Source organism: Elaeis guineensis, unplaced genomic scaffold (genome assembly GCF_000442705.2).
Source record: "Elaeis guineensis isolate ETL-2024a unplaced genomic scaffold, EG11 Super_Scaffold_1000033, whole genome shotgun sequence".
NCBI classification, from domain to species: domain Eukaryota; kingdom Viridiplantae; phylum Streptophyta; class Magnoliopsida; order Arecales; family Arecaceae; genus Elaeis; species Elaeis guineensis.
This window is the reverse complement of record NW_027332424.1, coordinates 7,166,436-7,227,487: the sequence shown is the minus strand read 5'-3', so window position 1 is coordinate 7,227,487 and position 61,052 is coordinate 7,166,436. Positions and strand designations below refer to the sequence as shown.

Here is a 61,052-nt window from a genome sequence, read left to right as displayed (position 1 = left end):
AACGGAGAAGAACCCTGCATTTATAAGTGGGCTAATGGTCCAGCAGTAGTATTTCTTGTATTGTATGTGGATGACATTCTCTTAATCGGGAATGATGTCCCTGCATTACAGGGAATAAAGATTTGGCTATCGTCACAGTTCTCCATGAAGGATTTGGGAGAAGCTTCCTACATCCTAGGGATGAGGATCTATAGGGATAGATCCAAAAAGTTGCTTGGCTTATCCCAGTCCACGTACATTGATACTATACTGAAAAGGTTCAACATGGAAAATTCCAAGAAAGGCTATCTACCGATAGGCCATGGAATTTCTCTCTCGAAGAGGGATTGTCCGACAACACCTCAAGAGAGAGAGCGTATGGGTAGGATTCCATATGCTTCGACAGTGGGATCTATCATGTACGCCATGACATGTACACGACCAGATGTGGCATACTCACTAGGGGTAGTGAGTAGATACCAATCTGATCCAGGAGAGAATCACTGGAAGGTTGTTAAAACCATCCTGAAGTATTTAAGAAATACTAAGGACCAGTGGCTTATATATGGTGAATCGGACTTGAGACTTATAGGGTTTACAGACTCTAGTTTCCAGTCTGATCGCGATGATAGCAAGAGTGTGTCAGGATTTAATTTTACCCTTAATGGTGGGGCTGTCTGCTGGAAGAGTTTCAAGCAGCACACTGTGGCTGATTCAGTATGCGAGGCGGAGTATATTGCTGCATCAGATGCTGCCAAAGAAGCGGTGTGGCTGAGGAAATTCATCACCGAGCTCGGAGTAGCACCCTCCCTTGTTGGTCCAGTTCTGCTCTACTGCGACAGCTCTGGAGCCATTGCTCAGGCGAAGGAACCAAAGGCACACCAGCGGACGAAGCATATTCTGCGCCGCTACCATCTCATCCGAGAGATTGTGGATCGAGGTGACGTCGACCTTCAGAAGATCGACGGGAAGGAGAACCTGGCCGACCCATTCACTAAAGCCATTGCGGTGAAGGAGTTCAACGACTACAAGTCGAAGATGGGTATTAGATACTGCACCGATAGGCTTTAGGCCAAGTGGGAGATTGTTGGGAATAGTGTCCCAAAGCCAATCGTCAGCCTGTTGACGGTTGTGCTCCTTTTGTATTAGTACATGAATTATAAATAAATAAAAGTTATTTTGATATTTTTTCATCACAAATGTTTCATCTTCTAATGAACTCCTGTGTTGTGATGAAGTCCTTAGGACTATTTAGACTCAACAAAGGAGGATTTGTCGCTTAGTCCTTAAACATGTTCGCGACCAAATGATATGTTGTTACCAAGGACGACAACATTTATCGAGCATAGGTCGTTGTGTGCCATATGGGTTGGTTGTCCTCATAACCAAAGAGTGTGGAGACACTGGTATGGCATACAGGTGAGATGTAATGGTACATCTGCACTGAACGTGACCAACTCCGGAGCTATTTCTGCTGTCAAGATTTGCTCCGATGGATATGGGTATAAATGTCCCTCCGACCTGAGACCGCCACGGTGACTTGCAAGCAACTCACTGCACTTAGGCACTGGACTACCTGAATTTCTAATTCAGTGACGGAAGGTTGCTGGGTGTAGTCAAGTACTTGACTTGTCGGTGCGTGTGTCAAGATGGGATTGACCACTCCAGTTTAGGAGCTGTGTACAGTCGTGTTTCAATTTAGCAAAACCTTGGCCAGGGTAGTCCTAGTGAGGAGTCACAGGACTAATTGAGTTGAGCATGATTCGGATGATATCATCAGGGTTGACAGTTTAACCCTGAGTCATCCTAAACACAGGGGTCAAAAGGGATGAATTATACGGTAACCATATTCACGTAGGTTCTGAATGTTGCGATTGCGATTATTCGACCTATCCGGTCGTCGGGTACCATTGCTAGATGGTCACTTCGATTAGTACAGAAATTGGTTCCTGTGCTACCGGCTTAGGTTCGAACCTGCGGGGTCACACACATTAGAGGTTCCTTTCTGATCTGATGGCTGATTATGAGTCTTATCTATCTGGGACTCTATGATTGAGAATTAAGATTCTCTAATCATGAGTTCCACACATTTTGGGTACCGGGGTCAAAATTTTGAATTTCAAATTTTGAATTTGAAATTTGAACTCTTTGATCAGGGTTTCATATCGATGGTCTCTGATGCCTGATTGCCCATCAGATTTGGACTCAATATTTATGAGAAGTTTAATTAATGATTTAATCACTAATTAACTCAATTTGATTGAGTAATTATTTTTGGATCAAGTCCAATTGAATTGGATTCAGTTTGGATTGACCCGATTAGGTTAAATGTTGACCTAATCGCTAAGGTGGTTTAGTCCCTGATTTGATCAGGGGTTAGGTTTAGTTAATTTCTTATTTGATTAGAATTTTATTAAGTCTAATTAAGCCTAATTATATTGGGTTTAATTTGGTCTAATTGTGCTAAACCTATTTTAAACTAGGTTGGCTCAATTTGAATCAAACCACCTTGTTTTAAATTCCCTGCGTCACCCAACTTCCTTGCACCCATTTGAATTCACGAGAAGAAACTTCTCATGAAATTTTTCTCACATAAAACCCTTCCCCACGTCCTCATTTGTGCATCATATGGATGGATAAATTAATTAGTTAGCCATTCAAATTCAAAGCATGTTTGAATTTGAATGGATAACTTATCACTTGCCCTTTCATCCTTATCCATTTTGTGCGCCACATTACTTACACGAGAAAAGGTTTCTCGTGAAACTTTTTCCACACACAAATAGCCACGCCCCTTCTCTTCTCACGCCCAAAAGGATAGGGATAAGTTGGTTTTCGTTTGAATTCAAATTTGATTTGAATTCAAATGTGTAACCTCTTGTCTTTATCCTCTCACGCGGATAAGACACGTTCGACGTTGTTTTAAAAAGAGGAGAAAGGTGGGACGTACGTAGAAAAATTAGGAGAGAAACTTTGGGGTGTGAGGAAGGCTTCTGCGCAAGGTGAAGGTCCAAAACCTTCTGAGAGAAAAAGAAAGAAAGAGAGAAAATTGGGCGCAGGGTTTTTGGTGTGTACCCTAGGGTTTCTACCTAAGGTTCGGGAAGTGAGATTGGTGTGCCACGAGTGTCGTGAGTCCACCAAATTTCAGAGAGAGATCCATCAGCCTCTCAAGTAACTGTGCAGACGATCCAGAGTGTCCGAGAAGTCGGCACACATCGATCGAAAGAGTTCGATCAACATCTGCCATCAAAAGGGTGAAATCACGAACTAGCATTCGTGAGGAGCTGATCAGACAGGAGCTTCGTGTGGACGATCCGCAGAGGCCAGACAGTTGGGTGGCTACGATGTGATGATCAGAGCCCTCCGACGGTGATCAGATTGTGGTGATCGACTACCCGCAAAAGGTGATGTGTTCTGAACACAGTACTGTAAAACGTTTACTGATTCAAATTTGAATTTCAAATTTAAATGCATGCTGTTGTATCATATTTAGATCCTAGTGTAGGGTTAATTAGTATTAATTAATGAGATTAATTAATAATTTCGCTGTAAAATAGTAATTTTGAAAAAGTTTTAAAATTACCATTTTGCCTCTGCACTAAATTTTCGCTTCAGAGGTCCCCCCCAACCAGCAACATCTGTGGCCAAAAGGGCAGACCATGATGGCAATCGAAAACTACAATCTGATGAGCAACGATGACAAATGGTGCCAAAAATCGAAGCAAACATAGAAGAAAAATAGGAGAATTTCAGAGGGGCTGATTTATTCAAAAAATTATGGCAATTGCCGGCCGGAATCAATGATTTATGGGCTAAGAATGGTGGACAAAAGATTAGCAAGGTATCCAAGGGTTATTTACCTTGTTTCCAACGAGATTGGCTATGATTTCCAATGGCCATAGTGAATCTAACCCGCTGGTAACCAAGAAGAAAAGAGAGGGAAAAAGGACAGCAACTAGAGCAATTCTTCGATTAGAAAAATCAAGGGGATTGAGGCCTTTAAATAGACCTCTATAAAGGATTTATATATTATTTTTAATGGAATTTTTGAGTGAATTTAGGACTCTTGGTCGAAAGAGAACTCCTTCGGGAGTTCTATTTACTCACCCACAACCCAGGAAGTGCAGAGCACATGCAGGCTTTAAAATTTTTTTTATTTTATTTTGGTGCTTTAAAAATCATACTAATAGTAAGGTTACAAATTGATTATCAGAGATGTTGGTTCGAGAGGATCAGATGAAGGTAAAAGAAAAAAAGTCGATGGACAGACAACAAGTCTGTAGGAAGAAGATGGCTCTAATGCCATGTTAGAAGAAATTAGAGAGAGAGAGGTAGAGAAAAAAATTTGTACTTCTATCTTATCATATTTGATACATCTCAAGAGTTATATGTACTAGTATACAGACTTTATACAAGGATCATAATACAGGTTGATACTAGATCATGCTAACAAAGAAAATATTATGGATTGATATTAAGCCTGCAAATGGGTCGGATCGGGCCGGATCTTGAGTGATCTCGACCGACTCAGTTCTTGGTCGGGTCTTGATATTGGACCCATACCCATCCCAATAGAAAATTGGGTCCGGTCGGGTTGGGTCCATGGCCGAATTTATTGATCCATTGGATCATTCGGGTCGGATCGGATCCATATATAACCCAGTCTCAATTCATGAAATGCGCGTCCAGTTCGGATCTAATTTGGATTGGATCGGATCACAGATTTAAAAATCTACATAAAATAAAATTAGTAGTCACGTCGACAGCAAAATAGCATGGCCATGTCTATCTTTTCATATAGATATTCTCTCCTCTCCTCCCTTCCCACATCTTCTCACTTCACCCATTGATAGTGGATATTGTATACTATCCCTAAGCAATAGTAATGTACAACAGTAAACAAGTAATTGGATATTTTAATTATGAACAACTGTTGGTATATCCCAGTTTACTTTGTATTTATGGAAGGACTTTTAGAGAAGTTCCGAGGTTAGCTATAAGAATGGCATTTCTTGTACAGTACATTAATGATCTTGTAGCAGTGTGACAGTATTAAAGATTTTAGTAAGAGATTTAAGAAAGAATTTGGGTGAGTCACTCTTTTGGCCCAAGTCCAAATTCTTATTTGGGTGAGTCATTCTAAGTGAATTCGGATCTTATATTTGGATTCAAATCGGGTTGGATCGGATTGGATCATGTATCTTGAGATCCAAATTAACCTAAAAATCTCCACGGATTGGGTCGGATCGGATCCAAATTCAGAAAATTCAAACCCGATCCGAAAAGATGAACGGATCCAACTTTTGAACCCAATCCAGCTCCATGGATCTTTTAAATGGATTCGGATCGGGTCTAACCGGATCGGATCACGGATCAACCCGATTCGTTTGCAGTCTTAGTTGATATAGGTTGTTATATGATCTTTAAAATCACTCTACCAAGATTATGCTAACAACAAAAAAACAATACAAGTTGATATAAGATCACACTAACAAAGAAAAATATTATAGGTTCATATGAATTGTTATATGATCTGTAAAATCATATTAACACAAATAATGGAATAGTCTTACTAAAATTCATGGTCGCTAGGAGATCCATAATTTGATTATCTTTATGATAGATATGTGAGTTAAGAAATATAAGAAACTCAATAGTAAATATACTATACTGTTAGGGTCTGTTTGGTTGGGATATATCAAATTATAGAGTAATCTGACAATTTCTAAAAATATTTATCTAAATAAATAATTATAAAAAAAATAATTTTTATTATATTTATTAGTGAAAAAATTACTTCGAAAAATGACAGAAAAAAATTACTACATTTGGTTAGAGGTAAATCTATATAGGAATATAACCAAATTTACAGATATATCTTTTAATATAAAATAATTTTTTAATATTAGCATAGTATTATCATCTCCAATTAATTTTTACATAAGGACTATAATCACATAGTCTTTTACATAATGACATCTCCATCTTAATTTTTTTACAAAAGCTATTTATTGAATAAATTTGGAAAGATATCATAACAAATTCAATGATTATGTATGCAGTTTTATTGGAGATATTTTTGTTAAGTATGAATTATCATCACTTAAAAATTTATCAAAAATCAACTTTCTCATGATATTTATTTTATCTTCTCTCTTCGAAAAATAAACATAAAGTCTATCATTTTTTTTACCATCTCTTCTTCTATTTTTTATATCAAGCATAGCGAGGCACGGGTTTCATTTTTCCATGCAAAGCTAACCAGCTTTGGATTAGCCGTGCATGGCTAGACTTGGAAGCTGTTGTTGTTTCATATTTGTAAGATGACTTTTACCAAAGAATCTATGGCAGAAAGTTTATAGTCATCAAAAACAAATCCTTCAGAAACCCACTTGTGCGAAAACAACAGTCTACAAAAAGGTTGACAGGGGCCAAACCCGAATTCAATCCAGTCAACGCAGAAATCCTTTCATTTGGTTGGATCAGGATGTGATGCTAACCTACTTTGCGTTCTTAGGGCCTATGTCGAGTGGGCCGTCGACAAGGCTCATCCCTCTAAATCTGGCTATAGTTTTCCACCTTCATATGACTCTGGAAACACTAGGGCTATTAAATGATCTGAATAGCTAGAGCTTGGCTCAGGCTCGGCTCGAGAACATCTTGGTCCAGGCTTGGTTTGAAGTAAAATGAACCAGCCTCGAACCTGCCAATCTAAACTCGAAATTAATTTCAAACTGAGCAGAATTGGACGTGCCTATATAAGAAACCTTAATATTTATTTAATTTTAGGATCCATTTGATATTATTTCAGATTTGAGTCAAGCTTGAACCAAACTCAGTTAATTTGATTCCTAGCTCAATTTAGGATTTCCGAGCTAACCAAATAAGCTGGTTTCAACATGGTAACCGTTCTGAAAATAATGATAAATCAATCAAGCTTGATCTCAACCTTCAATTTCAAAATTAATTTCACACTAAGCTTGATTAATCCTAGGATTGGTCAAACTTAACCCAGTTTATCCCTCAGATACATTAATTTAGACCTAATTGGGAAATGGATTGACAAATTGAGAATAAGCCATGTTCATGTTTGAAAAAGATGGGATAAATAGATTTTTTTATAGGATAAATTAACAATTTATGCCCCATATCGTTGATTAGATTGTAGCAAAAGTACATGTGGTTGAATGAAATGACAAAATTATTCTCGACTTTGTAATTACCTTTCGTTCATGATGGAATCTTTTTCGACAAGGAGATGGAATAAAATGTGAAAATTAACCCACTCCTAGAGAACCGAGGGAATCATGGATCGTAAAGGAATCACAGGGGATATCACTCATCCCGATATAATGCCGAGAAACCCTACCCCCTTATCTGCTTCCTAGACTGGCCTTCACGTTAACTGGGTCCTTGGTTTGCCCCGTTCCTTGGCCCAGTCTTGCCAGACTTTCTCCGCGAAGCCATCGTCAGACACGAGTAACATGTCACAAAGACAAGGACTTTTCCACATTCCAGCTGCATCATACAAATGATCCACTAGATCCTCTGATGCTAATTGCTGAAGCAGCCACTTGTTGCATGTGGCAAATCAATATTGACCTCAATCTAAAGTCGGCACGCAACTTAGTGAAGACCAAACATTTAGATTGAAGCCTTTCCAGACCAAGATCAATGGACTGACTTCAAAACAGAGTAAGACGTGCAAGAGCGACAAAGTCCGGATGATGCTGAGATTGTACAAGAAAAAAATAAAAAAAACAAAAGATGCCTTTGTTACAGTGTACATATTTACATTCTACGAAGAGTTTCATTTGGTTTAAAACAAGAAAGGAGAGAAGGAAGCTTATGGACATCATACGGGGAACATTATCTCTAGCTTTTCGACCCTTCAGAAACATGAACTGAAAAGACCACTGATAGGTGAAGATCTTCAGAGCCTGGGGACAAACTTTGAACAGCTAGCAGGTGAAGAAGGATATGCATGGGGGCTTCAATTCCCCCCATGGTAGGGGAAAATTAACAATAGCAGTCTCTAACAGTTTCCGGACCTTTGAGGTCAGGCAAACGCAGAGCAGGCAAAACCTTTAATTCTCACTTTGGGGCTCCCTCCAAACGAAGAACCACAGGATGGGGAGCCCCTTTCAACCTTTGCCGAAGGCCTTATTCCATGATGATGTGCCCAAGGAGGAGCTAATGATGTCGTCTGGTTAAGAAACTGTGCATCACGGACTATGGGGTTATTTGTGCGTGCAGGAGGTGACCCAGAGAAGAAGAACACTTGGTTGCTTGCATCTGAATCACCTTCACGGTCATCCTAATAGAGAAGGAGAAAAGCTCTTCAGATTTTATGTAACCTAATACAAGGAAGTAGAGAGGATATACAGCTGGAGGAAGGTACTTACCTTGCTCAGTATAATATCCAAGATCTCTTGACTATAGTCGCCTTTGTGAACCGGCAAGATGCTGCAGTAAAAATGAGAAATAGAATTTAAACTAAAAATTGATGCTGTCACATCCTAATAATAGAATAGATAAATTCTGCACTAAAGTTCAAGTCGTCTTACAGTTTGAACTACATGATATAGCTGTGAGCTTTCAGCTATCAGAGAGATGAACAGAGGTTCGTCTATTTTTAATGTTAATGCAAGAGCTCGGCTGCTCAGAATAACAAGGTTATTACAAATAGTAAAAAGAGAGAGTTTGGAGCATCCCCTTAAAATTGTCTATCACCTTTTTTTCTCCCCAAAAAGCACTCTACTCAACCCTAAAATAACCCCCTCTACCATTGCAGCCCCCATATTTCCCATTCTTACTCTTACAACCCAGGTATCTCTGTTTCATTTCTTTCCTTAACAAGACAACCACACAGCACCAACGTTCTTTACGTGCAACCGTGTGTCCCACACAATTATAATTGTGAAGAATAAATTGGGAACCATCATTCTATATTAAAATAAAATACTATTATTTCCTTTTGCACTTTTATACCCTGTTAACCAACTTATATTTAACAGATACCTTGGCAGTCACACTGATTTGATAAAGTTGACTTGTAAGGATTTGTCTAATGCACATGCCCCACTTTCAATCCCATTGCAAGATCCTCCAATATTTGTTTTTTATATTTCTTTTATGTTTTTCATCCACTTAGCCCATGTCACCACCCACAAGAGATTGGTAAAAAAAAAACAATATCTCCCAAGCAAAATAACTAAAAAATAAGGGTGCATTTGTCAGTTCACACAAACAAAAATTACTAAACAATTCCAAAAAAGTAAATGGTTCAAAAGATTAGTGTTTAGAGACCCAGCCAACCTGATCAACTTGTCACCTATCAAGCTTTGCAGTTCAAGTTGACCTAAACCCATATTGTAAAGAAGACCATCTGACTCATCTAGCTGGAGCTGTTCAACAGCTCAAGCTGCCCAAGGTAGATGGTAATGACCTGCTCTGATTAGTGAACAACAATTAAAGCTGCATTTGGGGTCATTGTCACTTTTCCTTTTTCAAGAATTTAAAAACTAGGAAATATGTTTCATTTTTTTCCCTAAATTTTTAACAGCAAAAACACATTACGTAGTCACTTGTATTTTTTCATTTTTCGCAACAAAAAATAGGAAAACATGTTCAGTAAGCCAAAACAGGAAATCTCTTTGCAATACTTTTCTTGTAATAGAAGTTAGGTAGGTTGCCGCCAACGATCATCAAGTGGAGATATGTGAGATACACCATTAATTGCGGTACCAATTCCACATCGTCCATCCCATAGATATCCACTGGACAAGTGCTGGCGAAAGTAGCATAGCCCTTGAAATTTACATACTCCCAATCTCTCCCACCACCGTGGGATGTTTTTGTTATTGTTGATGACACCATTGTCTCTATCATTGACAAAGAAGCTATTATTGATCAGGAGCGCAGTTGGGTGGAAGAGGCAGGAACTTCTTGGTGAAGTGGGTGGGATAGAAGCAACATAGTAATAGTCATCAAGAATAAAAATAAATCATGGGAGTTGAGACTTGACTTGATTTCATGGCTTGAAAAGTTGCTTTTAAAAATAATGAAAGTAATAAAAAAAAATCACTTCCACTTCCTCTATAAATTATAGAAGTTACTTTTAAAAATAAAAAAAATAAAATAAGGCCATCTTTCTTGCATCAGAATTTCATGTTTTCACTCTAAAAAGAAACAAATAGGAAAAAAGAAAGTGATACCAAACAGATTCTCAAAAACAAACCAAAATATATATATATATATATGAGGCAAAAGATCTCAATCACAAGGTCACCTCCCATCCTCAGCTAAGGGCCAAATCCCATCAGATCTATTTGACAAAGATGCCAACATAGCTGGAAGTGGAGAAGAGGGTTGATGATTGGAGAGTTTGGAGTGAAGGAAGAGTACAAGGGATCCACCACAAAAGAAGGTTGGGACTACGAAGTCTAGGATAGAAGGAACACTCCTTCAATTGGGCAATGCGGGAGAGCAGTGTATTTGTGAAGGGGGAACCTTCCTCTTCATCTTGTTCTTCCTTTAGTTTGAAGCAATCAGATCTAAGGTCAATCTACCTTTATATTGAAAAACTTTTTGGGAAAAAAAGGACATATCCAAAGCAAGTAAAATAGAAAGAAGGCGCTACGATCATCTCCCACTTGATTTGGTAGCTTAGCTCGCATGGACTAAAACACCAAAAACCCCACCCAAGATCAGGGAAAGGATGTCAGACTTCCAGCCTATTCACAGTTCAACAATAGCAAACCATTAACACACCCCGACCGCTCCAAGTCATCAGCAATTTAAATACGGCCTTCTCCTTACCCATTATTCCAACACAATGCCCATTATGTGATACAAAATTGGGTGTTGGCCCTTTCCCTTAACTTTCGCCATTGTTTATCAAATTACAATATATTTTATTTAATGTTAAACCTCAAGACATAAATATTTATTTTCTAAATGGTTGATGATGTTTTTAGTGCAGGTTCTTAGCACCATGTTTCCATTATACTAAGCTAAGGACACAAGGAAGAAAGCGAGCCAATCCAGTAATTACTCATCCTCAAAACAGTCCTTTCTTTCTTGGGGTATTGTCTCAACAAATAAATAATTGAGGAGTAAAGCATTGATATAATTAGAAGAAGCAAACAGCAATTCTGAGTTAATAAAGTAAGAAAAAAGTATAGCGAACTAAAAAAAAAATAAGAAAAAAAAGTATAGTATGTAAGGTATTTTTTTACATTTCTAGGATTAAACAAAAGGATTCGCCAACAAAAGCGCTAACGCCATGACCAATCCATAAATTGTTAAAGCTTCCATAAAAGCTAGACTAAGCAATAAAGTACCTCATATTTTACTCTTTGCTTCGTTGTCTCGCAATACCTTCTACAGCTTGGCCTACAGCAATACCTTAAGCAACTCCAGATCCAATAGAAGTAAGCCCTACGTCCAATCCGCTATTGCTTTACACGAGATCACATGTGGTAACAGACTGACCTCATGTATCAATACACTCTTTGAGTCCAAGGACTAGAGGGGGGATGGGAGTGGTGCAATAAAGCATTTTTTTCATTTTTTCATACTATGAACAGTAGCTTCAAATGACCAAGTTGGTCATGAGAAACTCTTATTTTGCATGAATTTTAGCTCGAATAAGCTTGCTTTAACTTCTAAACCAACAAACAAAGTTATAACAGGCTCACTTGTGTTCAACTTGATTTAGCTCACTTCAAAACTACCAAAATAATAACCATATGTTCTTGATATGGGGATAGAAAATCCTGCCTCAAACCAACCACAATGGCAGTAACTTCGGATGGGCTGATCCCTGAACCCGACCGACCTGATATACCTCCGAGGCCGACCTTAGCCAATATAACAAGCAAGGTTGATCCTCGATCCCGCGTGGATTTCAGAATTCCAGGATCACCAGAAACAGCTAACAGCAAGTAGATAAGATAGTAAACTACCCCCGAATCCTACCAAATTAGGTAGATGATATCAAGCATATCGTGCCCAATATGGCAGGAGTAGCATCCCCACACTCCTGCCTTTTCATGGCACCTCAACCTCTATTTATAAATGGAGGCCCACAGGAGACAGTCAAAGTCCATTTGATTGGGGGTAATCTATCATAGGAAAATGAATCCCATGTTAGATTACCATGTTTGGTATGAAAGATGGTAAAAAAATTGATGGATCCCATATTTATTTTTCAGAACGAGAAGATAAAACAAATACCATGGAGGATTGATATTTGATAAAATTTCGAGTGATGTAATCCATAATTGACAAAAACATCCTTAACAAAGCTGCATATACAATCATTGAATTTGTTCTGAAGTCTTTTCAAATTCAATAAAAAGCTTTTGCAAAAAAATTAAGACGAAGGTGGCATTATGTAAAGGACTATGTGATTATAATCATTATATTAAAATTGATGGAAATGACAATGCTATCCTGATATTAAAAAAATATTTTATAATAAAAAGCATATTTATAAATTTTAATATATTCCCATATAGGATTACCTTCAACCCAATGTAGTAATCATTTTTCAATGTCATTTTTCCACCAACCAAACATAATAAAAATTATTTTTCTTCGCAATCATTTTTTCAAAGAAATGATTCCCAGGAATCGTTAAACTACCCATAATCTGACACACCCCAACCAAATGGACCTTTAAGGTAAGCACAAAATCTCCCTCATGCTCACTCTTTTCCATCTATTCCAGACTTCTAATTTGAACGTCGAAGGATCCTCATCGGAGCCAACTCCAGCTAGAGACTTGTTTTGCAGGTATTGTCGCCATTCTCCTGTACTCACCGCCCACCTCCAGCCAAGCCCGCCAAAGCCAACTCCAGCTAGAGACTCATTTTGCAGGTATTGTCGCCATTGTCCTGTAGTCACCGCCCACCTCCAGCCAAGCCAACCTAAGCCAGGAGATCTATAGCAATGGTACTTATAATAGCAATCTTTCTGTTAAAGTAATATGAATTTTGAAATATTTAATTAAATAGGCTCCTCTCAAATTAATTTATTAAATAAGCCTTCTTTAAGTAGGTTCTAGTTTTTCTGTATTTCCATGTAAACATTGTTTCACCACAAAACTTATTCATACCTCAAAATGGTAATGCCTTCCACATAAGAATTATTTCATGATGTAACTTATTCCCATCTCAAGTATGATGATGCCTTCCTCCTAACTTGTTTGTGTTTCTATGTTGCAGCACCATCACCTTCCTCCAACAGCGCCACCATCCTACCCACTAAAGTTGCACAAATATATGTCAAATTTAGGAGCCTCTGACAATATGCCTAACCTCTTGGATATGTTTAGTCAACCTTTGTCTGCACCCGTAGCACCCCACGTTTCAGCATGCTTTAGTGCATCCATCATTTGCATTCCCTAAGCCCAAGCACCAAAATCTCACCAATTATCACTGTTGGCTTACAAACTCCTGGACAGTTCAAAGGCAAGGTGAGCTCAACTTCCAATATTTGCAACTCCCAATCCATGATAGGTCTTTCAATTTTACAATAAGTAACATGCACAAGGAATGGAATCCACAAGAGGATGGATATCACCTCAGTCTCCTATTCATCATTTGCACTAGCTTTCCAGCGCATGGTCAAGTTGGGGTCGAAGTGGAAATTCTGCTCAGATAGAGTTTCATAGGAAGAACATCTTGATGAAAGTTAAGAAGCACAATTGATGAATTTGCATGAAAGAATAATTGTTTAGAATAAGGTGTCCATCATAGATAAACATGTTGTCAAAGGATTGGCAACTCACTTGGAGAAAAGAGAGGTGGACAATGGAAGTGTTACCAAGTAAGCAAGTTACTTAATGTCAATAAAGTTAATTTGTTGGAGGCAGCCTAGATGAACTATATACCATTGTCAATCATTACTGTCCATGGACACAAATGCAATGCATCTTGGTACTTTCTTTTTCATTCATCAACAGGTATAGACAGCCTATAAGGAAATTGAAGAGGACAAGGGCTAAAACAAGGAGGTTTAAGGCATAAAATGACATGACGAAGGTGAAAGGAGATGTAAGATTGGAAAAGAGGCCCTATGTGTTGTCGTGGGCAAAGAATATGAGAACATGACATGGCTTAAGTTGCAATATTGGTCATTGATTGGATGTAAGTCTACAGAACTAGTATCGGGACAGGCACCATTGGGCAAGCAGAATGATCAGGTTCATTTCTGAACTTTTTTTATTTTTCAATTTTGAACTGAAGTCAACATATGGTTTGCCAACTACGATTCAAATTCAAAATTAGAATAAAAAAAGTTGAGACCAATTCATTCCCTTTCTTGATGGGAGAGGAACGGAGGGAGGGAGAGAAGAAAAGTGAGGGGAGAAGCTGCCTCGACAAACCCTAACCCCAAGCCAAATCATGCACTAGAGAGAGAAAGGGAGGGGAAGAGGAAGGGGGAGGGCCCCTCGGCAAACCCTAACCCAAAACGCATGCGACTGAGAGAGGGGGAAGAGAGAGAGGAAGAGAACCTACAATCAGTAAAAGGGTGGGTCATCGTGAGGGGGGGTGCAATGCTCACTAGCAAGGGCCACTATTGCGCTCTCTTGATTTTTCCAAGCAGGGTGTGCTCTCTCACATTCTCTAGATGCTTCTGAGCCAGGGAAGGGAGCAAATTGAATATATTACTCGAACCATGCCAACCCCCAACTAGTCCGATTCAGTATGCCCCGAACCGGTCAAGCCAACATAGTTCCACATTCCTTGGTTGAATGCGGATGGGTAAGCGTCTAAGCATCATTAGGAAATTCGGTGAACAATGGAGGTGAAACCATAGCTTCAAGTGTCACTTCCTTTTGCTCTCATTTCATCCACTAATCTCGAGTTAGTAACATTACAAACAATTTTGAATTTCATAAATCGAATCCATTTCACCAAAATAAGGAAAATTGGCAAATCTCTCTCCAAAGGAATCTAATAGTAAATGAAATGAGATCAATCAAATTCATGTGACGATAGAAAAGTATTTTGCATTTTATGATGCTGCCATGCTAGCATGCAACTTTTCAAAAAAAAGGTTACCACATCAAATAAGTTTGAGATGTTATATAATTAAATATTTTAGAACTATTATTTTTTTGTAAGCCCCAAATAAACCCTTATGTATCAAGAAAGCCTTGAAAGATGATAATCTAGTGTTTGACATGGTGAAGATGGCAATCTACCATTTGTAACTTGATAAATGCAATCCATTATTGGTGGGGGCGCTTCTCTTGGTCCACCATTTAGAAGTTGGATGATGAACCAAAAGGGGTGTATTTACAAAAAATAGGAGTGTATTAGAGAAAGAGTTATAGAAGATAAATCTCTCTCAACTGTTATATTGAGATCTCATGATGAGATTGACCTTTAAGGTAAATTGGGTGGAAGAGAAACCTTGCTAGCCCTAACACTTTCAAAGCGTTTGGTAGGCATATAGTGTTCAATGGTTCAAATGGTGCAAGAGATGGCAGATGCCATGGTGGGCAACTTGAGCTCAATGACAGGCCACTAAATAGAGAGCAGCACTTTACCTCACTAAGCATCCCACAAACAATGTTTCGCATAAATTTCATGTACCTAGTTTAAGATTCCAATAATAATACCAAATATGACCAATTTATTTATATCACACCAATAATTTTGCCAAACTAATTAATTATGTTCTCATAAAGTCACAACTCACGACATTGTTCCATTACTTAAAAGCAATTTGCTCAAAGGTAGTAAAGAGTGAGGGAGAGAAAGTCATGGTGCATCATCATAATACCATTAATCCATAAAAAGTTTTAGAAAACAACTTAGAGTACAACCTCAAGTTTGTACTCAAAAACTACTTTGTTATCAACCTTGTTCAGTCTTCTAAACTCACTATTAGATGTTATTCTTCATCACCTCTTTCACTTCCCTGTTGGCCGAACCACTCCCTAGGGCCTTCCCTTCACCCATGCTTCCTGCAACCAAGATCATCAATCGTTTGCCCATTCCGTTTACTCCTTTTCTTCACGTAGTTGAGCTTAAATGAAACAAACTTGAGCTAGCTCAAGAGTTAACGAGCTGAGCTAGAGTACAATCTAGCTAGCTCATGATGAGCTCGAGCTGCTATCATTTAATATTGACCAAAGCTAGAGCACAGTCTCAACTCATTTAAACCCCTATTGAATATTACTTTAAGCTGGCAACGCCACCCAACGTTTCCATTATAATAGCTAAGAGCAACTATTATAGAAATCACTATTTAGTTTCCAAATCAATCCAATTCTTGGCCAAGTTGGGCACAAGACTATTAGGACCCCTCATTACAAATTTTATAGGGATTGGGAGATATTCGTATTACTATAACCCTACATTTGTCATAAAAAATGCTTCTATTTGTATTTAACTTTGCTTTTAATTTATTAATATCTGTTCTTGCACTTTTTATTTTCAGCATACCTTACATTTTATTTATATTTTTGTTTCATACAGTGTCATTTAATTTTTTTTAATTTTTTGTTCTTTAATTTATTTCATTCTATTGTGCTTTGACCTAAAAACTTTTTTCTTCAAATTTAATTTTATGTTTTTGTTTTTTAAATTACGTTTTATAATATGCATCTTTTTTTCCAACAGGCATTATTCATGCCAGTTTGCTAGCAATTCTTAGACAACAATAGCTTAACTATTTGAATAAGATAAAATATATGTGCTTTATATTGATGGTAGTTGGAAATGAAACAAAGATGAATACAATTGCTAGCCTAAAAATACCATGCTCTTGAAACCTTCAGCCAATGTCCCAAAAACAAGAACAACATGAAAGTGGTAAACTATTAGCTAACAAATGAAAATAAATTATATATTGCATGGACTGCAGGTAAATTATTAAAAAGTTAATATGCACAGTATGAAAGGTCAGCACAAGAGAAATTGTCAGTGCTCAGATGAACCATGTGCTGCTGCCTTTATAAGATAAAAACCATATATGTAGCCAAAAAAACTAGGCAAAAATAAAGACTCTATTTCTTAGGTAACTCACTCATTTGACTTGGAACTGAATCTGTTAAGGTTGTCAATGACACAAGCAACAGCAATAGCACGATGAGGTTCAGGACATATGACTGCAGCTTCAGGAGATGGCAAATCACTAGCCTGCCAAAATCTTGATTTTGTATCAGCAGTGGATTCGGCAAATAATTTTCCAATGGTGCTGAATCTACGAGGCTGATTCTCCATCTTAGTTGTTTCCTGGACAATAGAAAATTTGATTTTCTGAAAAAGTTGGAACTTGGCGACCATGACAATACAGCATATAAAATAACAGCAATAAAAGAAAACAGATCATATATAAATTTTAATACAAACAGCATCTACAAGAATGATACGAGTTTCTTCAGCAGAAAAGAATAAATCAGGATGCATCAATTTACATAATGAAGATGGATAAATTAGAATTTAAAAAACAGCCAATGCATATCTTTTCACCAGATAAGTCTACTCTCTTTTGACTATGCAGGGAAGCACTACAAAATGACTCGTTCTTGAAGGAAGTTACAACCTGGTGAAGCACAGAAGCTTCTCCAAGAATTACATTTGTTCAGACAACAAGTTAAGAAAATCTGTAATAAGTCGTAGTAGGTTAATTAAGCTACAGGTGGCATTGAGAGAACAGATGTGGCAACTCAAATGGATTATGCTGATTGCTAGTTAGGGTGCATATAACGAAAATTTTTATTACTTCTAGGGAGAGCAGCAAACTTCATCTGCAGCTATTTTGGGTACAAATCACTTGAACCAACACCTTAAGATGAAAAGCCATGATTAAGAATGTATAAAACATGCAATATTCAATTCTTATAACATGATCAACAAAGTATTACTGCTTGTAAGAAAAGCAAGAAACATTAAATGATTGTCCGGGTTTTAAGTTTAAATCACAAAATATATTAGTATGTCTAACAAGATGACAATAACTAAATTACTTTAAATCTAACTAATCACAAATGCCTATAAAATGGAAGCACCAAAATGGTAATCTAGCTTCTGAGGACCAGACTTTTAAGCATGGGCTACATACAGGTGCTGATGACAGCCACTTAACAAGAAAGAAGGAAACATAAATGATCTATAATAGGTAGATTAGCTATAACTATAAACCTCAGACATGCGATATTCTATTCAAGGTATGCTTGTTTGCATGAAAACTTGTTTTCTCTTAGGAAAAAAGAGATTTTTTTCATTCATTTATTTTAACAGAAAACCGGCAAATTCATGAAACGTTTACTGGATGCGTGGAAAACTTCATTCCATGGAAAAGTTTTCCTTTTCCTTCAAATTTATGCAGTTTTCCTTGCAACCCAACATACCATTAGCACGTTTTCCAACAAATATCGACAGAAACAAGAATCCACTGCTGAAAATCGTCTATTGGGACTGCCAAAAAGACTCCATGTTTTCATCATAAGCACCAAAAAACAAAGGAAACAGGAAAAAAAAAAAAAAAGAAGCAAAATCTGACGGAATTCGGGGATGTCAGTACCAACGGAGTCCAAACAGCACGAGCACGTGGCAATTCAACAGAAGCATGTCAGCAAAATGAATACTTGTCTGGCGGACTAGAAAAACTGCAAAACAGGAAACATCTACATCTTCAGCAAACTTAACTGGTGAAGGAATATCATCATATCAGTCCTGTTTATAAAACTGAATCCGCACACCGCCACCAAAAATGTTTCGAGAAGAGGAGAACAAGATTAAAAACAGCCCAATATAAAGCGGGGCAAACAGAAGAACCCTAAGACAAAACAGCTCAATCTCGATAAACAAAGGAATGCAAAGAAATCTCGTTCTCTTACCGAAGACATGTCCCCGCTAAGCCCTTCCTCGCCAGATTACCTCCAGATTTCAAGATCACGCTCCAAGAATGCACAGACCCCCAGAACTCACGCTCCGATCACCGTTCGTCTCGATTACTGTCTAGACAGACGCCGGAGCCTAGCCCCCACGAAAGCCACCGAAATGGAGATCTAGATGAACCCTAGATCTCCCGACAGAAGGCAGGATGCCGTTCGGCCACGGCGTATGAGGCGGCGAAGGGGAGGACCAGGGGACACCAGAAGCGTGAGAGAAGAGAGAGGCGAGCGACGATCGCCTCTCTCCCCCTCAACCCTTTTATCGCTCTCTCTTCCCCCTAGGCTCTCCTCCGCGAGATGACGGGCGGCGGAGTTGGAGCTCGCCTCACCGCCTATGTGCCTGACCAACTTGATCCATTCGGTCTCCTAAATAAAATCTAATTTTTTTTAAAAAAAAAACCCAGGTGGATTAGTCGACACTTACCTTAATTAACTCACACTCTCCAGTTGGGGTGATATTTTTCGAGCGAAGGAAGGTGAATGAAGGATCCACTATCCTTCCTTCGCGCGAATCCGCCGTCAGATCACGCAACAGTTGCTTTGAGAGCTGTGCATATAATGGCTGATGGATTTGCGTGATATGATCCAACGGCCAAAACTACGAAAGAAGATCAACCATTCTTTAGTGCGAAAGATGCAACCGGAACCCGAACGCGCCGCGATTGGGTCAAAATCTACTCAAAATATTTAGTTACCTAAAACCGAAGTTCCACGGGGACTGATTTTCGAAGAACAATGAAAAATATTTTCATTGACGGAGAAAACGCCATAATGACGATGGCCCCTGCCTCCCTCCAAAGGGGTAGAGTTTCAATGTAGTGATGTCATTGGTAGGCTAAGAAGTGATAATTATTTAAATATCTATCGGCTTGTAACCTCATGTTGATTTTTTTAAAAAAATATTTTATTTTATTAATATCTAATCTGTATATATTTAAAAAATAATTAAATTAATAAAAAAATATATTTTATGTATAACATAAATTATAAGTTATTTATAAATTATTTTAATTTTTTTTCTAAATTTGGATTTCTCCGATCTTGTTTCTTTTCCAGAACTTCATTTTTTTGGTAGGCAATAGGTATTATTTTTAATTTAAAATTTTTTTAATATATTTATATATTATTATTGGAGAGTTAGAAAAATATTTGAATTTAATTGATTTGTGTTTGACTCATTCAAATTCACATCTATTTATTCTTGCTTTTCTTTCGTTCATCTTTTTCTTAAAAAAAAAATCCATGGTAGTTGATTTATTTGCTTAATCACTGTATGTGCACATTTTTTCATATAAAATTAATTTAAAATTTTAAAAAATTTTATTGTTGATATTTCATGAACATGAAAATAAAATTGGTAATATAACCTGATATTCACCATATTAACGTATTAATATTAATTATTATTATAAAATATCATAATATATTTATCCATAGCCCTATCAAATTTGATAAGTTCAAAATTTTTTCTAGTTCAATGTTAATATTTTTCGGTTCTAAATCTTAACCTATTAATGTTATTTTAAAATAGAAAAAATAATAATATCTGATGCTAATAAAAAGCAGTAAATGCTAACACTTTGTCAAGGATATATATATATATATATATATATATATATATATATATATGTGTGTGTGTGTATACATGCTCGTGCACGAACTTTTCTCCATCCAAAAAAATTTCTACATACAATTAAATGCTATATATATATATATATGATAGATAGAGAGGCTATCTCACTTTCTTTTCTAGAAAATTCTAGCAATATCAGCAATTGGTTGTAGCAAAAAAAATATTTTTATAATTAAAAACTAGATAAATTTGTGATTTAATACTTTTTAAACTTTGAAAATAAAAATTAATTATATATATACATGGTTCAAGATTAAGTCTACATTAGACTGCTAAATACCCTCATTAAAAAGGATGATCTCATAATCCAAATACAATAACTTAAAAAAAAAAGCAACAATTAATGCTCTCAATTTATCAACAATCGATTTAATTAGAATCTTAATGATCAATAATTAATGAAATGTCTGAGAATATAATAAGGATTAGTAGCTTCAGAGAGCCTTACAACTAAGATAGCATAGATGGATTAAGAGAAATAAATAGCTCGTTCATATCTGATGCACGAGAAGCGACGGCGGCAATGGCTAGAGAGTTCGATCCAGTTAGCCTAAGGCGAGGCAATGCTCGAGATCTCGTCGATCAACTTATGCTTGATTATGTGCATGTCCAAAATTTGCGCTATAGTCCTCCACTTCCTCTAGTTCCAACATTCTAGGAGTATAGGAAACACCGCCCCTCTCCTACATCCGTCCTACCCTGTAAAGCTATTATAGAAGAAATGAAAATTTTAATTCATAAGCCTTCAGTGGTTTGTCACTTTATATTGTTATTATCCTCAGGTATAAGTTTCTTTCTAAGCAAGAATGGAAATGGAAGGATAAACATAATGAATAATGAGCTGAAGAAAGCAGCCATTTGAGATCAACTTCGCGCAAATTATCCACCATTTTTATGAAATCTTCATTCTTAGGTGGTTTTCATTTACATTTTGGCATCATGACATGATTGACGTTTCAAGTAGGCATTTGAGGAAGCATGGGAAGAGAAGGTACATGTCTAGATAGAGATATGGTTCTCCTACCTTATGCCACCAAGAAATCCAATAACGACTTGTTATATTTTTGTATAGATCTTCCAATCAGTCTCCATATCTACCACCAAGCATTATCACTTTAATGGAAATGCAAAAACTTCATTTTAATCTTTATATGGAATAGGGAAATATCAGGTAGTCCTCTCTGCCTTCCTCCTCTCTTAGTAGAGAATAATCTTTTGCAATAATGCTCTCACTATAAAGGCCTAAAAATGGCAGGGTGTGGAAAATGTTGAATGTAAGTAGCTAATCCAAACACTAAGTTACATGATAACCTCATATAAACCATAAAATAAAACTAAAACATGACATGGTTGTCTAAAACTATCGATCATCATTATAGTTTCAAGAAATATTTTGAATCTTAAGATCAGAGACTAATAATCAAAAGAATATGCTTAAGAGGAAGGCACAAAAGAAACTCCAATTATATTACAGTAGCTCACATCACAACAGGCAATATTCAGTTAAACCACTTTTTGCATTCAAAAAGAAAAATCCATTGCTTTATTTGTAATCTTCCTCGTAATACAGCTTCTATGCTTGAAAACCTTACAATTAACATTGCAGAGCTCCAGAAATATGCAGTTTGGTACGTCAAAAAGTTATGTACCTTTTCAAAGCAAAGGTTACCAACCTAATCCAATCTTCCAATTTACCAATATAAGTCCACCAAGAAAGATAAGTTAATTAGATACCTGCAATTTTGAATTTGCTAAGCAGCTTCTACTTGCTTGGATGCTTCTCCATCTTGATTCAAACTGAGCAACTTCTCGACTTTTGTCCATCCACGCACTAAATTCTCCGAGAACCTCTTCCTCATCCCATCAATCACCATCTTTGCCTCCTCTACCTTCGACCCTTTGCAAACCTCTCCACCAAAGGCCTCTGTCCGAAAATCTAGAACCTTATTCTACTTCATGCTATCCTGAAAACCTCCAGGCCTGCCTAAAATTCCCCATTATCACATAATCAAGCCAACAAAATCCTAAAAATCATGGCATTTGGAAAACGACAATTCTTCCTGAGACCCTTGAAAATCTTCTTAGCTTCCTCAAGCTGCCCTTCGAGGCCGAGCAAATCCAGATCGAAACTCAAATCTCTGGTGCTCAGTGATGCCTTTAGCCTATTGCTTGGAAGCTGCAAGGAGGGTGGAGTCATCAAGCTACTCGACTAGTTGATCCAAGCCGTCCCCACTCCCAAACTTGATGAAGCCGATAGTGACATGGCCTACACTATCTGCTACATCATCATCAAAGCTATCGCCATATCCAACGATGATAGCCCTAATGATGATGACTTCGAGAAGGAGAGCACCATCCCGATGAAGGAGGCAGCAGAAGGGTTGATAGAGCGGAGCTCCTTGGATATGTGGGTGAAGAAGCAAATACGATAGTTGTTAGGATTTGACGTCTCAAGATTCAGCCCACATTGAGCCTACAGCGAGGTTCGCGGTGAAAAACGGAGTCCAACGAGACCAAGATCATCTGAATCGGAGCTCGGATGGAGGAGATACGAGCTTTTGAAGTTGGCACGAGAATCGAGGTGGCGGAGGACCGTCGGCGACCGGCGGCGGGCGGCAGCGACGCGGCCGCAGGCGGCGGCGCACGGGACGCGCGTCCCAGGCCCGCGTGGGATGCGGGACCCAGGCCCGCGCGGGACGCGCGACCCAGCGGCCTGCTGGCCCATCCTCGGTCCACCGTGGATCGGGTGGTCCACGGCGCGGCTGTGGACCGCGTGGGCGTTTCCCACGCGTTTCTCGCGGTCCACGGCACTATTCCGTGGACCGGAGCGCGATCGGACGGCCCAGGTGGCTCCCGGTCTTGATCGGACGGTCTAGGACGTGATTTGGGTTGATTAAGGAGTCCTAATCCTTCTCTAATCAAGTTTAAACCAGGTTTAAGCCTTTAAAAAGGCCTGAGATGAAACAGAGAGTGTGGTTTTCGGTTTCTCGCCGCCGTACGAACCGAGAGGAGAGAGAGAGGCGTGAGGTGCTGTGAGAGAAGGAGCAGGAGGCTCCTGGATAGCGGTCGCCAGGCTCTTCAGGGGTTCAGGGGGTCTCCAAGAGAGAGAGAGCTTTTGTGAGGGAAACTTTATGTGAGAGAGAATTGGGTGTACAAGGGTTGAGGGTGAGGTCTCCTCTTGTAAAATTTTCTTTTCATAGTGAAGTTTGCATGCCCCGTGGAGGCGAGCCCTTTTGTGGCTGATCCACGTATTTTGATTGTTTTTTCTTCTGTTTTATTTCTTCTTTCTTCCTGCTGCATCGCGTGGTACTGAAAGGATCTTGGAAGGTAGTGTCCTGGCCAGACATCCACCCAACAAGTGGTATCAGAGCAAGGCGGTACAAGGACGCAGATTGCAGTGGTGGTGAGTAAGACTGAAGATGGAGAAAACAGGAACAATCAAGATGGAGATCAACAAGTTTGATGGTAAGAGCAATTTCTCCTTGTGGCAGGCAAGGGTGAAGGACGTGCTCATCCAACAGGGGTTGATCGAAGCTCTCTTGTGCCATGAGAAGCCGACCACCATGGAGGTGCGGGATTGGAAACGGCTACAGATGCAGGCGGTGAGTACATCTGCATGTACCTGGCGGATGAGGTGGTGATCCATGTGCTGAGCGAGACTTCTCCGACGGTGCTGTGGTCGAAGCTCGAGGAGTTGTACATGGCGAAGTCTCTCACCAACACTCTTTTCCTCTGGAGGCAGTTTTACCAACTGCGGATGACTGAGGGACAGAGCGTGCAGGAGCATTTGAGCCACTTCCAGAAGATCCTCACCGACCTTCTCAGCATTGGCGAGAACGTTGAGGAGAAGACCAGGGCGCTGATTTTGCTGGCATCGCTTCCTTCTTCATACGAGTCCTTGGTGACTGCTTTTCTAGTGGGAAAGAGCACTATCAAGATGGACGAGGTCACCGCGGCGATACTCCAAAACGAGGTTCTCAGGAGGGAGAACCCAGCTTCGAGCTCAGGTGTCGATAGCTCAGCTTTGGTGACTTCTGGAGGTGCAAGAGGCGGTAGACGGAGCGACAGGAGATCGCAACGAGGGCGGTCTAAGTCCAGGAGGGACTTGAGCAAAATCAGGTGTTACCGGTGTGAAGAGTTGGGGCATCTAGTCAGAGATTGCCCTCAACTGAAAAATCGGACGGTGGCTGCTGTAGCGACGGCCGGCAGCGATTCAGATGGAGATGTCCTGGAGATATCTGACGAGGTATCTACTTCTTCCCAGTAGTGGATATTAGATTCTGCATGCCCCTATCATGTGTGTTGCAGAGAGGAGCAGTTTGACTCCCTGGAGAACAGTGAGAGCACTGTATATCTGTCGGATGGATCGAGCTGTGCGATCAGAGGCATTGGGACGGTCAGCTGGAGGACATATGACGGTGCAGTGAGGAGATTGGGGGAGGTCCGATACATACCCGATTTCAGGCGGAATCTTATCTCACTTAGCAGACTGGATTCGAGAGACTACAGGACGGTAGCTGGTGGAGGAATCCTGAGGGTGCTACGCGGCGATAGGATTGTGCTGAAGGGGAAGAAGGGGAGCAGAGGACATTATTACCTAGCAGGGAGCCCAGTGCGAGGTGGAGCATCGGGAGCCAGGTGGAGCCCAGAGCGAGGTGGAGCTCCAGGAGGCGGATCGGGCACGAGACAGGAGACTCGGGAGGACGAGAGGCGACGTCGCAAAGTAAGATTCCTATTGCCGCAGGATGATGCCCCGAGCAGGTCTCAGGTCAGGAGGAGCACAGCATACGATGGAGATGGGATCGAGCAGCCTGGCTCGACTCCCATGTTTGCCCATCCATGATCAGCAGGCGATTGCCCCAGGGCATGGGGGCGAGGAGATCCAGAAGCTCTCAGAGTTTGGAGGAGGCCGAATATCGAGTCGAGGTGGAGATTGTTAGGATTTGACGCCTCGAGATTCAGCCCACATTGAGCCCACAGCGAGGTTCGCGGTGAAAAACGGAGTCCAACGAGACCAAGATCACCTGAATCGGAGCTCGGATGGAGGAGATACGAGCTTTTAAAGTCGCACGAGAATCGAGGCAGCGGAGGACCGTCGGCGACCGGCGGCGGGTGGCAGCGGCGCGGCCGCAGGCAGCGGCGCGGCGCAGCGGCGGCGCGCGGGACGCGGTCCCAGGCCGCGTGGGATGCGGGACCCAGGCCCGCGCGGGACGCGCGACCCAGGCCCAGGCCCGCGCGGGACGCATGACCCAGCGGCCTGCTGGCCCATCCCCGGTCCACCGTGGACCGGGTGGTGCACGGCGCGGCCTGTGGACCGCGTGGGCGTTTCCCACGCATTTCTCGCGGTCCACGACACTATTCCATGGACCGGAGCGCGATCGGACGGCCCAGGTGACTCCCGGTCTTGATCGGACGGTCTGGGATGTGATTTGGGTTGATTAAGGAGTCCTAATCCTTCTCTAATCAAGTTTAAACCAGTTTAAGCCTTTAAAAAGGCCTGAGATGAAACAGAGAGTGTGGTTTTCGGTTTCTCGCCGCCGTACGAACCGAGAGGAGAGAGAGAGGCGTGAGGTGCTGTGAGAGAAGGAGCAGGAGGCTCCTGGACAGCGGTCGCCAGGCTCTTCAGAGGTTCAGGGGGGTCTCCAAGAGAGAGAGAGCTTTTGTGAGGAAAACTTTATGTGAGAGAGAATTGGGTGTACAAGGGTTGAGGGTGAGGTCTCCTCTTGTAAAATTTTCTTTTCATAGTGAAGTTTGCATGCCCCGTGGAGGCGAGCCCTTTTGTGGCTGATCCACGTATTTTGATTGTTTTTTCTTCTGTTTTATTTCTTCTTTCTTCCTGCTGCATCGCGTGGTACTGAAAGGATCTTGGAAGGTGGTGTCCTGGCCAGACATCCACCCAACAATAGTTACAGCCGACCACATCCTTACAGAGGTGAGTGCGGTACTAGTCTGAATGGAGCTAACTCTTGAATACCCTGTGGGTGTACTCATAGGTGTCTCCATTCCGGCACGACCCCTTCCAGAACTCCAGACAGGCTACTCTCTCCAATCCTAGATACCTTCACGGCCCCTCACTCTGCCATCCCTGTCGAGTCCAGCCTCCCACCACTATCATGCCATCTTCCTCATCGTCATCTTCACCTCCTCTTCTCTCCTCTTCATTGTCCTCACTCTCTTCCTCCTTCCCTTCTACCTTTACTGCTCTTCTACCTCTTGCAGAGGTGGATGTGGTACTAGTCCGAGTAGAGCCAGCTCTCGAGTACCCCATGGGCATACTCATAGGTGTCCCTATTCTAGCATGATCTTTTTTGAAACTCTAGATAGACTACTCCCACCCAACGCCAGATGCCTTCACGGCCCCTCACCCTATCATCCCTGTCGAGCCCAGCCTCCCACCACTAGCATGCCATCTTCCTCGTCATCATCTCCACCTTCTCCACCCTCCTCCTCATGAAGGGAAGCATGGCAGTTTTGTGCATGCATTTTAAAATCTTACAGTTGAACGTATATAGATTAAACAATTTAATCTACAATGCATGCATAAATCAGATCTAAAACTATCATACATGATCTATGACATGAATTAATATATATATATATATATATATGTAAATCTGAAATTTAAAATTTAACAAACATAGATCACATCTATATCAAATTAAATCATATCTAAATTATAAATTGAGTTTAAAACTCCATATCTGAGTGCGGATAGCAGATCATTGCATCCAAAATTTATGATAGTTGGTTCTTCATGATGCTCAGTAGCCACACATACATCCGACCTCTATGAATATCCACACGAAGTCCTTATGCTGATCGATCTCTTTAGGAGTGTTAGCTCGCGAAGACACCTTTTGTTGGCTGATCTAAGAGGAACATGAAGAAGATGAAGAATAAAAAAATCTTCTCTTTTTCTTTCTGAATTTATGCATCGGATCTCTACAATAGAGATCAAGAGAAGAATTCTTTTTTCTCAATTTTTTCACGTACAAGAGAGAACCTTTCTCTCTTCTTTTTGCGTCATCAAGAAAATTTTTTTTTTTTGATTTTTTATGATAAAAATTAGATCTAATCTGATTTTTCATGCAAAAAATTACATAGAATCTTAAGTCCTAGAAGAATGTAAAAGAGAGACCCAAGAGAAAAATCATTCTTCTCTTTTCTTTTCTCTTTTTCTCCTTGATCTAGAGTCCTAGGACACCCCAAACACCCAATCAATTTTTTTTTGATATTTCTTCTCTAAATTTTTATATTAAAAATTAGATCCAATCTAATTTTCATACTAAAAAAAATTTAAAAAAAAATCAAAGAGAAGAACTCCTTCTTCTCCAAGACTGCGTATTAGAAAGAAGACCTTTCTTCCTCCTTCTCTTCCTCTTATTGGGAAAAATCTTTCTTCCTTATTTTTCTACTATAAAATCAGCAAGAGAGGCTCTCTTTGATGCCTAAGAATCAGTAAGCAAAGCTTTCAAAAATTCCTTCCAAAGAGGCATGAGATGAGGGCTTGACGTGTGGGATCTGAGGCATCATACTCTTGGACGTCCCCTTCCTTTTGGCGACTTGGAGAGGAGAAGGGTGCCTTGTTTTTCATGAAAGAGATGAGAGGAGCACGGCATCTTGATTTGGGATGTGGGTGCTTACAGTGAAAGGAGAGGAGGCATGGAGAATATATGATATATGGGGTTTATGAGTTGGTTAAGTCCTATTCCAAAAAAGACTCATAATTCTTGATCAAACTTTAACTAATTCTTGAACCCAATCCTAACCAACTTAGGAATTAGTTATAACAAACTAACTAATTGGATCCTAACTCAATTAAAAAATCAATTAGATTCTAATCTAATTAAAAAATTAGTTAGATTAAAATCCCATTTGTGGGAAGCATTTTTTATTCAATAGGGCTTGATCCAATCAAGTCTATTATCCAATAGGATTTGATCCAATCAAATCTAAATCAAATTAAATTGAATCCCATTCAATTAAATTTGATTTGCATATTTAGGTTCTAGTGGCACAGTGAAAGAATTAGGTATTTAAAATTTTTATTTAAAATATCCGATGCACCGAAAATCCCAATACCCAGAAATCCTTGACTATAATAATCAAAATACAATAAATATAAATTAAGATAAGAAGAATACCTATAGAACTAATCTTAATTTCTACAAGATGTCCAAGTGTCCATCCTCCAATAATGATCCACACGAAAATTAAACCAAGGACAGCGCTCCTTTACCTTGCTTCAAGAGTTCTAGCCACTAGAACTCGACTAGCCTCATACCGATCAGATTTCTCTAAGAAACTGACTCCATCCTCTCAGAATCTTCTCTAAACTTTTGATCCTCCTTCTTTAAGACCCTCACATCTCTTGTTAGGATCAGACAAGGCTTTGTCTTAAATCCCAAAGTCTTGTCCTAAAACTAAGATAGATTGTAAGAAAGAAAAGAGAGCAACGGAGACAAAATTGAAAACTCTTTCTGAATTACCTTGAACACCCAGTGCCCTGATCAATTTATAACCACTAGAGGGATGCCAAAAGAGAAAGATGCACCTCATCCAAGAGGCCTATCTAATCTGATTATCAGAGATAAGAGTTTCTTCAAACAGAAGGACTCTTATCAATGATATGTCGATCAGCACCTTGCTCTGCGCGCATGACCAGAGAAGGGATGTTTTCACATCCCTTCTCAAATCAGAAAAATCCTCAAAAATCCATGTAGATAGAGGATTCAATCTTGATTTATAATATAAATGAGTAGATAAAAATTCTCACAAATAGATGTGTTCTCACATCCTTTCACACAAAGTCTGATCACCACATGTGTAAGCATGGGGAGGAACTTATGGCATCCGTTTGGCATCTAGATAAGTCTGAAAAAATTATAAAAAAAATGAAAAATAGCATGTCAAATATTAAATATTATCACCAAAAATCATTTCATTTTAAAAGTATTTGATAAGGAGAAGGACTCTCCAAATCTTAGAGAGATGCGACGCTTCTGCGTGCACGTGAGACTTCCTTCATTTTTCTCATTTTTCTCTGCCTCAAAAATTTTAAAAAAAATACATCTCATGCTTTGAGATATGCACAAGAGGATGAAGGGTGATATAGGCTGCCACACCCATCTTAATCCTATGCCAGAAGGACTCTTTTCTTCTACCCACGCCAACACTTGTACGCAGAACCTGTTTTGCGTCAAGAGTCCTTCATAACTTGGACTCTTCATAATTGGCATTCAAATGGGATGTGGCACCCCAATTTGGATTGCTTTCAGGTGGCATGATCTGACCCAAAAATTTACTAAATTGGGCTAACTAATTAGCAAAGAATGAAACCAAATTGACCCCCAAAGGAGCAAGGGTTCCACACATGCTAGCATGCTCATCAGAGCCCTGATTGAATCCAAAATTCCAATCAACCTTTTTCAAAAGGGTCCCTGGTCAATTTTTATATGTGTGCGATCCATTGGATTCCATATCTAGCTGACAGTAGGTCTGAGTGCAAGTTGATCAAATTTGATTAGATTTCAATCTAATCGATTTAGGTCCAATCGAGCTAATCCGAGTTCAACAATTATAATCCTTTCTAATTGGTGATCAAATTAAAATTTTTAATTCGATCAAAAATTTATAAGTCAAGATTGATGTCTAGCAATATATTATAACTATTCAAAAGATATAAAATTTTAATAAAAATATTAAATACACCCTTCAGTGGCAAGTTATCATACAATTCAATCTTTCGATCATCCCTACACCCTGAATATGTTCATGAGTATGGAATCATGTCAAACTCAAATACATATTCATATCAAAATTCTCAATTAACCAATGATGACTCCAATGAAGAAGTATTAGAAATTCTTTCTAATTTTCTTTCTACTTTTGATCAAAAAAAAATTTTCAAGTCATCTAGGATTGAGAATACACAAGATGCGATCTCCTCTTACTATGAGTGATCAATTCCATATTGACCTACTCACAATCTCTATATACACTCCACCATATCCAGAACATCCTGTACATATCTTAATGTCATGCCTGGGTATGAATCAAAATATGAGTTCATGTGCATAAAATTCTATGGTGGTCTCAGGTCTAAGGATCACTTGCACAACTTCCATTAAAGAACCATCTTTGACATGCAAGTAAGACTTCCATAAGATGTTCTCTTTCATCGAGTCAATTTAGTAGACTCATTTCTCAAATGAGTATCCACATCTTTGTATTAGTGTCCTACATAAGTGGCTAGTGAGATCTGCCACCCTCTCCATCGAGCATACATAGGATGTGTTAGTCTATCCGAAATATTGATCTCCGACTCAATGCTCCTACGAGTAGAAATATTTAAGATTAGAATTTTAAAATTTTAGGTCTCACTAGCATGACCCATTCATGTCTCCTAAAACTATTACCCTAATCTTTGGAGTTCATTATAATCTTAGACATAATAAGATGCAGCTAATATGATGAATCAATATCTCAAATAATAAATATCATTTTATGAGTTGAAAAATTATAAAGAAAGTTCCATCGCAATACACTTGCGATTGGCTTATAGGACACTCTTCTTTTAATCTTCCATTTGTACTAAAGCCAATCGTCTTTATATCTCATACAATCAAGATGGTGATTATATAGTTGCTTTGATATGGCCTTAGTGAATGGGTCTGTTATATTGTTCTTTTTGTCTACTCATTCCAAGATAATATCTTGTCTCTAATGAGATGGAAGCATCTGAGAATGTGCTTGGATCTATAATGAGATCTAAGTTTCTTTGCTTGAATAATGGTCCCAGTGTTATCACGATAGAGTGACACTGGTCCTTCATTCTTAGGAATGACTCCTAAATTCATGATGAATTTCTTCATCCAGCAGCTTCTTTAATGGCTTCACCAGCAGCGATATACTCTATCTCAGTAATTGAGCCAGATACTATCTACTGCTTAGAGCTCTTTCAACTCACTGTCCCATCATTTAGGATAAACACATATCCTGATATCGACTTGCTATCATTCGCTTTCCAATGATTCTCCCTTGGATCAGCTTGAAATTTGATAGCTATGTCCAAAGCATAAGCTACATCAGGCTTGGTATATAGCATGGCATACATAATTGATCCCATAGCCAAAGCATAAAGGATTTCATTCATCCTCTTTCTCTCCTCTAATGTCTTAGGACACATTTTCTTGGAGAGACGTATACCATGACTTACAGGCAAGTAACCTCTCTTACTTGCCTCCATATTAAACCTTTTTAATATGAGATCTATATACCATGACTAGGATAAGCTTAACATCCCTTTAGATCTATCTCTATAGATCTTTATACCCAGTATATAGGATGCTTCACCCAAATCTTTTATGAAAAATTTATTCGATACCCAAGTCTTGATCGATTGCATCATTGGGATATCATTCCAATAAGCAGTATATGTCATCGACGTACAGAACCAAGAAGATAATAGCACTTCCACTTGTCTTCTTATATATATATATGGTTCATCCTTATTTTTGATAAAGTCAAACTCTTTGACTATTGTTGGGTATAAAATACCCACAGCCGAAACCCACGGCGGAACCGACATCAGCAAGCGCAGCTCCGCCCGGACTCCTACGGGAGCCGGGCTCCACCGCCGACATCAGCACAGCTCCGCCCGGACTCCTACGGGAGCCGGGCTCCACCGCCGACATCAGCACAGCTCCGCCCGGACTCCTACGGGAGTCGGGCTCCGCCGCCGACATCAAAATAGCTCCGCCCGGACTCCTACGGGAGCCGGGCTCTGCTCTCAATATCAATTGCTGGTAAGCTCAGTCCGGACTCCTACGAGAGCCGGACTTCACCCTTGACTTTGTTTGCAGCGCAGCTCCGCCCGGACTCCTACGGGAGCCGGGCTCCACCACCATCAGCACAGCTCCGCCCGGACTCCTACGGGAGCCGGGCTCCACCGCCGACATCAGCATAGCTCCGCCCGGACTCCTACGGGAGCCGGGCTCCACCGCCGACATCAGCATAGCTCCGCCCGGACTCCTACGGGAGCCGGGCTCCACCGCCGACATCAGCAAGCGTAGCTCCGCCCGGACTCCTACGGGAGCCGGGCTCCACCGCCGACATCAGCAAGCGCAGCTCCGCCTGGACTCCTACGGGAGCCGGGCTCCACCGCCGACATCAGCACAGCTCCGCCCGGACTCCTACGGGAGCCGGGCTCCACCGCCGACATCAAAACAGCTCCGCCCGGACTCCTACGGGAGCCGGGCTCTGCTCTCAATATCAATTGCTGGTAAGCTCAGTCCGGACTCCTACGAGAGCCGGACTTCACCCTTGACTTTGTTTGCAGCGCAGCTCCGCCCGGACTCCTACGGGAGCCGGGCTCCACCGCCATCAGCACAGCTCCGCCCGGACTCCTACGGGAGCCGAGCTCCACCGCCGACATCAGCATAGCTCCGCCCGGACTCCTACGGGAGCCGGGCTCCACCGCCGACATCAGCACAGCTCCGCCCGGACTCCTACGGGAGCCGGGCTCCACCGCCGACATCAGCAAGCGCAGCTCCGCCCGGACTCCTACGGGAGCCGGGCTCCACCGCCGACATCAGCAAGCGCAGCTCCGCCCGGACTCCTACGGGAGCCGGGCTCCACCGCCGACATCAGCACAGCTCCGCCCGGACTCCTACGGGAGCCGGGCTCCACCGCCGACATCAAAACAGCTCCGCCCGGACTCCTACGGGAGCCGGGCTCTGCTCTCAATATCAATTGCTGGTAAGCTCAGTCCGGACTCCTACGAGAGCCGGACTTCACCCTTGACTTTGTTTGCAGCGCAGCTCCGCCCGGACTCCTACGGGAGCCGGGCTCCACCGCCATCAGCACAGCTCCGCCCGGACTCCTACGGGAGCCGGGCTCCACCGCCGACATCAGCATAGCTCCGCCCGGACTCCTACGGGAGCCGAGCTCCACCACCGACATCAGCACAGCTCCGCCCGGACTCCTACGGGAGCCGGGCTCCAACGCCGACATCAGCAAGCGCAGCTCCGCCCGGACTCCTACGGGAGCCAGGCTCCACCGCCGACATCAGCAAGCGCAGCTCCGCCCGGACTCCTACGGGAGCCGGGCTCCACCGCCGACATCAGCACAGCTCCGCCCGGACTCCTACGGGAGCCGGGCTCCGCCGCCGACATCAAAACAGCTCCGCCCGGACTCCTACGGGAGCCGGGCTCTGCTCTCAATATCAATTGCTGGTAAGCTCAGTCCGGACTCCTACGAGAGCCGGACTTCACCCTTGACTTTGTTTGCAGCGCAGCTCCGCCCGGACTCCTACGGGAGCCGGGCTCCACCGCCATCAGCACAGCTCCGCCCGGACTCCTACGGGAGCCGGGCTCCACCGCCGACATCAGCACAGCTCCGCCCGGACTCCTACGGGAGCCGGGCTCCACCGCCGACATCAGCACAGCTCCACCCGGACTCCTACGGGAGCCGGGCTCCGCTCACGACGGCTCCAACCATTGCCGAGCTTCAATCGACAGATCCACGCCCCCTGACAGGCCCTCAAGACGGCCGCGACCCTGCTCCACCTCCTGTGGCGGACTCCACGCAATATCATCATTCCCTGACAAGCCGCAGCAGCCATAGCCGCCCTGCTCCACTTCCTGTGGCGGACTCTGCACAGCTCCATTATCCCCCTGGCAGGCCACAGTAACGGCCACGAACCTGCTCCACCTCCTGCGACGGATACCATGCGATTCTCCTGACGACGGACGCTGCTCCACCCTTCATAATGGATTCCACGTGGCAAGTCGAGGTGATACCCACGTGTCCGCTCTATTATCTTTCGCAATCAATTCCCCTGACCATGGGCGGCCCACTACCAGGCAGTTACACACGTCGCCATCAGTCCGTTGCCTCCCTCCGCCTATAAAAGGGGGGGACTCAGATACGTTATTTTTTAGGCTCATTTTTCTTATCTCAAAACTCTGCTAAATTCTCCGTTCGAGCACTCCATTCTTGTTGAGGCAGAGAACTGACTTGAGCGTCGGAGGGTCTTGCCGGAGCAACCCCATCTCCGGTTTAGACTTCCCTTGCAGGTCCCGGCAGCGACCGCGGCCTCCTCAACTCCAGCTTCTCCGGCGCAGGCGGATTTTTGCACCAACAGGATTGGCGCTAGAAGAAGGGCCTGTATCTTCGCAGCACCCTTGTTCTTGAAGGAGCGCTCAACGGAGCCACCTCCGGCCATCTCTCCATCATCTACCCCTAATCCTCCCCCGTGAGACCGGCACCTGATGCCTCCACGCAGGGCGTCCACCCGGCGGTCCACGGCCTCCGCGGCAAGATCTCAGGCTCCGGCCTCCCCTCCCGTTTCTCAGCCAGCTCCTCCTCCCCCTCCGGCGACGGCGGTCGGCGCGGAGCAGTTTGACTTGCTGGCGCAGCAGGTCAAGGGCCTCGTCTAGGCCGTACAGGCGATGCAGCAGCAGCCGCCGCAGGCGTCAGCGCATCCGGAAGGGGCATCTCCGGAATGCCAGAACCCGGCGGTGGGGTGGGCCACCTGGGCTAGCCGCCCCGTCCTTCCCGAGAAGGCGAATCCAAGGGTGGAGAGCCCTCAGTCGGACCACGACTCCACCCCTGGGAGATCCCTGCCCCCGTTCTGCCAAAGGACCCTCGAGACTCGAAGTCGAGAGGATTTCCTGGACCGGAGGCTCCAGGAGATGAACCGGCAGATCGAAGAACTCTGCCATGCGCCTCCCGCTTATGGTGAGGATATCTGCACTGACCCTCCCTTCTCCCAAATGATTATGCAGGAACCGATCCCGCCGAATTTCAAGCTCCCCCAGTTCGAAAGCTACGACGGGACGTCGGACCCGGTGGACCACCTGGAGGCCTTCCGAACGATGATGCTGCTTCATGGTGCCCCCGACGCCATCTTGTGCCGGGCTTTCCCGTCTACTTTGAAGGGAGCAGCAAGAAACTGGTACTCGGCACTGAAGCCGGGTACCATCTTCTCCTTCGACCAAATGAGCCACCAATTCGTGGCTCATTTTGTCAGCAGCCGACGTCCCCGGAAAGGTTTGGAGTCCCTCATCAACATCAAGCAGAGGGAAGGGGAGTCCATACGGGCCTACATCAACCGCTTCAACATCGCGGCGTTGGAGGTCCGGAACTTGGACCAGTCGGTTGCCATGGCCGCCCTGAAAGGTGGCCTTCAGAAGAATGATCTTCTGTACTCCCTGGAGAAGAAGTATCCCAGGGATTTCGCTGATCTGCTGGCTCGGGCTGAAGGATACGCCCGAGCGGAAGAGGCCTTCAAAATGAAGGATGAAGAGACTGCAAGGGAGCGCCAGGTGGGAGATTCTGGCAAGCCCGCAGTTGAGAAGAGGCCAAGGGAAGCTCGGCCTCGCTCCCGATCTCCTCCTGGGCACAAGCGCACCCATACTCCACCCCGGGCACGCAGGCAGAGAAGCCCGAACAACAGGTTTCGGCGGGGTTCCCCGCCAGGGAAGTTCCGCAGCTACGCCCCCCTCAACGCCTCGAAGGCCCAGGTACTGATGGAGGTCAGGGAGCTGATCCCTAGGCCAGAGAGGATGCGCACGCACCCCGAGAAGCGCAACCCCAACAAGTTCTGCCTCTACCACCGCGACCACGGCCACGACACCGAAGAGTGCATCCAGCTCCAGGACGAGATCGAGGAGCTCATCCGGCGAGGTCGGCTCGACAGATTCATCCGCCGCAGGCCTGAGGGTAGAGGAGACCGGCCAAGAGCCCTCCCACCGCCCGAACCACAGAAGAGGAAGGAGCAGCCCGGGGACCGGCCTCCTATCGGGACCATCGACTCCATCGCCGGAGGGCCTCAAGGAGGAGCGGGAGAACTGTAAATGTATTGCATACTGTTTCATTTTGAATCTACTTTTCTTTCTAGCTAACGCACTCCTCCTGCTTAACACGGATGTATTATGACTGGATATGACCTCTCCAAAAAACAACGGCCGTGTCAGGAACAGGAGGAGAACCTCGTCCTGACATGTGCAAAGTCAAAGGCCCGGTTCTTTTAGACCGGATGGGGGAGAGGCCTTACAACGCCCTTATGTGCCCCCACAACCCTGTTAGGGACAGGAGGAAAACCTCGCCTTAACTTGAGCAAAGTCAAAGGCCCGGTTCTTTTAGACCGGATGGGGGGAGAGGCCTTACAACGCCCTTATGTGCCCCCACAGCCCTGTTAGGGACAGGAGGAAAACCTCGCCCTAACTTGAGCAAAGTCAAAGGCCCGGTTCTTTTAGACCGGATGGAGGGAGAGGCCTTACAACGCCCTTATGTGCCCCCACAGCCCTGTTAGGGACAGGAGGAAAACCTCGCCCTAACTTGAGCAAAGTCGAAGGCCCGATTCTTTTAGACCGGAGGGGGAGAGGCCTTACAGCGCCCTAACGCGCCCCCACAAGCCAGGCTGATGACGAGAACCTCGCCACCGGCTCAAGCAAAATGGAAGACCCGGACTCCTACGGGAGCCGGGTTCTGCCGCAAAGGTAGGCTTCACCCGGACTCCTACGGGAGCCGGGTTCCGCCGCCAAGGTAAGCTTCGCCCGGACTCCTACGGGAGCCGGGTTCCGCCGCCAAGGTAAAGCTTCGCCCGGACTCCTACGGGAGCCGGGTTCCGCCGCCAAGGTAAAGCCTCGCCCGGACTCCTACGGGAGCCGGGTTCTGCCACCAAGGTAAAGCTTCACCCAGACTCCTACGGGAGCCGGGTTCCGCCGCCAAGGTACAGCTTCACCCGGACTCCTACGGGAGCCGGGTTCCGCCGCCAAGGTAAAGCTTCACCCGGACTCCTACGGGAGCCGGGTTCCGCCGCCAAGGTAAAGCTTCGCCCGGACTCCTACGGGAGCCGGGTTCCGCCGCCAAGGTACAGCTTCGCCCGGACTCCTACGGGAGCCGGGTTCCGCCGCCAAGGTAAAGCTCCTACGGGAGCCGGGTTCCGCCGCCAAGGTAAGCTCGCCGGACTCCTACGGGAGTCGGGTTCCGCCGCCAAGGTAAAGCTTCGCCCGGACTCCTACGGGAGCCGGGTTCCGCCGCCAAGGTAAAGCTTCGCCCGGACTCCTACGGGAGCCGGGTTCCGCCGCCAAGGTAAAGCTTCACCCGGACTCCTACGGGAGCCGGGTTCCGCCGCCAAGGTAAAGCTTCGCCCGGACTCCTACGGGAGCCGGGTTCCGCCGCCAAGGTAAAGCTTCGCCCGGACTCCTACGGAGCCGGGTTCCGCCGCCAAGGTAAAGCTTCGCCGGACTCCTACGGGAGCCGGGTTCCGCCGCCAAGGTAAGCTTCCCGGACTCCTACGGGAGCCGGGTTCCGCCGCCAAGGTAAAGCTTCCCCGGACTCCTACGGGAGCCGGGTTCCGCCGCCAAGGTAAGCTTCGCCCGGACTCCTACGGGAGCCGGGTTCCGCCGCCAAGGTAAAGCTTCGCCCGGACTCCTACGGGAGCCGGGTTCCGCCGCCAAGGTAAAGCTTCGCCCGGACTCCTACGGGAGCCGGGTTCCGCCGCCAAGGTAAAGCTTCACCCGGACTCCTACGGGAGCCGGGTTCCGCCGCCAAGGTAAAGCTTCACCCGGACTCCTACGGGAGCGGGTTCCGCCGCCAAGGTAAAGCTTCACCCGGACTCCTACGGGAGCCGGGTTCCGCCGCCAAGGTAAAGCTTCACCCGGACTCCTACGGGAGCCGGGTTCCGCCGCCAAGGTAAAGCTTCACCCGGACTCCTACGGGAGCCGGGTTCCGCCGCCAAGGTAAAGCTTCACCCGGACTCCTACGGGAGCCGGGTTCCGCCGCCAAGGTAAAGCTTCACCCGGACTCCTACGGGAGTCGGGTTCCGCCGCCAAGGTAAAGCTTCGCCCGGACTCCTACGAGAGCCGGGTTCCGCCGCCAAGGTACAGCTTCGCCCGGACTCCTACGGGAGCCGGGTCCCGCCGCCAGGAAAGCTTCACCCGGACTCCTACGAGAGCCGGGTTTCGCCCCCAAGAAAGACTTCACCCGGGCTCCTAAGAAAGCCGGGCTCCATCCGCCACTTCGCCAGCAAGGGTTAAAAACGGTGGCGAGACTCGGCCACATGGCGAGATCGGATGGAAGGGAAGAGCCCTCTCCCACGACGGCCTCTAAGCCAAACAAGCCAAACAACGAGAAGGGGTCAGCGAACGACAATATTGATGCTACGCGCGGACAAGGTAACACAAAATGCCTTTTTCTCATTTCCGATATATGTGCTACAGGGTCAGGACGGCCAAGAAAAAAAAAAAAGAAAAGAGGGACAAAACGACAAGAAAAGAAAAGGGGGGCAGCTACGAAAAGGGGTGACTACTAAAGAACTCTAAGGAGGTCCTGCTCCCTCTAACATAGGGTGATCACCTCCATCCCCCGACCAGGACTGCCTCAGGGTCTCCACCATTTCCTCTAGTTCTTCCTTCTTTTGCAGCATATCCTGGAGCGCCTGACGAAGTCGCCGGCTCTCAGCCTCCGCTTCCCGATGCCACTTTCGCAAAACTTCGGACTCCGCCTCTGCATCCGGACGGCCTTCCGCTCAAGTCCCAGCTGGATTTTTACTTGTTGAAGCTCAGCTGTCTTCTCCCCAAGGGAGACAGAAATCCCTTCGACAGAGCCTCTCAGGGCTTGGAGCTCTTCGTTATCTTGGGCGTTAGCAAGCTGCGCCCTAGTAACCAACTGCCTCTGGAGACGGACTACCTCATCCGCCGCTCGACGGAATCTCCCCTTGTACTCCTCTACCTGTCAGCGCCAGCTGGCCCGCTGCACATCGTGGCTCATCTCAGCATCTTGAAGCTGCTTCTGGAGGTCGGAAACTTTTTGTGACCATATCTGCTCATCCCGCGCTGTGAGTCGGGGTGAGTTCCCTTCCAGCTGGCCGATCCTCCTCTTGGCAGCCGACAGCTCCACTTTAAGGGCGCTGATCCTGGCCTCTTGAGCCCAAGTTCGGTCACTGGCGCTCTTCTTACATTCCTCAAGCTCTTTTGTGAAGCTCGCCTTCCTCCGACTGTAGTCCATGATCGCCCTCACTTGAATACTCCTGAAGTGGGCGGCCTCGGCAGCGGCCTCGGAGTAGCATTTTTTCGCCTGGCGGAGCTCGCCCTCCGACTTTTTCAACTTCTTCGTCAAGTGGAGGACCTCCTTTTTGAGCCGCTGGATAGTCGACTTCAGCGGGACCCCCAGGGGCAGGGGGAGTGCTTCGGCGGGATGCTGCCATTGGAAGAGGCAAGCGTTAAAGACCGATTCGTTACAAGAAGAAAGGCCGGAAAGAAGGAGCAGAGGGAGGAAAAAATCATCCACAAAAAGAAATTCGGCTTTATTAATTGATCTTGAAGACAAATGAAAAAGAAGCATGATAACAAAAGAAAGATACAAGGTCGGAGGTCTCAGACCTCGGGAGCGGGGGGTGGAGAGTTCGGCGCGGGGGGTGCAACTGCTGTGGCGGCGGGCGAAGGGCCGGCCTCGTCATCAGACTCCTCCAAGAATTCGAGGCCAAGATCGGGATATCTGCTAGCCACCTTCTCCTGGCAAAGCTCAAACCCTTTGGTAAATGCCTCCAGGCCGAACTGGACGTTCAGCTCCCTCATCTTCGCGGAGGCCTTGAACTCCTCCACCGCAAGGGTCCTGGCCTCCGAGACCAGAACCGGAGTTTGCTCGACCAGCTGGGCGACCTCGGCCTCCACCTTCCTCACCGACTCCTCCAGGCTTCGTCTCTCCGCCTCCCGGGCTTGTCTCTCCTCCTCCCGGGCTTGTCTCTCCTCCTCCCGATCCTGTCTCTCTCTCTCCAGGGCCTCCCGGAGGGCGGCCACCTCGGCCGTCTTCGCTTGAAGACGAACAACCTCGTCTTGGCAGCGCTCCTCCGCCCGGAGGAGATCCCTTCTCATGCGGCCCGACGCCTTGACATAGGCGAAGAGCTGGTGCCCGATCTGCAAAGACAGATGGAGAATTACGACAAAGACCGAGGCAACTATGCAAATAAAAATCCGCTTACCTCAAGAAAGGACCCCAAGGTGTCCCAGGCCCGCTGCTCGGGATCGGCGCGGTCGATCCTCTCCACGACATCGGACAGGATGCAACCATCGAGCAGCCGACGGATTAGAGCCTTGTCGTTGAAGGGATTCTCCGATCCCCCCTCGGAGCAGACGGACTCGTCTGCAGCGGCTCGGTGGCTGCTCGGCCTGCGGGCCACCGATTTTCTCCTCCTCCCCGCGGCAGGCGCCTCCGCGGGGCGAACCTCCAGAATTGGGACCCCAGTCGGTGGGCTCCCTGGGGGAGCCCGGGGGGCTGCTGGCTCGGCATCCGAAGGAATGTCGATCGCCGGGGTCGCCTGGACGGGCGCGGCCAGGCTCGTCTCCTCCACCCTGGCCCTCTTCGCCGAGCCGGAAGTCGTCGCGCCCTTCCTTTTCTGGGCTCTCATGGCCTTGGCAAGCATCCGTGTGGCTTCGACGTCCATTGCTAAAAAAAAAAAAAAAAAAAAAAAAGAGAGAAGAAAGAAAAAAGAGAAAGAGGAAAGAGGAAAAAGGAGAGAGAAAGGAAGAGAGGGAAGAAGAAGACAAGAAAAGGAAAGATGTATACTTGCTGGATCTTGAGGGCTCAGGCCGATGTTGAAGAGAAGCGGCTCCCTCAGTAGGTTTGGAAGGGAAGGAGCGGGATAACTCAGGAGCTTCTGGGCGGTCTGAAGGTCGTCCTCTCCTAGGCCAGGAGCCCGGCGGACGGAATCCCTCAGAGACCCCCAAGGGGGTAGGCCCAATTCCAGGGTCGGGCAGTAAACAAAGAGGAATTTCCCCTTCCAGTTAGGAATCGAAGAAGGGGCGCCCTTCAGCAACCCCTTCTTGCCGAACTGAGGGGAGAAGTACCACCAGTCCTTCGCTGAAGGATGGCGTTTGAAGGTGTAGAAATGTCTGAATAAGGAGAGGGATGGCTGGACCTCGGCTATATGGCAGAGAGAGAGAAATCCTATTAAAAACCTAAAGGAATTCGGGGCAACAGAAGCAAGTGAAATATCTAAAAAGCGAAAGAAGGCGGCGACGAAGTTTGGGAGCGGAAGCCGAAGCCCGGCACGAAAGGCCTCCTGGTACAGACAAAAGCGGCCGGGAGGGGGAGCGCTGGCCCTATCAGAGGGGCCAGGAAGCTCCAGGTCGTACTCCGCAGGGACCCCGTATCGAGCCCTTATCAGGAGAAGTTCGTCCGGAGTCGACGAACACGAAATGGCGCCCAGCGCGAAAACCGGGCGAGGCCCTGCCCCGAGCGCGGGTTCATCCGCAGAAACGGGGGCCTGGGGGTTCGAAGCAGAAGAACTCTTAGAACTTACGGGGACAGAAGATTCAGAAGACATTTTTCTCGGGGAAGAACCTAAAGGGCCCTAGAAAGGCAAATTGAGAGGGGAACGAAGCGCCAAAGGTCAACCCGGAGGAAGACACGAAGAGAATGAAAAGACGAAAGATCCCTAGGCGGTGAAAAGAAGGTGGGCACTAACCTATCTTGCTCTGAGGACCCGGGGGGCGAGAGACGGAAGGCGCCTACGGCTCGAAAGGGCGTTCGTGAGAGCAGACTCTCGGGGAGATGACAGACGCCAGCGAAAATCAAAAATGGAGTAGGACGCCTGAAGGGGGGAGGACGGGTTTAAATAGACCCTGGGATCCGACGCCATAATGATCTCGAATCCCCCCAGGCCAGTCCGCGCTCGACACGTGTCCCACTCCCCATGGCAGACGGCTGAAGGCGGCTGGCGGTTGGCAGGGCCATAATTATGCGTACCTAAGCCAGCGTACCTGCGGGGTCTTCGAAGCGTCCCCTCGTTTCGCCCCAATTCGAAAAGACTCCGGCACGCGCTCATTTAATGCCAAAATATCTGGGAGCGGCAGGGCGCGGGATTCGAAGGGACGGTTCCGGCTGTACTTTTGTGTACTTCCTTCGTTTGAAATTCAAAACTCGGATGTAGGGGGACTGGTGTTGGGTATAAAATACCCACAGCCGGAACCCACGACGGAACCGACATCAGCAAGCGCAGCTCCGCCCGGACTCCTACGGGAGCCGGGCTCCACCGCCGACATCAGCACAGCTCCGCCCGAACTCCTATGGGAGCCGGGCTCCACCGCCGACATCAGCACAGCTCCGCCCGGACTCCTACGGGAGTCGGGCTCCGCCGCCGACATCAAAACAGCTCCGCCCGGACTCCTACGGGAGCCGGGCTCTGCTCTCAATATCAATTGCTGGTAAGCTCAGTCCGGACTCCTACGAGAGCCGGACTTCACCCTTGACTTTGTTTGCAGCGCAGCTCCGCCCGGACTCCTACGGGAGCCGGGCTCCACCGCCATCAGCACAGCTCCGCCCGGACTCCTACGGGAGCCGGGCTCCACCGCCGACATCAGCATAGCTCCGCCCGGACTCCTACGGGAGCCGAGCTCCACCGCCGACATCAGCACAGCTCCGCCCGGACTCCTACGGGAGTCGGGCTCCACCGCCGACATCAGCAAGCGCAGCTCCGCCCGGACTCCTACGGGAGCCGGGCTCCACCGCCGACATCAGCAAGCGCAGCTCCGCCCGGACTCCTACGGGAGCCGGGCTCCACCGCCGACATCAGCACAGCTCCGCCCAGACTCCTACGGGAGCCGGGCTCCGTCGCCGACATCAAAACAGCTCCGCCCGGACTCCTACGGGAGCCGGGCTCTGCTCTCAATATCAATTGCTGGTAAGCTCAGTCCGGACTCCTACGAGAGCCGGACTTCACCCTTGACTTTGTTTGCAGCGCAGCTCCGCCCGGACTCCTACGAGAGCCGGGCTCCACCGCCATCAGCGCAGCTCCGCCCGGACTCCTACGGGAGCCGGGCTCCACCGCCGACATCAGCATAGCTCCGCCCGGACTCCTACAGGAGCCGGGCTCCACCGCCGACATCAGCACAGCTCCGCCCGGACTCCTACAGGAGCTGGGCTCCACCGCCGACATCAGCAAGCGCAGCTCCGCCCGGACTCCTACGGGAGCCGGGCTCCACCGCCGACATCAGCAAGCGCAGCTCCGCCCGGACTCCTACGGGAGCTGGGCTCCACCGCCGACATCAGCAAGCGCAGCTCCGCCCGGACTCCTACGGGAGTCGGGCTCCACCGCCGACATCAGCACAGCTCCGCCCGGACTCCTACGGGAGCCGGGCTCCGCCGCCGACATCAAAACAGCTCCGCCCGGACTCCTACGGGAGCCGGGCTCTGCTCTCAATATCAATTGCTGGTAAGCTCAGTCCGGACTCCTACGAGAGCCGGACTTCACCCTTGACTTTGTTTGCAGCGCAGCTCCGCCCGGACTCCTACGGGAGCCAGGCTCCACCGCCATCAGCACAGCTCCGCTCGGACTCCTACGGGAGCCGGGCTCCACCGCCGAGATCAGCATAGCTCCGCCCGGACTCCTACGGGAGCCGGGCTCCACCGCCGACATCAGCACAGCTCCGCCCGGACTCCTACGGGAGCCGGGCTCCACCGCCGACATCAGCAAGCACAGCTCCGCCCGGACTCCTACGGGAGCCGGGCTCCACCGCCGACATCAGCAAGCGCAGCTCCGCCTGGACTCCTACGGGAGCCGGGCTCCACCGCCGACATCAGCACAGCTCCGCCCGGACTCCTACGGGAGCCGGGCTCCACCGCCGACATCAAAACAGCTCCGCCCGGACTCCTACGGGAGCTGGGCTCTGCTCTCAATATCAATTGCTGGTAAGCTCAGTCCGGACTCCTACGAGAGCCGGATTTCACCCTTGACTTTGTTTGCAGCGCAGCTCCGCCCGGACTCCTACGGGAGCCGGGCTCCACCGCCATCAGCACAGCTCCGCCCGGACTCCTACGGGAGCCGGGCTCCACCACCGACATCAGCACAGCTCCGCCCGAACTCCTACGGGAGCCGGGCTCCACCGCCGACATCAGCACAGCTCCACCTGGACTCCTACGGGAGCCGGTCTCCGCTCACGACAGCTCCGACCATTGCCGAGCTTCAATCGACAGATCCACGCCCCCTGACAGGCCCTCAAAATGGCCGCGACCCTGCTCCACCTCCTGTGGCAGACTCCACGCAGTATCATCATTCCCTGACAAGCCGCAGCAGCCATAGCCGCCCTGCTCCACTTCCTGTGGCGGACTCCGCACAGCTCCATTATCCCCCTGGCAGGCCACAGTAACGGCCACGAACCTGCTCCACCTCCTGCGACGGATACCATGCGATTCTCCTGACGACGGACGTTGCTCCACCCCTCATAACGGATTCCACGTGGCAAGTCGAGGTGATACCCACGTGTCCGCTCCATTATCTTTCGCAATCAATTCCCATGACCATGGGCGGCCCACTACCAGGCAGTTACACACGTCGCCATCAGTCCGTTGCCTCCCCCCGCCTATAAAAGGGGGGGGACTCAGATACGTTATTTTTTAGGCTCATTTTTCTTATCTCAAAACTTTGCTAAATTCTCCGTTCGAGCACTCCATTCTTGTTGAGGCAGAGAACTGACTTGAGCATCGGAGGATCTTGCCGGAGCAACCCCATCTCCGGTTTAGACTTCCCTTGCAGGTCCCGACGGCGACCGCGGCCTCCTCAACTCCAGCTTCTCCGACGCAGGCGGATTTTTGCACCAATAACTATCATATCAAATCGGATGTTCTAACTCCTCAAAGTCTGCTTCAATCCATTGATGGATCTCATTAGCTTGCATACTTGATTTGCCCTCCCACTTGAGATAAATTCCTCTGACTAAGTCACATAGACCTCTTCCTTTAGATTACCATTAAGAAAAATGGTCTTGATATCCATCTGTCAGATCTCATAGTCATAGTATGCTGCTATAGCAAGCAAAATCCAGATGGACTTGAGTATAGCCACTGGTGAGAAGATTTCATCATAGTCAATTCTTTAGCTTTGACTGAAATCTTTCACCACCAATCTAGCATTGTAGGTTTTTACTAAGCTATCTGCTCCGATCTTCTTCCTGAAGATTCACTTGCATCCTATTGGGATCACACCCTTAGGTGTATCAACCAAGGTCCGGACTTGATTGATATACATCGAGTCCATCTCAGATTTTATGGCTTTCAGTCATCTGTCTGAGTCTCTACTCATGCGCTTTCGAATTGGTCAGTGGATCATCATCCTGAATGATGTTGATCATATTGTCATCAAATCTCAGAGGTGCATGATGCACTTTATCTGATCTTCGAAGAGGAGGTGTGTATTGTGCATGTACCTCATATTTAGGTACTTCTGATTGAGAATCTTTTTGTGGTCCAACCACTAATATTTCTGAATCGATTTGTAGATCATAAACTTCAGTAAGTTCAATATTCCTCCCATTGCCTCCTTCTTGGATGAGTTCATTTTTCAAAAAAAATGACATGCCTACTAACAAACACCTTTTGTTCAGTAGGTGGTAGAAGTGTATCCATTAGTTTTTTTAGGATACCCTACAAACCTACACTTATCTGATCTAGCACTAAGCTTATGTCCAAAAATATTTCTGACATAAGTAGGACAGCCCCAAGTCTTAAGATGTTTAAGATTAGGCTTCTTTCCCTTCCATATCTCATATGGTGTGCTTACAACAGACTTTGAAGGCATCCTGTTTAATATGTATGTGGTAGTCTCTAGGATATTATCTCCAGAAAGATATTGGAAGATCAGTGAAGCACATTATGGACTGCACCATATCCATCAAGATGTGATTCCTCTTTTCTACTACACCATTTAACTGGGGTGTATAAGGAGGGATCCATTCAGAGAGAATATCTTTACTTTTAAGATGATAAAAAAATTTACTGGATAAATATTCTCTTCCTCGATCAGATCGAAGAACTTCGATATCTTTTTCAGTTTATTTTTTGATCATACATTAATACTCTTTGAACTTATCAAAGGCTTCGAATTTATGTTTCATAAGATACACATATCCGAACCTTGATAAATCTTCCGTAAAAGTGATAAAATTGGAGTATCCTCCTCTGACCTGAGTTGTCATTGGTCCACATACATCTGTATATACTAAGACTAACAACTCATTTGCCCTCTCTCCATATCCAGAAAATGAAGTCTTGGTCATCTTACCCATGAGACAAGATTTATAAGTTTTCAATGATTCATAATCATATAGGTCAAAGAATTCTTCTTTATATAACTTGTTAGTCCTTGACTCATTAATATGACCAACACGACAATGCCAGAGATATATGACATTCACATCTTCTCTCTTTCTTTTCATATTTCTTTCAATATGAAAAATATTTTCATTGAGTGCATGAATTAAAAGATTGTTATCAATATAACTACTGCCACAATATTCATTAGAAAAGAAAATAGAATATCCATTTTCCATTAGCCTTATTTCATAACCTTATTTTTACAACAAAGATATAGAAATAATATTTCTAATGACCTTTAGCATGGAATAATAGTCTTTTAATTCTAAAGTTTTATCCGAAGGTAAATCAAGCATACAGATTTCTACAGCCTCTGTGCTAATGGACTCTCCACTTGCGCCATAGAGCTCGAGGTCACCTCTTTTCAGACCTTTGATATTCTGTAGTCACTGTAATGAATTACAAATATACGATCTACAGGTGGTATCTAATACTCAGATATCAGAGTCTGAACTACTCAATAAAAAATAGGTCTGTATCATATACACACCTTTTGGTGCTACACATGCACCCTGCTTCAATCTTGTAAGATTATTCTTGCAATTATACTCCCAATGATCAAATTTGTCACAAAATGAATAGATGATCAAACTATACGAACTTTATTTGTGAGTTTCTCAACCAATCCACAGAGTTGGATCGATCAACATATTTTTATTTATGGTATTATACAATAAAAATAAAGAAGTCATAATGTAGACTTAAATCTACATAAATAAAGAACAATAGTACAAGCAGACCACTCACGTTTGACATGCATAATTAGATGAAAATTTTTAAACTAGTTATGTCTCCCACTATTTTATCGGATACCATAGCCCTCTCCTATAGTAAACGAAAAATTTTAATCTGATTTCTTAATGGGGTTGAGATCCTAATCCCTCAATGAAGCCTTATGGATATCACAACAAACCTCAATAAGTTTAAAGGTAAAAAAATCTATCCAATTATATCTCATGCAACTCTCAACATAATTTGCCTCTAAAAATATTCATAGCCTTGTGGATATCATAACAAACTATAGTATTTTTTAGTTAAGTCAGATCCTTTATTTTCATACAGCTATATCTGAAAAATGATGTCCTTGTAGATATCACAACAAAGCAATATATCCAAATATACCATAAAGCATATAATATGCACCACGACAAATCCACATCAATCCACATAGCAAGCCTTATGGATATCACAACAAACCTACTATGGTTTTTGATAGGATATTGACTAGGCATGAAGAAAGGCATATGTAGTATTCAAAATGCTGAGCTACCTTCATTCAAGATTTAAACTAATCCAATTGATCAGAAAAGTGTTAAGATTGGTGGGAGTCCTCCTGTTGCTTTTCTTAGACATCAATAAAATTGCCCAGACTAGCAACGAAACTAATTAAATAACCACCGCACTTGAAACACTCCTTAGACATCAACTGATTAATCGATTCAAAAAATAGGTCAGCTACTGATTTATAACACTACGATTTAATATAATTTTTATGAGGACTTTAATGATCTCAAGCACATCCTAATTCAATCAATCATAATGATGAACTATTATAGTTGAATCTTTATAATCATAACAACTAATCATGGCATCTATTCATATTTCTAAGATATGAAAAATATAATCATACAACATGACTATAACTAGCATTTTAAGCATATCACATATACATGAAGTTCTAATAACATGCATGAATATAAAATACTCTTTTCATAATTTTTCTTCTTGAGACATCACAGTGGCATCCCTATATGCCATAAGAGTACCCTATTGAATAGGAAGAGAGGGTCTCTGAACCCTACTTGCTCTTATGACCGGACGACCCGATGATGAATTCAATTAGAGTATTAAGCTACTAAAAAAGATTTTATATATACATCATGTATTTTATATTTAAAATATATCTTTAAGACATACAAGAGTTTGGATGTTCAATCAGATTCAACCCTTGACCCGACTTGAACCAAACTAAAAACTCATGCTTGATCACAATCAAGACAACAATTACCCATGCTTGATCACAATCAAGATAATATTTTAATCTTTAATTATATAGATCAAGATAGGCTCTGATATCACTATTGGTTCTGATAGCGTAGCGGAAGGGTTAGATGTTTAAAATTTTTATTCAAAACACCCAATGCACCGAAAACCCCAATGCCCAGAAATCCTTAACTATAATAATCAAAGTACAATAAATATAAATTAGGATAAAAAGAATATCTGTAGCATTAATCTCAATTTTTACAAGGCATCCAAGTGTCTACCCTCCAATGGTGATCCACATAAAAACTGAACCAAGGACAGTACTCCTTACTTCAAGAGTTTTAGCCACTAGAACTCGACTAGCCTCATACCGATCAGATTTCTCCAAGAAAGTGACTCCACCCTCTCAGAATCTCCTCTGAACTTTTGATCCTCTTTCTTTAGGACCCTCACATTTCTTGTTAAGATCAGATAAGGCTTTGTCTTAAATCCCAAAGCCTTGTCCTAAAACTAAGATAGGTTGTAAGAAAGAAAAGAGAGCAACGGAGACAAAATTGAAAACTCTTTCTGAATTACCTCGGACACCCAATGCCCTGATCAATTTATAGCCACTAAAGAGATGCCAAAAGAGAGGAATGCACCTCATCCAAGAGGCCTATCTGATCTGATTATCAGAGATAAAAGTTCCTTCAAACAGAAGGACCCTTATCAATGATACGTCGAACAGCACCCTGCTCTGCATGCGCGACCAGAGAAGGAATATTTTTGCATCCCTTCTCAAATAAAAAAAATTTCAAAAATTCACATGGATAGAGGATTCAATCTTAATTCCAGAATATATAATGAGTAGATAAAAATTCTCACAAATGGATATGTTCTCACATCCTTTCATGCGAAGTCTGATCATCGCGTGTGCAGGTGTGAGGAGGAACTTATGGCATCCATTTGGCATCCAGATAAGTCTAAAAAAATTCCAAAAAAATTATCAAAAATAGCATGTCAAATGTGAAATATATTACCAAAAATTGTTCTATTTTGAAAGTATTTGATAAGGAGAAGGACTCTCCAAATCTCAGAGAAATGCGATGCTTCTGCACGTGCACGCGAGACTTCCTTCATTTTTTCAATTTTTCTCTACCTCAAAAATTTCAAAAAAAATATATCTCATGCTTTGAGATATGCATCAGAGGATGTAGGGTGATATGGGCTCTACACCCATCTTAATCCCATGCTAGAAGGACTCTTTTCTTTTGCCCACACCAACACTTGTACGTAGAACCTATTTTGCACCAAGAGTCCTTCACAACTTGGACTCTTCATAATTGGCATTAAAATGGGATGTGGCACCCCAATTTAGACTACTTCTATGTAGCATGACCTGACCTAAATACCCACTAAATTAGGCTAGCTAATTAGCAAGGTTTGAGACCAAATTGACCTCCAAAGGAGCAAGGGTTCCACACGTGCTAGCATGCTTACTAGAGCCCTGATTGAATCCAAAATTCCAATCAACCTTTTTTAAAAAGATCTTTGGCCAATTTTTATATGTGTGTGACTCATTGGGTTCCACATCTAGCTGGTAATAAGTCTGGATGCAAGTTGATCAAATTTGATTGGATTTCAATCTAATCGATTGAGATCCAATCGAGCTAACTCAAGTTCAACAATTATAATCTTTTCTAATTGGCGATCGAATTAAACTATTTAATTCGATCAAAAATCTATAAATCAAGATTGATATCTAGTAATATATCATAACTATCCAGAAGATATAAAATTTTGATAAAAATATCAAATATATCCTTCAGTGATAAGTTACCATACAATTCAATCCTTCGATCATCCCTGCATCCTGAATATGTTCATGAGTATGGAATCATGTCAAACTCAAAATATATTCATATTGATTCTCAATTAACCAATGATGACTCCAATAAAAAAGTATTAGAAACTCTTTCTAATCTTCTTTCTGCTTTTGGCCAAAAGACTTTTTTCAAGTCATCTAAGGTTGAAAATACACAGGATGTGATCTCCTCTTACTAGGAGTGATCGATTCTATGTTGACCTACTCACAACCTCCATATACACTCCACCATATCTAGAACAATCCATACATATGTTAATGCCATGCCTGGGTATGAACCAAAATATGGGTTATGTGCATAAGATTCTATGGTGGTCTCAGGTCTAAGGATCACTTGCATAACTCTCACTTAGAGAACCATCTTTGACATGCAAGTAAGGCTTCCATAAGATGTTCTCTTTCATTGAGTCAATTTAGTGGACTCATTTCTCAAATGAGCAGCCACATCCTTGTATTAGTGTCCCACACAAGTGGCTAGTGAGATCTACCACCCTCTCCATCGAGCATACATAGGATGTGCCAGTCTATCCAGAACATTGATCCCCGACTCAATGCTCCTACAATCAGGAATGTTTAAGATTAGAGTTTTAAGATTTTAGGTCTCACTAGCAATACCCATTCATGTCTCTTAAAACTATTGCCCTAATCTTTGGGGTTCATCATAATCTTAGACATAATAAGATGTAGCTAATATGATGAATCAATACCTCAAATAATAAATATCATTTCATGAGTTAAAAATTATAAAAAAAAATTCCATCGCAACACACTTGCGATTGGCTTATAGGGCACTCTTCTTTCATTGCATCTTTAAGATCAATTAGAACAAACCCTATTATCCATTAGGACTGGATCCAATCAATCCAAAGCAAATCAAATTGAATTTAATTCAATTAGATCTAATCCAATCTCCGTTACTTAATCAAATTAAGCCAATTAATAATCAAATTGTTAATTAATTCTTCCTCTAATTTACAACCATTAGTAAATAATTTATTTCAATCTTTGCACATGATTAATCATCAATCACATTGATAATTAAATCCTTCAATGATTCATAATCGTCGATCAGTCATTTAATCAATAGGTACTTCTATGTGTGTGAACCCATGGGTTTGAACTTAAACCAATAGCATAAGAATAATTTTTCTACTAATCAATGTAACCATCTAGTAATGGGATCCGATATCTTGATAGTCGAATGTATGCTCAGCAATACTCAAAAACTTACATGGATATAGTTACTATATAATTCATCCCTTTGACTCTTGATGCTCAAGGATGACATAGGGTTAAATTATCAATCCTAGATGAGTGGTCTATATTATATTTCAATCTCAAAAATCCTGTAACTCCTCACTAGGACTACTCTGATCAGAGTTTTACTGAATTAAAATATAATGATGCATCATCTTCAATTTTACTCAGAGTGATCAATCCCATCTTGACTCACACTCAAACTTTACAAGTACTTGACTGTACCCAAAAATCTTCTATCATCAAATTAAAAATTCGGATAGTCCGACACCAAAGCATAATGAGTTGCTTGCAAGTCACCAAGACAGTCTTAGGTCAGAGGGACACTTATACCCATATCCCATCAGAGCAATCCTTGATAGTAGAGTGCTCCAAAGTTGATTATGCTCAGTGAAACATACTCCTACATTTCATCCGTATGCCATACTCATATCTCCACACACTTGGTTAAGAGGATAACTAACTAATATGGCACACAGCGACCTACACTTGATACAATTATCATCCTGATAATAATTATATCATTTGGTCGCAAGCAAGGTTTAAGAACTACATGATAAATCTTCTTTTATCATTTTGAAAGTAGCTCTAAGGACTTCATCATAATACATGAGTTCTTTTTAGAAAGATGTATTCCTTATGATAAATCTATCAGATAATTTTTATCAATTTATAATTCATATACATGTATAGAGCATAATCATCTACAACCTAGATGATTAGCTTTAGGATACATTTTCCAACAACTCTCACTTGGACTAAAATCAATCAGATCGGTATTAAATATCCATCTTTCATTTTTAATCATCAAACTTTTTAGATCTGATTGCTTTAGCCAATGGATTGGTCAAGTTCTCCTTTCAGTCAATCTTTCCAAGGTTGACTTTATCTCAATTTTTTCAAATAAAGTGATTGCAATGCAGAAAATATTTAGTTTTCAGATGGAACATCAGTTCTTCAGCTTGAGCTATGGCTCCAGTGCTATTGTAAATACAGAAGGACTGGACCATCAATAGAGGGTGCCACTCCAAGCTCACTAATAAACTTTCATAACCAAACAACTTCTTTGCCAGCATCAAATATCGCAAAGAACTCCATATCACAAACAAAATTGACTACTAAATACTGCATGAAATTTTTCCAACATGTCACTCCTCCTTTTAAGGTAATAACATAATCTGACATAACTTTGTCATTTCGATTCGACTAGAAACTGGAATCTATATTCTATAAGTTTTAAATCAGATTCTCGATACATAAGCTACTTGTCCTTAGTATTTTACAAATACTTAAGGATGATTTTTATAACCTTCCAAACTTTTATAGAGAGTAAAAATGATAACCAAACTTTTATTTCCTGTAATGTAGAGATGTCATTTTCAATTAAAAGAATTTCATCCCAAATAACATAAAGAATACTATTATAGAACTATCAGTCCATTTGTACATATAAGATTCTACTTCGTTCTTAACAAAGTCATATATTCAAAATATATGTTCTAACTCCGAGAAGCTTGATTCAATCCGAATGAACTTGAGGATTGCCAAAAGAAAAAATATTTCATCATAGTCAACACTATAACTTGGATGAAATCTCTTGACAACCAGACAAAATTAATAGGTCTCCATCTTTTCGTCTGTGCCTCTTATCCATCTAAAATCCACTTACACTCTATGAGTCTTATCCCTTCAGGTGAATCAATGAATATCCATATATCGTTGATCTTCATGGATTTTATTTTAGATTTAATGGCTCCAAGCTACTTCTCAAAGTTAGATTCCTCTATGGCATCCGTATGGGAGATCAAATCTCCATCTTGAATCTAGAAACTGGAATATCTGTTCGACGATATAGTACTCTACCGTATCTCCTCAAGGATGTCTTTACATCGGGCTTCAAATTTGATCTAATCAAATCCGATTCTGTTGGTTCATGTGTCAGTGTCGGCTCTTCTACCTTTCAAGCTTCACTAAGCTTGTTCTTAACGACATCAGTTTCTTCATCAAAGAATTTTTTTTCCAAAAAGAATGCCTTAATATTCACAAACATCTAATGTCTATTAAGAAGGTAGAAGAAATATCCCTAATTTCTTTGGGATATCTTAAAATAATATTTATCAGACTAAGATCCAAGCGAGTCGATTAGTGAATATTTCACATAAGCTTGACATTCCAAATCCTAAGGTAAGAGAGTATCAAATTATCCAAGTCCATATCTCATATGGAGATTTAGTGACTGATTTGCTCGGAATATTCTTGAGTACATATCAAGTAGTTTCTAAAACATAACTTCAGACAGACTAGCAAGCCCACAGTGGACAGAATCATGTCTAACAAAGTTTAATTCTTCCTTTTATACATCCTTTTTAAATAGTGGTGTCTCAGGAGATGTCCATTGAGAGAAAATTTAATTCTCTTCAAGACATGTCAAAAATTTATCGCAAAGATATTCACTTCATCAGTCTAACTGATGAGTTCTAATACTCTTTGCAGTTTATTTTTCTACCTCATTATGAAATTGTTTGAATATTACAACTAATTCAGACTAGTGTTTTATAAGCAAGATGTACCCATATCAAGATAGATCATCTAAGATTTTAATAAAGTAGCAAAATCCTTTTTTGGCACTTATATTCATGAGTGCAAATACATCAATATGTACTAAACTCAGAACATTATTGACTCATTCACCCTTTTCAATAAAAGATGACTAAGTCAACTATATTAAAGATAGGTTTCAGTGACATTATCTAATCTAGGATGCTAGTTAGACATATACATTATACAAACAGGCTGTGGTACTGGGTATATGTTATTTTCAGTTATCCATTCATTATTACAGTATCATTCACAATGATATCACAATAATCATTCTTATTGATATCATCAATAAGATTGGATAGTAGTGACAATCACTTAAAATGACATCGTCAGAATTGAAAACAAGCTCAATGATTCCTAATATTAGGACTGGAACAAAATTTCATCTCTTACTTCAGGAGTCTCTCATCATTTTCAAACCTTCTACAATCCTAAAGTCTTTACAACTAATTACAAACATGACTTACACTATCAGTATCCAATACTTAGGTAGAAGTATCACCAATAGAAAATTTCAAGAAGTTATCATATAACTATCTTGACCAGCAATAATTTGCTAATTTCTCTTTTAGGCCTATTTGGATCCAGAGAACCAAAATATTAAGACAATTCCACTTCCAATGACCTAGCTTCTTCTAAAGAAGTATTCTGTCCGATTGTGGTTAGCCTTAGACTTCTTGATTAATTCAGACTCAAGGACTATGCTTAACTTCTGATACTGCATATCAAAGTTACAGCTGATAACATTGTCACTATCTAACAGTGGACAGAGCGATAATATTCTAGCCATTTTTGAAAAAAGAACAATTGACCTATTTGTATATGAACTATTTTAAGCCTAAAGACTTAGACTTTAGTCTAAAGATTCTTTCATTATTTTATATAATTGGTAGTCTCTACCTTCAATTCAAGAAATTACTTTAATTTTTAGCGGGTACTAGAATCCACACAGTTGCACATGAGCCCGACTAACCCATATGCATCTATGGGTAGGTTCTCAACTAATTATTTCTTTAAATAATTTTTAGCAAGTGTTTCATCCCAAGTTTTATTTCAGTAGATGATAGGCCTCCACTGAAAGTCTCGATTAGGTCAAACCATTAATATGAACTTACTCAATGATCTAACTAACAAATGATCAGGCCTGAGGAAGGCTCAGCCAACCTGACCACTATCAGAGAGACTCGATTGAGTCATCATATGATGAATAATAATTTCATCATTCAGAGATACACCAGACGGATGATGCTTGAAATTCAATATGAAGTAATGGACCCATTACCATTCATCTTAATGGAAGGCTGTGATCTAGTTATTTCCATAACTAGCTCATTTTATGAACCTAATAATTTAAAAAATTTAGTTAATATATTTTAAAAAATATCAGTCAAACTGTAAATTATAAATTCTCTCAATGACTTCATCAAGTCATGAAAAGGATTAGTGACTAGCTGATCCAACCGGCAAGTCATAAATTTTCTCACTGACTTCATCAAGTTATGAAAAGGACTAGAGATAAGTCAGCCCAGGATACCTAAATCAGTTATACTGATTAACCTTAACGATATGGGTCAATTCAAATCATTCAGTGATCTAATCAGCCTATTGACTCGGGCTTAACCACTGAGCCATAATCAAGATCCATATGGTTTAATTAAAGATATAGACTCGACCTTCTATAACTATTGTATTTGATCTAGAGTATCCTTGACCTAATCTAAATCAACTATTGATTAGATCAGATCAACTATCCTTTGAGTCCATTAAGTCTTTGATTTTTAATCTTAAATCTAATCCAATTAAAAAGATCTGATTTGAGCTAACCCATACCTTATATTTTATACAATGTCATTAGATCTTTAATTATAATTCTAGATCTAAAATATATTTTTTAATTCTTAATTAAGTATAGCGTTAACATGGGTTAAGGTTATTAATTGAAATCATTTTAATTTTATAAAATAATTTTACATCATTTTTATATAAAATTTTTTATTCTGAAAACTAGGTTGGCTCACCCTTAAACTGAATCAGCTCACTTCAGTGGGTTGACTAAGTCTAATACTTGATCAACTAACTAATTATAAATAGTAACCATTACTGTTCGACCTGAGATTACTGAGTCAGCTCAGTGCTCAGGTCAGCTCAATCAGCATTGAGCTAACTAAATCAAGAGACTGGATCGACTAGGTTCCAAACTAAGTCAGCTCATTTGGCATGCCAGCAGGTATCATATAGTTTCAGATCTAAAAATTATGGTATAAACTGAAATAAAATCAATTATAAACGAACCTTTAGATCATATCTAAATATTTTATGATTTTAAATTTTATTTTTTATAATTAAAATAATTTTAATCATATAGGTTAGATATTTTATTTTTCATATAACTCAAGCTTTATATCACATACAACAAATCCTAGGGTTTCAATTGAAGGGGAGAAAAACTGTTTCTCGCGGATAACTAGGGTTGCATCTAAATTTTTTTTTACAAATCTATATGAATAAGGATCAAATTCTTACTTGGATTACAACATAATTGAGGATCAAATCTTCAGAATCTGAATTCAACCTTTGCATAGGCCTGGAACTATAGATCTTCTACTTCACATGCACTCCAGGCAAAGCAGGAAAGCAAGATAACCTCTGATCAAATCATCTTTGCAACCTAACCAAAAGAGGGAGTGGTGCTGGTGTGATGCCTCACACCAGCAAGGGGGACGCCCAAGGGAGGGCTCATGCCAAGGGAAGGGGGGCCGGCAAGGAAGAGTTGGCGCTAAGGAAGAATGGGGGCGCCTCAAGCTCACACCTCTCTCTCTCTCTTTCTCTCTTCTCTCAATTTGATTTATTTTCTTTGCATCCATAGATAGAGATCCTCACTATTTATAGATAATTTCTATGACCTAATGAGTATAGGACTCCTAATTCAAATATATTTTGAATCAGTCTAATACTTATGAAAGAAAGACTCCTATATGAGATAGAATTGGAACCATATAAGGCACCCACAATACACCCATTTCCACACCCACATGGGATGCCCACAACCAACACCATACTAGGTGATGGTCGGCCAAGGAATGAGAGGAATCTTAGTGCAAGTAGGACTCCAAATATCTCATCCAAAAATGATCCTATTTGAATCTAATTCAAAGCTGCGTTAAAATAATTTCGAAAGGCTATCAATCCTAAACTCATTAGGACTTTAAAACCAAGTCTAACTTAAAATTTTAACTCAATTAAGTCTAATTAAATTAGATCTAATATAAAATTAATTAGTACTTCAATCCAATCTCTCATAGGCTTCATGGATCATAGATCAGAAATAATTCATTTTCAAGATTGAACCTGAACCTTATGTGTAGTGCTAGCTAGACATAGTCAACTCTTCAATCCTGTTTGACTCATAACTTAATTCTCAATCAAGTTAGCTTATATGTTTAATCAAGTCAAGTACTTCCAAATTGGATATATAAACATAGGTCAATACTTTCCTATGATGTCTAACTTATGTGCGTGACTCCATAGGTTCAAACACTAAGTCGGTAGTATAGGAACTGATTTCTGTACTAATCGAGGTACCATCTAGCAATGATTTCCGACGTTCAGATAGATCAAATTATTATAAAGAAATATTTCAAAATTTATGCATATGGTTACTGTATAATTCATCTCTTTCACCCTGAATGCTCTAGGATGATCTCAGGTTAACTGTCAATCGAGAGCATTTCATCCACATTGTATTTCAACCTTTCAAATTCATCTCATGAATTATCTAAGCCAAGTCTTTACTAAATTGAAATATAGTGATATATCAGCTCCTATAATCCGAAGAGGTCAATCCCATCTTGACCACACATAGACTTCACAAGTACTTGATTGTACTTAGTAGCCTTCCATCACTGTAATAGAAATTCAGATAGTCTGGCACCAAAGCATAGTGAGTTACTTACAAGTCACTATGGTGATCTCAGATCTGAGGGACACTTATATCTATACACTTTGTGAGCAGCTCTTGATAGTAGAATGCTCAATAGGTGAGTCATCTGTTCAATGATGATGTACTACATCTTACCTATATGCCATACCAGTGTCACCACACTCTTTGATAAGAGGACAACCAACCCATATGACACACAACGACCTCCACTCGATAAACGTTATCATCCTGTAATGACATATTATTTGATAGCAAACATGTTTAAGAACTATATGATAAATCTTTTTTTTATCGTTCACTAACATAGTTCTAAAGACTTTATCACAACATAAGAGTTTTACAAGGAAGATGTAACTTTGTGATGAAAATATTAAAATAATTTTTATTTATTTATCAATAATTCATATATGAAGAGGAACTCAATCGTCATATGATTAATTTTAGGATATAATTTTCAACAACTCTCACTTGGACTAAAATCAATCGGGATAGTATCTTATATCCATCTTCCATTTGAAGCCATCAAACTTTTTGATCCCAAGAGCTTTAGTAAAGGGGTCGGCTAGGTTCTCCTTTCTGTCGATCTTCTGAAGCTCGACATCATCTCGGTTCATGATCTCTCGTATCAAGTGATAGCAGCACAGAATATGCTTGGTGCACTGGTATGACTTTGGTTCTTTCGCCTGAGCTATGGCATTGGAGCTGTCACAGTACAACAGGACAGGGCCATCAATAGAAGGTATAACTCCTAGTTCGATGATAAATTTTTATAACCACACCGCCTTCTTTGCGGCATCTGATGCAGTGTTATATTCTACTTTGCATACAGAATCAGCCACAGTATATTGCTTGAAACTCTTGCAACAAACAGCTCCTCTATTCAAGATAAATACGTAGCCCGACATGCTTCTGCTGTCATTATAATCTGACTGAAAATTAGAATCAATATATCCCATAAGTTTCAGATCAGTATCTCCATATATAAGCTATTGATCTTTAGTATTTTTCAAATACTTAAGGATTGCTTTCGCAATCTTTTAATGATTCTCATCCGGATCAGACTGGTACCTACTTACTACCTCTAGTGAATAGGCCACATCTGACTTCATACATATCATAGCGTATTTAATAGATCTCACTGTTGAAGCATATGGTATTCTACTCATATGCTCTCTCTCCTCAAGAGTTATCAGATAATTCTTCTTGGAGAGAGTAATTCCATGACCTATCAAAAGATAGTCTCTCTTGGAATTATCTATGTTGAACCGCTTGCTAGGATCTCATTCAGGATTAATATCTACCGTCCGTTCGTGAAAAATTTTTTCCACCCATTGTAGACCACACCAAAGATCATGAACCATTTTCAATGGACCGCACCCTTGAATCCTTGGACCGAGTGATTGGTCCACCATGCACCAAAGGCTATAAAAATTATTTTTTAGGATATTTTGGCTTGATTTTTGCTCCAATTTGGTACCTAAAAAATTAAAAAAAATGCATTAAATTACTCAATAATTTTTTATTATTTTGGTGCTTAATTATTCAATTAAATTAACATCTATTTTTTTACAAATATGCTCTAATTTTATATTTTTTAAAATTATTTATTTTTATAAAAAAATTTAATTTATTTATGAAATTAGATTTTTAAAAGATATTAGCATCATAAATTATCAAAAATATCTAAAATAAATATAAAAATATATCACTTATCACACTCTCTAATTTGAACTTTGCTCATCCTTGAGTAAAGAAAAGATTTAGAATTAAGTACCATTTAACTTAAAATTTTGAATTTCATCAGGTGATTTTCAAAAAAACTATTGATGTTCAATAGAGTGTGAGTGAGGTATGTCATTAGAGTATTAATACTAATCAATATAGAAGTTAAACTAAGAATACTAAATCTTTTCTGAATTTTTTCTAAAGTACCCCTATCTTTATCTCTAAATCATTAACTTTCATATGGATGAGTATATTGTTACTTTCATCCTTTATTTATTTTTATTTTTTTTAATGTTATACCGCTATTGAGTGTCTTAATCTCTTAAGCTTTCTGTTTGACCTATGTAACAAGTTTTTAGCCAATAACTCCCAAACCAGATGGCTTTAGGGTACTAGGTATAGAATATCCCTCGAATCTACTTACTCGAATCAAACAGGCTATGAGTTAAAACTAGCTTTACAACAAATCTTCTTTGTCCTTCATACCTTTTGACACGAAACTCAAAGCTTGCTTAGGTAAAGAGACCTGATTACTCAGCATGAAGTGCTTGATTTTTTTTTTTTTTTATGAAGAAACATATAGTTATCCTATACAAGTCCATAGGAAGTAAATTCTTCTTTGATGATGATAAAAAAATTTAAAAATACTAAAAAAAAATTATTTAAGTTCTAAACTTAATTCTTTATTAGATTTTCTTAATACTTGATCCCTCAATATCTCACAAACTCTCTGATCTGTACATCAATTTTTTTTAAAAAATACTTGATTTAACTCGATTCTTAAGTGTAATCAAGTGCTTAAATACTAAATACTAACTTACTTAAAGATTTTAAAAATTTAAAAATTTTTATTATTCTCTCTCCAACTTAATCGACACTGTCCTCAATGGAGTAGAAAAAATGAAAGGTGCATATAAAGAGGAAGAAAAAGGAGAGATATCACCTGATCCAGAAGTCTTTTCAAAATTAATTCTTTCCCCAACTTAGA

General features: G+C 42.5%; 1 protein-coding gene across 2 annotated transcripts; it reads right to left on the bottom strand.

Moving 5' to 3' along the window:
- Positions 1 to 7,731: 7,731 nt before the first annotated feature.
- LOC105035066 (uncharacterized) lies at positions 7,732 to 19,252 on the bottom strand. Of its 2 annotated transcripts, XM_010910465.4 has the most exons (5): positions 18,845 to 19,252; positions 18,529 to 18,613; positions 17,029 to 17,237; positions 8,385 to 8,445; positions 7,732 to 8,296 (listed from the first exon to the last, which is right to left on the bottom strand). In XM_010910465.4, the coding sequence occupies exons 3-5, from the start codon at positions 17,223 to 17,225 to the stop codon at positions 8,039 to 8,041; spliced, it is 516 nt and encodes a 171-aa protein (XP_010908767.1). In that variant the 5' UTR covers positions 17,226 to 17,237; positions 18,529 to 18,613; positions 18,845 to 19,252; the 3' UTR covers positions 7,732 to 8,038. The 2 variants fall into 2 exon arrangements, with proteins under 2 accessions (XP_010908767.1, XP_010908766.1); XM_010910464.4 differs by lacking the exon at positions 18,529 to 18,613 and having other exon boundaries at positions 18,845 to 19,251.
- Positions 19,253 to 61,052: the final 41,800 nt, after the last annotated feature.

Bases quoted from the DNA above. Each gene is read 5' to 3' on its own strand.
- LOC105035066 (XM_010910464.4), bottom strand. The intron at 8,446-17,028 runs GTGAGTTACCTA...TTTTTACTGCAG, and splicing joins TTCAGTTCCAAGTCAAATGA to CATCTTGCCGGTTCACAAAG. The intron at 8,297-8,384 runs GTAAGTACCTTC...CTTCTCTATTAG, and splicing joins TGGATATTATACTGAGCAAG to GATGACCGTGAAGGTGATTC.